The sequence below is a fragment of the Alexandromys fortis genome, unplaced genomic scaffold (assembly GCF_014885135.2).
Source record: "Alexandromys fortis isolate MF-2015 unplaced genomic scaffold, M_Fortis_MF-2015_v1.1 scaffold_2_1_26212458, whole genome shotgun sequence".
Classification (NCBI taxonomy): Eukaryota; Metazoa; Chordata; class Mammalia; order Rodentia; family Cricetidae; genus Alexandromys; species Alexandromys fortis.
Genome location: NW_026067930.1, coordinates 1,851,219 through 1,913,302, shown reverse-complemented (window position 1 = coordinate 1,913,302; position 62,084 = coordinate 1,851,219). Strand labels below are relative to the sequence as shown.

Here is a 62,084-nt window from a genome sequence, read left to right as displayed (position 1 = left end):
TCTCTCTCTCTCTCTCTCTCTCTCTCTCTCTCTCTCTCTCTCTCTCTCTCCTCTTCTCCCTTCTCCCTTTCCCCTCCATAACCTACTAAATAAATATTCAATTTCACTCTGCATGTTGTGCCTATCCATGTCTCTGTCTCTCACCTGCCACGTGGCTCCCTGCCCAGGACCAGCCACCTTCAGAGACCTGCTGCATGGTCTCGTGGTGTGCCCATCTGTCTGTCTCTCCTCGTGGGACTCACTGTCCCTCATGGCCCACTGCAGTCACTCAGGGAACTGCGCCATCCCTGCCTGGGACTGGCTGCTCAGGACCTGCAGCCCGCTGCCTGCCATCACTTTGGGGACCTGTGATGTGGTCTCATGGCCTGCTGCCCACTGCTGCCACCTGGGGACCTGCAGCATTTTACTTAAACCATAACAGTTTCTCTGTAGTTTTGGGGCATGTCCTGGAACTAGCTCTTGCGGACCAGTCTGACCTTGAACTCACAGAGATTTGCCTGCCTCTGCCTCCCAAGTGCTGGGATTAAAGGCATGCATCACCACTGCCCAGTGGGAATGTCATTTGTAAATCAATGAATTTATTTCTAAATTATGCATATATGTATGAGCCTATGTGCACCACATGCTTGCAGGAACCCTTATAGACCACTAGAGGTCCTTAGGTCTCCTGAAACTACAGTTACAGGCAGTCGTGAGGTATGCTGGTGCTGGGAAACAAACCCAAGTCCTCTGCAAGAGCATTAAGCACTCTTAACCACTGAACCATCTTTCCGGCCCTGGGTACCTTTACATAAAGAAACTTCTAGTACCTCTAACTGGCATGGCCTATTTTAGTTCCAGTATTTGGTTAATTATAATAAACTCACCATGAAAAGTTTTGCTAGTGGAGACTAATTGGTTTTGTGCAATTTGGATAAAAAGTCAAACCAGAATCCTTGGGTCTCCTCTGCAAGAGTGGACAGAAGAGAAGTGACCCTGAGCAAGGTCATTGCAAGAGCAATTCAGAACCCAGCCAGTTGGACCCAGTTAGTGAGTGTTGTTCCTCATTCCTTGTGGTTGTTTTGCTTGTGGGGATTGGATCTGGGGTTTCTTTTCAGTGTTTAAAACACAACTTTACCAAACCTGGAGTTTTCCTTTTTTTTTTTTTTTTTTTTTGTAATTGTATTAAATAATGAGTCACTTCCTGGAGGCCGTGTCAAATCTGAATCTTTCCAAGAGTAAAGACTCGGTGGGTGCTGGGCACACAGCTCAGTGACAGGGTGTTGGCATAGAATGGCTATGATCTGGGCTTCTATTCCCAGGACTACAGACAACCACAACTAAAAGATTATCTCACATACGGTAGAAAAGCCAAGGAGGCAAGAAGTCACTGCGGAAACCTGAATTAGCCTCGGAACATGACATCAATGTTGTTTGTAGTTTACTAAAACCACACAGGTAAGCCTGGCAGAGGATTTGTCTAATATGTCCAGAGCTCTGGGTTCAAGTATCAGTATCAAAAAAGAAGAAGAAGAAGAAGAAGAAGAAGAAGAAGAAGAAGAAGAAGAAGAAGAAGAAGAAGAAGAAGAAGAAGAAGAAGAAGAAGAAGAAGAAGAAGAAGAAGAAGAAGAAGAAGAAGAAGAAGAAAGAAAGGAGGGACAGAGGGAGCATTTTAATCAAGGCAATATTTCAGACAATTCCTGGAAAGTCAATCATGAAGGCCTTTAACACTGGAAAGCCAGGCAAACACCTGTAATCACAGACGTTGGGAGGCAGAAGCAGAAGGATCACCACAAATTCAAGGCCAGTCTGGACTACATAGCCAGTCCATAATTTAAAAAAATAAAAAAGACTCTAAGAAAAACATTAAGAGTGGAGTCAATTGAAGTAAGTGCTTCAGGGGTCATGGGGTTGCCCGCTGTGGTTGGCTAGAGATGAGTGTCACTTGAGTACCTTGTGGCATTTCTCCTGGCTGTCCCTCAGGAAAAGCAGCTCTGAATTCAACATAAGTGAGAACCCTGGGGGCTTGCCCAGACGTGTGGCAAAGGAGGTGGTTAATAGTACTTGAGGGAGCTTTTAGACATGGGTCCCTCCCACAGGAAGTCACGTGGTCCTTTTGAGGCAGATGCTACAAGAGTCCTTTGGTCTTCTTTTTATCGTTTGTTAGTTTTGTTTTTCAAGACAGGGTTTCCCAGTGTAGCCCTGGCTGTCCTGGAACTCACTCTGCAGACCAGGCTGGCTTTGAACTCACAGAGATCCACCTGCATCTGCCTCTGCCTCCTGCAGGTTGGGATTAAGGGCATGGACTACCACCACCTGGCTGGTTCTTACCTTCTTGAAAGAATTAATTCAGTCAAGAGATAATAGACAATTTAAGCAAGTTTACTTAGCAAAGAAGTGGTTTATTTAGGAAAGCTAAACTGAGCACTCCAAAGAGACTGGAGTGGACTGTTCAAGGTGGGGAGCAAACCTAGTGGGCCTCTGTTGTGGATTTCAAAGAAGTTTTATGAATAGTTATGAGGTAAGTGTCAGTGCATTCAGGCCCTTGGGCCCCAGCAGAGAATACTGCAAGCAAAAATGCACCTTCGCCACAGCTGCCACCCACAGGAGTAAGCACAGACAGTCATTGGTGCTGTCCCTTCTTAGCTGGTCAGACTGGCAATCTCATGCCTGGCTTTTATTTACCTTCCTTAGTGTTTCCTACCTCGCTGTTTAACCCTGATGTCTGTTTTTACCATCTTACTTTGTTCCCGGGATTTCCCCCTGTGGAAAGAATCTGAAGTTGAAGGTTAAGTTCAGTTCCACAAGCTTTACAGACAATGGGTATCATCTCAGGGCAGAGGGCCAGTGCGCTGGTGTGTATGTGGGTGGGAGACTGACTAAACAAAACCAACGAGAGCAAAACTCACCCAAACCTAATGGCTTTGAACCATAAAACATAATTATCCTAAAGTGATTCTAATTTTGAACCAAATAATCACAAATCAGTTTATAAAAGAAGTTTCACGTTGCCAGAACTGACTTAAAGGAAGACTCAAAACTACAGACAGCAAGAGACTCAGGACAGTCAGAGATAAAGATCCTGTGACCGTTCCATCTGTGATACTGTGAAGGGCAAAACAGGTCCTGTGCACATGGATAAGCACTGGAGAAGCCAGGAAAGTTGAACACACAGCTCACCTCTCCAAGGAATGGGGTACTTAGTGTTCCTCCTGGAATGCTGGGAAATGGATGTAGTTTAAAGCCTGATGATCCTATACGGATGAGCCAGGATCGTCTCTATCTTCCAGAATCTATGCTTTGCTGATCCTAGACCCTTTCCCCTTAACACCCTGAGTGTGACTTCCGGATGTCATTCATACATTACAACAGCCTAAGTGATTTCTACATTATCTTAGGGCCAGGCATTATGTTTGCCTCAGTCATTCTCCCTAGAACCTTGGCTTGAGCATCGTTTCTAAGTCAACAAGAAACCATCGTAGGGACAAAGCCATATGTACTTTGATAAGAGTTTCCATGTAAACATGTCTTAAGCTTTGATTTTCTTGTGGGTGATAAGTTAGTTGTTATCTGAATACTTTTCCAAAATTGTGCTGCTCTTAAATATGGCTAAAATAAAATTATCTGGGTCAAACTCTAGAAGTTCTGGCCCAGCAGCAGTTATGATAAAATTGGGCTGAGCCAGGTTTCAGTTCTAACCTCGCCCTGATCCTTTCCCCCTGCCTTCTGTAAAGCCTGCAGGGGAATCACCACAAAGCACAAATACTTTAACTTTAGAATTATAACCAAGACACATTCAATTTCTAGGACTTTCTCACCACTTTGTAACACGTAATAATAATGGCTTTTCCCAGGCCTGTCAGCACTTGGGAGGTAGAGGCAGACAGATCTCTGTGAGCCTGTGACCAGCCTGGTCTACATAACAAGTTTCAGGCTAGCCAAGGCTATATACTTTGCCCCAAAGTAATAATAACAATAATAACAGTGTGTTGTGTGATAATAATAAACCAAGATCCATACCAATGCAAATTATTTATATCTATATCACATCCCTCTTTAAATGTAAACAAACATTTGTAGACAATATTTGGGAATATGGGCATAGTTTTCTCCATACTGCTTCCTGCTGAATGTTGGGCGTAGTAATTTTTAGGGGTGTTCACGGCAACCTTCGGGGGATCTTGTTCCATCAAACCACACCAGTCTGGAAGCAATCCAGGTTCTCATCCTCTGTGGAAACAAGAGAAGAATGTCTTTTCCAAAGCAACATATCCTTAGACCCAAACTTGAAAGTCTAAAACTTAAGCTGCACCATTACTCTGGTATATATGGTACCTCCTCCTTACCCCACCCAGTTTAGCATGGTGGAGCCTCTGAGCTGCATACATCACCACACTTCCAGGCACACAGCCAGCCCATGTTGCCACCAAGCAAGCTGCATCATGCTGCTCACAAACCCCATCCACATGTAGTTTCTCTAAAGAGTCAGCGTTTGTGCTAGTAGCAGGGCCCACAGCTGGGAAGCTGACATTTTGAAACCCCCCATCCCCACAGCTGCTACTGCTGAATCAGTCAGCCCTCTCTTAAAGGAGCCACAGCTTGCCTCCTCAAGCAAAGTTCATTTGGGAAAAAATGCAGCTAAACTTTTTGTTTTTTAGTGTCTAGAATTTCTTTTCAAGCTTTCTCAGGTTTTATGTGGATATCGTTGGCCATGTTGGAGTGCCAATCTGTAGTAGGGAGGTCACTTGTTCGTCCCAGCTGCCCAGAACTGAAATAACCACACAGAAACTGTATTAATTAAATCACTGCTTAGCCCATTAGCTTTAGCTTCTTATAGGCTAACTCTTACACTAATTTAACTCATTTCTATTAATCTGTATTAATCGCCAAGTGGCAGTGGCTTACCGGCAAAGTCTCTGCATGTCTGACTCTGGTGGTGGCCCCATGGCTTCTCTCTAACTCCATCTTCTTCCTCCCATGCTATAGGCCAAATCAGTTTTCTTTATTCATTAACTGATACATAGACAGAAGGACCTCCCACACCATTTCCGTCTCTTACGTAAACTGCAAAGCATGCTTTTCAGCCTACACTAAACTTGCAACCCTCTTCACAGGATGCATACCCTTACCCTTGTTCCTTCCCTTTCAATGAGATTTCTAACAATGATAACAGCCAACTCTCTCACCCTTGTGAACTCTTTCTCCCTCCTATAAAAAAGACCTCAAGAAGCCAGCAAGGGCTGCTCTCTCAAATCCCAGCTCAGACTCAGGGGCACCCCAAAATACAGCTTGCTTTAATTGGACAATGGTGTATTTGGTCTTTTCTTGTCATGATTCTCAGGTTTAACAGTAGGCAAGTCTGCAGGGCATTTTCTTCGTTAACGATTGATGTGGGAAGGCCCAGCCCATGGTGGGTGGTGCTACCACTGGGTAAGTGGGACAGGGTTGTGTAAGAAAACAAACTGAGTAAGTCATGGGGCACCAGGAAGTAAGCAGAACCCCTCAGTGGGCTTTGTTTCTGTTCCTGCCCTGGATTCCTACCCCGCTTTCCTTCATGATGGGCTATGATGTGGAAGTGTAAGCCGAGTAAGCCCTTTTCTCCCCTCCAGTTGGTTTTCGGCAGTGTTTTTTGTTTGTTTGTTTTTGCAGCAGTACAAAGCAAACTAGAACAGAAATTGGTACTGTGAGTATGGTCTTGCTGAGGCAGACCTAGCAATGGTGCTTTGGGGTGGATTGTGGAAGTATCAGGAACTTTGGACTGGAAAAGTCGGTACGTATCCAGAGCTTAATAGGAGTTTAGGAGATAAGAAATCTGACAACAGTGCAGACAAAGGAGGCCTGGATCATGAAGTTTAAGAGCAGACTCTAGTGAGACAATTTGTGTGATATGTTTAAGTTAAAAATCTATAGTTTCTGGTCAGCTGGGACTGAAAAATCAGCTGTATTAATAAGAAACGAGCATCACCAAGGTTAAATCCTCTGGGAGAAGTTCCTCAGGGTCAGCAAACAGAAGTCGTGGTCCAGTGTGGGGGTTCGGGGCCAAGGGGGCACAGCTAGTTGTCATTTGTAAGAGACTCACACATGGACTTGAGTCATGAGGGGGTCATGGGGTGATGGAGAACATCTGAGGCTTGGCACTGTAAAGGACAGGACAGGCCGCTGGTGAGGGTACAGCCTCTGTAGCAGTGTAAGCCTAGAACTCAAGGGGTCATGGAGAAAGTCTGAGTCTTGACAACATGGAGCAGGTTAGAGCTCCTATAAAGAGGCCAGATGAAGATACAGTCTAAATTGCGGTGAAGACCCTAGCTTATCGGAGGTCACCGCCAAGAACAGGAAGTAGTGGCAAACCACAGAAGTGGGACTGTTCAGGTCCCTTGGAGCTCAGAAGATCATGCGTGGGTGCCAAACACGCAACACTGAAGGGCTTTATACTGTTGGAAGTCTGGTTTTGCTTTTCTGCTTGATGGCAACAATCCCCTGGTTCTTCCCTCTTGGAGTGAGAAACTATTTAAATTGTTGTGTTTGTACAAAAACCGACAGCAGTCTTGAAAAGAGACCTAGGTCTTTATAAGTGTTGAAATTCTTAAGGACTGTAGGGCCTTTAAAGCTGCACTATGACTTTTATTGTGACGTTAATATTAACATGAGAACATGTTAGTTAATATTAACGTGAGAAACAAAAAAGAAAAGGTTACGGTCTGAATGGTGACGTGTTTGTGTGTCAAGTTGCCAAGGGCCAGTTGTGCTGGTTAGTTCTGTGTCACCTTGACCTGCGCCGGGAAAGATAGTGTGTATTCAGCATAAACAGGGAGAGGCTGATAACTGAAAGACGGGTCAGGTGCAGCTTGATGGGCGGTTGAGTTTCTTGGGACCAAGCCCAGCCAGTTTCTTATCTATTACACACTTAAAGCATTTCTAGGATTCCATGCACCTTCAGCAGGAGGAACCGGTGATTAGAACTTCAAGGGAAAGCCCTAGGAGGGTCCCGTGACCCTCCCTCCCTTTACCAAGAAGGAATATTAATAACCTAATTACTGTGACCCACCTATCAGCTGAACAGTTCTAATTGCTGCCATAACAGCAGTTACAGCCTCCTGCAGGTCACCATAGCCACTCAACCTCATGATGATCACGGTTGAACCAAGCCCAGAGAAAACGCTCATCCGCCGTCTCTACATCCTAGTTAATTCTTGACCCAAAATTACTTATTTTAGAATTTACCAAGCATAGCAAAAAGCTTAAATTGTTCACAGCACCAGCTGTGGTGTGATGGTGGCTTAAGTCTGTAATGCCAGTGCTTAGGAGGTTGAGGTGGAGAATTGTGAACAGTTTGAGGTCAGGCTGGACTGTAGAAAGTAAGACCCCATGTAGGGGGTTGAAAGAGAAATGTCCATTATAGGCTCATGCATTTGGGTTGACAGCACTGTTTCGGGAGGTCATGGAACCTTTAGAAGGAAGAACTGGAAGGATGTCACTAGGGAGTGAGCTCTGAGAGTTCTTAGCTGCTCTCCACTTTCAGCTCCTTCTCTTGGCTTCACACTTGCCTTCGAAGATGTGATCTCTCAGCTGCCAGTTCCTGCTGCCCTGCCTTCCTCACCATGATGGACACTTATCCCTCTAGGAATCTTGAACCCAAATAAATTCTTCCATAAAGTTGCTGTGGGTCCTGGTGTTTTATCTCTGCCACAGAGAAGTAGTGACTACATCCTATTGTTGTGAGAGGCTACTTGTTGGTTCCCAGAGGCTCAGCCCCAAAATAATCACACAGAAACTATATTATTTAAATCACTGCTTTGCCCATTAACTCTAGCTCCTTATTGGCCAACTCTTATATATAAATTTAACCCATCTCCATTAATCTGTGTATCACCATGTGGCAGTGGCTTACTGGGTAAAGTTCCAGCGTCTGTCTCCAGTGGGGCTACATGACTTCTCCTTGACTCTGCCTTCTCTCTCCCAGCATTCAAGTTTAGTTTTTCCACACCGAGCTCTGTTCTACCCTATCAGGCCAAGCCATTTTTCTTTATCAATCAATGATATTCCCAGCATACAGAGGGGGATCCCACATCATTCTGTCTTATACAAAAAGAAGAAAATAAAGCAAAACAACAACAAAAACCATTCAAGCAGGGCATTATGAAAGCAAAACCGAGGCAATGAAGCTGTGAAGTAAACAGAAAGCCTTGACATCTTCTTCTTAAGAGCAGACCAGCACTGCTGTTTCCAAAGGGACAGACTCCAGTGTCCCTACATTGTCTTCTCCCAGCTGCTCAGCCTCTTAATAGCCCAATCCCTGTTTTTTAGTAGACAGAGCCTCTTCTATACCAGTTTGGCCTTGACACTGAGGATGACCCAGAACTCCCAACCTCCTGCTTCTGCCTCCCAGAATGTTTGGATTACAGGCCTGCACCACTGCTCCTGGTGTCTGTAGAGCTGGGGATGAATGAGTCCATGGCTTCTTGCTTGCTAGACAAGTACTCCACCAACTGAGCTGTAACTCCACCCCCTCAACAGACTTCTTAAGCCTTTCTGGTCATGATCTCTTTCACTCAAGAGAGGTTCTTTTTTGTAAGAGAAGATAGTTTATTCTGGAGCCAAATATAAATGAACATGATCCAGGAATGCTGATTTGGGTTACCCCAAATTCCATGTTCCAATGTGGCAACTGTTTGATAAACCTATTTTATAGGAACCGAGAAAGTCATAAAACACTTTCCAGACATACTAGCGAAAACATCAGGTAGGTGGGACATAGCAAATGAGGAGGGTATGACTCTGCTATAAGCCTCAGATGCTGTCTGTTAATACTCTTAGCCTTTTGGTTGGAAGAGTCTGGGTTCTGTACAATGATCTGACGACTCAGTGAAGCCTGCTTATGTGGCTATTCATTAATAATCTTTTAGGAAACTCGGGTGATGAGACTGGCCTATGAGATCACTCGTCCTCCCACAGTTGGGAAAACTGTTCAGGTTCTTCATCCTTCAAGCTGCTGGCCATGAAGGAGAGACCAGCGCCAGTGTCCTTTATGCCTGCTGATGTCTAGTCATCTGCCCACTAAGCATCTCAGTGACTGGGAATGTCGAGCTGTATGTGTGATGCCAATTCCAAGCCTCAGTATTCTCTGCAGGTAGATTTGGGGCACCAACTCTCTTGAGGTTACCACATCTATGCATTTCATTCTGCTGAATTTATTTCCCCAAACCCCAGGCTCCCCCCAGTTATGGGGTTCCCATTCCTGAGCATCTACCAAAGACAAAAATCTTCCCCACCTGTGACCAGAGGTCCCCTACAGTATATTCAGCCTGCGTACTTGATACCTCAGTTGGGACCGGATGGACAGGACACCTGTGCAGAAAGATATACTTTCTCCCTGTGCTGGCATCAAAATGTGGGGTGTCTCCATTCAATCATTTGTTTGTTTATTCATTCATTGACTTCGAGAACAGCTGGGCACCCTAGGACTAGGGGGAACTAAGTCAGATAAAAATGGCCAGAACAGCTCCAGGAAGGACTTAACTGCTGCCAAGGGGTGCCAAAGAGGAAGGGATCCAGGGTGGGGAGACACAATAGATGAGAGACTGAGAGCCAGAGGAACTACTCCAGGGCTGCCTGCTACCCACTCAACTGCCCATGAGAGAAGATTCAAGGAGAGCTGCAGGAGGGAGGACCACCGACTGCTGGGGTAATGCTCTGCTTTGCATGGGAATGGTACTGGCTCTCTCTTTCACCTGAGCCTTCCTTGGGACAGGGGCCTGCCTGGAAGAGGTCTGTGCAGTGATATGGCTCAGCCAGCAAGAGGAATACTGTCCTGCCCATAAAAACTCCAGAAGCAAGATTAGCAGACTGCAGACAGGGGTTCCTCCAGTCAAGGTGCAAGGATTCAATCCAGCACCCTCTGATTGTGGAAGAAACCTAGAGACTTTCTGATCCCACTAACCTTGTCAGGCAGGGTGGACCAAACTGACAAGCAGGCTCAGAGCTGACTAAGGCTGAGTCAATCAAGTCCTCAGGGCTAGGACCAGAGCCTACTATGATCTGCAAATGAATGGAAGGCCAACTTTCAGCCATCCTTGTGAGATTACATTCTATTCCGGAAAGTCAAGGGACTGGAGAGGAAGAAGTGGTACAGGTTACATCCTGTCTTTGTCAATGTTTTATTGCTATGAAGAGACACCGTGATCATGGCAACTCTTTTTTTTTTTTTTTTTTTTTTTTTTTTTTTTTTTTTTTTNGATTTTTTTTTTTTTTTTTTGGTTTTTCGAGACAGGGTTTCTCTGTGGTTTTGGAGCTTGTCCTGGAACTAGCTCTTGTAGACCAGGCTAGTCTCGAACTCACAGAGATCCTCCTGCCTCTGCCTCCCTAGTGCTGGGATTAAAGGCGTGCGCCACCACCGCCCGGTATGGCAACTCTTATAAAGAGTTTTTTATTGGGGTTAGTTTACAGTTTCAGAGGTTTAGTCCATTATCAGCGTATGGGGAGCACAGTGGCATGCAAACAGACATGGTACTAGAGAAGTAGCTAAGAGTTCTGCATCTGGATCCATAGGCAGCAAGAAGAGTGATACTGGGCCTGGTTTGGGCTTTCAACACCTCAAAGCCCCTCCCCACCTCCAGTGACACACTTCCTTCAATAAGGTTCCATCCCCTAATCCCTCTCAAGTAGTGCTACTCCCTGATATCTAAGCATTCGAATACATACGCCTATGGGGGCTTCTTATTCAAACCAGCACACAGCCCAGTGAGAGCTGCCTAGACAGAAGGACTACTGCCCTGCACAGTGGAGGGTGAGAGCCCATGTTCCAAAGAAGAAATTCCTTGTCCTTAGACAGATTATCCTGTCCACTTGAGCTGAAGACAGTGCCCCAAAAGTCCCCAAGGACTCCTGAAGTAGGTGAGTGTTTCTATACCTGTAGAGAGGACAGAAAGGGAATCCCAGCAGAGTGGGACAGGCTCAGTGGCCAGACAACTCCAGCCCACGACAATGCCACTGGCATAAGCCTAAATCACGCTATGGATGGCCATTGTCAGTCCATGCTGAGGAACCAGAAAGATTAACAGAACTGAGACTGGAGATGTGGCTCAGTTAGTAGAGCCACTGTTTAGCATGCACGAGGCCCTAGGTTTGGTCCCCAGCACTCATAAACCTGGTACAGCAATACACATCTCTAGCACGAATTCTAGTTGGTCTTAATAAAACCTCAGAGTTAGTTATCAGGGTGTGAAAGCTGAAGAACCAGAGAAGCAGAGCAGTCAGCCACTAAAGAGTTCTTATCTCTACCAATGCTCAGACCAAAAGGGTGATCCTGTCCTCAGACTGCGTCCTCAAACTGACGACTGCTTCAGACTGGCTGCACTGAGCTCCTGTCTCCTCCCACCTTATATTCCTCTCTTCACCCAGCCATATCACTCCTATGTGCCTCCCTAGTGCTGGGATTAAAGGCGTGTGACCCCAAGTGCTGGGATCACCTTTGTGTGAGCCCTGTTTCTCTTTCAGACTGGATCAATTTCATGTAGCCCAGGGTGGCCTTGAACTAACAGAGATCCTTCAGCCTCTGTCTCCCAAGTGCTAGGATTAAAGGTGTCTGCCACTGCCTGGCCTCTATGGCTAGCTGGTATGGCTACCTTAGCACTCTGATCCTCAGGCAAGATTTTTTGTTAGATATAAGCAAAATATCACCACACACACACCACACACACATACACACACACACACACACACACACACACACACACACACACACACACCAGCAATTCTTACCCAGAAGCAGAGGCAGAAGGATTAGAAGTTCATCCTCAGGTACTCGGTGAGTTCAAGGCCGCTCTGGGCTACATCAGACCCTGTTTAAAAAGATTAGCTTCTTGTGACCACTGCTCTAGAAGGGCAAACGTTTCAGGCCCAGGGAGACAGACACCACCATGATTGATGGACTCAGGACTGCTTCCCAACTGCACCTGAAGGGTGGTGACAGGAGCCTTCTATCCAGGAAAGCAGTGGGGGATGGGATCTCTGCAGGGGACAGCTGTTCAAGCTGACTAGGACTCTGAATGTCCTAGTCACAAGGTCTGTGAGGTCTGAATGGAGGACGCAGGAGATAACGTCAAACAGAAGACCTTGGTTAGGAAAGGAAAATCCATAGTCTGGGTGTTACGGAAGCCAGCGTGACAGCCGAGAGGCTCTCCCATGTGACTCTGGACTGCCTTCAGGTGAAAGAGTGGACAGGAAGAGCTGAGCCACCAGTGCAATGGGATCACATTTGTGAAGGGACGGACATCACCTGGCCCATTCACTTGGCGTCTGTCACCAGTGGACCGACTGGATAAAGGGACAAACCAAAAGAAGTTCAGCACGTGAGGTCAGCCTGATGTAGTAACTCCTGGCATCATCCCCGAGATCACTGTCCTCCTTGGGGACATGGACCCCAGTGCCTGTCATAGCTCCTATAAGCTTATTGCACACACGCAGTCCCTTCCCACCTGCACAGCATTTAGGGAGCCAGCCAGACTCCTGCGACCCCATGGGTCACTGCACAGTGAGGACCCTCTAGACAGTGCTCCCGAGGCATCTAGGCCTAATGGCTGAGCCATTAGGACACTTGTGAGCTGGACACCCATAACCATGAAGACCCCTCAAAATGCCACTTGTCTTCCAGACCCAGAGGAGGGGCCTGCGCTGATGAACCGTGACTCCTTAAATACTGAGACCCTGCCATGAGCTGCACGTGGTGTCAGCCAGGGGATGACGTTCTCTGCCCTCAGTCCCTTAATGGTGACATCCTGGTAGGCATTCAGATCACTGAGGGAATATGAGAAAGATGTTCAAAAATGAGGAAGACACCTCCATCCTTGGCTGCTTAGACCTGCCCTGCCCCCAGTTGAGACCCGGGAGGGGACAGAAAGCCAAGGACTCAGACATTGAGCAACAGCCTGGCCACGGGACGGTTTCCATCCTGAGGACGGCAAGCATATCACCCCAAACTGTGGACTCCCCAAACCACCAAATGTCACCATGCTGTAGCCTGGACATCTGAGGACACACTCCGAGCCTCACCTTCAACTCCTCAGAAATGAGCACTTGGAGCATGTGGGCCCCCACCTCCACTTGATGCATTGCACGACCTGTGAGGGGACATCATATGCTCCTAAGCCCCCCAACCCCCCGCCCCAACAGCTGGCTTCCTGGGCATTTTGGCCTCAGCCCCACCCTGGCCAATCTATCATACAGTTTCACAATTTTTTTCCGTCTCCTACCACCCCTCCTCTGCTCCCCCCCCCCCCCCCCCCCCCCCCCCCCCCCCCCCCCCCCCCCCCCCCCCCCCCCCCCCCCCCCCCCCCCCACCCGCTTCCTCGGCCTTTTGGCCCCCCCCCCCCCCCCCCCCCCTTTCCCCCCCCTTTCCCCCTTTTTTTCCCCCCCCCCCCCCCCCCCCCCCCCCCCCCCCCCCCCCCCCCAGACTGTGAAGGCTCCTTCCTAGGGCCAGCCATTGCCACCACCGTCAGCTCCTTAGACTGTGCGGGAAGATCAGGTGCAAAACCCCTATTCCCACGTGTGCGATCAAAAATGGAAGTGCGACTCCCAGGAAAGCAGGTGGCAGAGACTCAGCAGCCCACAAGCTCCTGGGGAGAGTTCTGCAGGAGGAAGGGGAGGAGGGTAGGGGAGGAGACAAGCAGTCCTGCAAGGCAAACTAAACCCACTCCTTGTGCCCTGCCACGCCCCCAGACGTATCATCTAGAAGCAGGACAAGGGTCCCAGAGTCCTGCTACAGGGCTCACGCTCAGCAAGTGGTCTTTACTATTTGTTGGGTACGAAATACTTCCTGAGTACTAGGAATAAAATATTGAAAGATGCTTAGGTAAAAACAGAAGGGCTGGGGATTTCTTTCTAAAAACTGGACTTCCGCACTTTAGATGACAGCCAAGACAGGCTGACTGGGCTCTGGAGCCTCTGTTTCATACCCACCTAGTGGAGTGTAAGAGATGGCCCTGCTCGCAGAGGAAGGGGAATTGAGAACCAGATCTGTCCAAACCAGTGCCGCAATGACCTCTTTCCCCGAAATCATATTCTGTCCCCTCACCCTAAGAGAGGGATGGGCTCAGCCCGGAGGAACCTGATAACCAGCAGAGCGGGAGGTGCCACATCCTCGGTCCAGCACTTCCTCAGCCCCCGCGGCAGCGGAGATTCCCATGAGCGCCTAGGGCTTCGGGATGCAGTCTGTCCTCTCCTTCCGGAAACAAGCAGAGCCTGCGCACAGGTCCTAGCATCAATAATTGCCGCAAAGACCTAGCCCTTCCACCCTCCCCGGGTCTGTCCTGCAAGAGAAGGCAGATAGGCTGCACCGCAGGCCAGGTGGAAAGCGGCGGGCCACGCCAGCGCTCAGTCACCACATTTTGTGAGCATTTAGGGAAGACTTCTGGGTGCCACCGGGTCTGGGGACCGCAGCCGTGGGCGCATGGGTCGGGACTCGGATCCGAACCTCAGAGGAGGGGCGGTGCTGTTAGACCAGGGGCGCAGCCGCAGGACCCTGAGTCGAGTGGCCGGGGTTGTCCTCCCCAACCAGTAGAGACCCGCCCACAGCCCGTGGAGCGCCCCGCCCGCCGCCCGCCCCCGCCATCCGAGCCCGGCTCCGCCGCCAGGGAATCTCCAGACTGTGGCAATCTCCAGAACCTGAGGTTTCCGAAGCTCTTCGGGGTCGCTTCGCCCGGAGGTGAGTCTACGGGGCCCGGTCTCAGATGTTCACGCGTCACGCGAGGACCGGGCCATGATGCGGATGCGCTGGGAGAGAGCTGGCGGCCTTGGTCGCAGCGTCTGGGGTCTGGGCACTCGGTACCCGGGTGCGGAGTGGTTGGAGCCTGCGAGGCCCCCCGGCAGCGTGCTCCATTCCTCCCTTCCCCCAGTCCTCCCGGAATGTTTCTGGAGATCTGGGGCAGAAAGGGGCAAAGGCCCCTGCTGAGCCCTCACTGGGTGTCCCTTTCTCAACTCCACCGAAGCTGATTTGTCTGCTGGGATCTCCAGGAATACACCCTTGTAAACTAGAGCAGGAGTTGTGGGACCCTCTGACTAGGTGGATTGGTTGCCCAGCGGCAGGACCCTCCCCAGAGTGTGGAGCGGGAGCTCTTTGTCTTTGTCCGGGATTTTGCATACCGGTGCTGAGGTTCCCGCGGTTGTGCCTTGTCCCTGGCTAGCTCCGTTGACCTAAACAGGCTCATTCCCCGGCCGGCCGCCTGTCTCTAGATACCTGGCTTTCACAGGTGAGCCCTGTGAGTTTGAGGAGGAGTTCCTGGGCCCCAAGCGGCCCTGCCCAGTGGCCTGCAGATGGTAGCTGTGGACAGACTGGTCACAGACTCATCGCACTGGACTGGTTTCCAGTTCCAACCACTCCCCTGGTACCTCCCCTCAGCCCTTCTGGTCACGCTGTGAGTCCTCCTCGACCTGTTTGTGACATGCGCCAGAGCTTTCTAGCAGACAGCTCAGATCAGGGCTCCTTCGTTCCAAAACCTCACTGTGTTTAGGAAGAAAAAAAAAAAAAAAAAAAAAAAAAAAAAACAGGCGGCTTCTTTTCTCCCTGTATGTACTGCCTGGAAGCGAGAACAGGCCCAGCTGGGCTTGGCACTGAACTTGACCATCTGGGGTTTTTGCTACCCACTACATAATGTTAGTTAGCAAGGCTCAAGACAGGAGAGGCCAAGGGCTGGACCTGGAAGACATTACAACTTCATTTCCTACTGCACTCCCTTTCTCTGTCTTAGAGGACCTCCCCAAGTCTGTAAGCCACCCCTTTTCCTCTCCCACTCAACAGATGGTACCAGTGTGCTCCCCCCGCAGGAGGCCAGTGGTACTCAAAAATAGGACAGTAAAACCCAGCAAGCTGGTCCTTTCTCCAGCTTTGTCTATCCTGTGCCACAGACTCCTGCCCAGGTGCCCAGAAAAGCCCCATGGCCCACCTGCCTCTCTAGTGTGCTGAGGGATACAGGTAACCTCTTGTTGCCCTTCTCAGACCCAGGTGGAGGAATGGAGTTGGCTTCTTCTGGAAATGGGTCCTGAGCCCCACCCCCAACCTAGTATGGGCAAGGGGGGGGGGGGGGAATGGTGAAGCCCAGAGGCCTCTAGCCCCCTCCAAGAGTGTTCTGCACTGCCCTGACCTCAGGTCCATTCCCTAAGCCCCCCACTTCTGTGGCATCCTGAGAGTTCTTGGTTCCCCCTACTTGGCCTTGGGTGCCCCCAAGTTTGGGAAGAGGATGTCAACTGGAAGGTACCATTAGATGAATTTGGAGAAAGATTCTGCACTTGCCAAAAGGGATGTCAGATAAAAGCTCTTTCAGTAATTGGCCGCAAAAGCAGCAGGAGGGGGCCAGTTGTACTGAGGTAGAGGATTTGATTAGCAGCCCATGGGGCAAAGGAAAAAAAATCTGGCTGCTACAGGTTTCAAAAGGAGGAGGGGCTCTAGATGACATATGGCTTATGTAAGTGTGACTGTAGCACAAGGCTGGCTTTAGGCAGTGCAAACTGCTTTCTGATTGGTGCAGGGGCTAGGAAGCCTTTCCTGGATAAGGAATTGAGCTGTAACTTAGGTGGTCTCAATGGCTAGCCTCAGGGCAGCAGGGGGTTCAAACTGCTTTCCTGCCCTACCTGGGGCCTGAATCCTGATCTACCAAGGGGACACATGTGGCTCACTGGGGAGGTGTGGGATGGTGCTGTCTAAGCCAGGATCCTGAGTGGGTAGCCTATCCTTTAACCAACCAACTAACTAACTAACTCTCTCTCTCTCTCATTTTAGCAGGCCTCTTTGGAGCCCTCGCCAGGTGTCTGCCGCTTCCAGCATGAGGGTCTTCTTGCCTGTACTGCTGGCAGCCCTTTTGGGTGTGGAGCAAGGTATGGAGCCCTGAGACCCCAGGTCACCTTGTGTTTAAGGAGACACTTTAGCCCCTCCGGAACTACAGTCTAATGTCACTTGTCGTCTCTCTCTGATCCAGGACCGAGCATGTTGTAGTTGCTAGTTGTCAGCAAAGGGTTGGGTGTCAAGCCCCGCTCCCCCACTGGAATGGAAGCCTTCCCTGGAAGGCTTCCCCAGGACGCAGGCAGCTATCACATACAGCGTGTCCCTTTTTGCAGCCCATTCCCTAATGTGCTTCTCCTGCACTGATCAGAAGAGCAACTTGAAATGCCTGTGGCCAACTGTATGCCCGAGCTCTGACAATTACTGTGTCACAGTATCTGCTGCCGCCGGCTTTGGTGAGTACCATCCTAACCATCTCCCTGGCCTGCATCCTAACCACCATCTCCCTGGCCTGGACCAGGGATCCACAGCGCTTTCTCCATCTCCTGGTGTCCATATGTCTGTCCCCTAATCTCACTTTCCATACAGGGAATGTCAACCTTGGCTACACCCTGAATAAGGGCTGTTCCGAAATCTGCCCTCGTGAGAACATCAACGTCAACTTAGGAGTAGCATCCGTGAATAGCTACTGCTGCCAAAGCTCCTTCTGTAACATCAGCACAGCTGGCCTTGGTCTCCGCGCCAGTATCCCCATGCTGGGCCTTGGACTCCTGCTCAGCTTGCTGGCTCTGCTGCAACTGGAGCCCTGACCACCCCTGTGTACTCCCCATATTCCCCCCAGCTCAGGAAGAAAAGCAGCCCCTTTTAGATCCCAGGGGACTCTAGGAGCCTTCAGCTCCTCCTGGGTGTGTCTGGTCCCCTTCTACACTCTCTCGGCATCAGGGATGAGCACCAAATGGACCCACATCTTCTCTGTTGAAATGGGACTGGCTACCCTTGTGTCCAGAGCCAATCCTGTGACTTCCTTTGGGGAACCAGGAAAGGGGTGAAAATCTTCCTTGGAGTCTCAGAGTCAGACACACTGACGAGGATGTCTAACCGAACGAATGTACACCTGTGTGCTCAGTGTGTCTGTGTGTGAATGAAGCCACCTGGAGTCTGGGATGGGCAAAGGGGACCTGGAAGATACTAGAGCGGAAGGCCTCTGTCTCTACTAAAACTCCTTCCCCTGGCATTACTGTACCCAGGTTGTACCCATTTCAGGAGGCTGCCCGTGGAGGACTGCCACTCCCAGTGAAGGCTCCCACCCCTAGACCCAGTTGAGTCCCTGCCTGCCCTCTCTGCCCACACTGGCTTCCTGCTGCTATTCTAGTGCCTCAAATAAACTGTTCCCACCCATTTCTGCTCTGTCCTGGATGTCCTTACCCCTCTCCTACCTTGCAGAGTCTCCTTTCCCCTCCAGTCTGGAGGGAGCTGGAGATCCCACAAGCCCACAGCTCTGCATAAGAGATTCTGAAAGACCAGCCTGGCGTGGTGATACATTCCTTTAATGCTAGCGAGGCAGAAGCAGCTATCTATGAGGCCAGCCTGGTGTATATAGCAAATTCTAGGAATCCAGGCTCATTTAGTGGGATGGAGAAAGGAAGAAAGAGGAAGAGAGATAAGGGAGAGAGAGCTGGGAAGTATGCTGTCTCAGGCTGCGTAAGTCCAGCTACCCTTAAAGTGGACCCACGCGTTATTCATCCAGGGACTTAGAGGCCCGCTGTGTACAAGTCCTTCACAAACCACAGTGGTCTGTGAAGCCACAGAAGTGTGACCAGGCTAATGATATGGTTTTTGTTTTGTTTTGTTTTTCTACTAATATGGTTTGGTGTACTCCCATGCACACGCCAATTTTTTCTTCTTTTTTTTTTTTTTTTTTTTTTTTTTTGGTATTTTAAGGCAGGGTCTCACTATGTTAGACTCGCTGCCCTCAGACTTGAAGTAAGCCTGCCTCTGCCTCCCAAGTGTGGGGATTAAAGGCGTGAACCATCATACCCGACACTAAAACTTTTTTGTTTCTGAAGCAGGATCTCACTTAAATTCTAGGTAGAGGTTACAGGCAGTTGCCACTACACCTGGCTTAATGGGATTCACTGTTGTGGCTGCTGAGGGACAAGGGACTAATGGAGACAGACCTTGAAGCAACTTTCCTTGTGTCTGGGCTCCTAAGGAGGTGCCTATTTCTCAGATTTCCCCAAGTCTCTGGGCTGGCAGGTGATACTACATTGGGATGTGATCCACACAGTTTGTGGCTATGGCGATATCGGTGTCCTAGGGATACTGCCCGGGGTGGGGGGATCAAGCATGGGGACTTCAAAGGAGTCAGGATGGACTTCTGAAGTCTACGAAGGCAGTGGCTTTGTCAGACCAGGATTCCCATGACCTATATACCCTGAAGGTGTCAGAGAAAGGAGCTAGTCTCATCCCAAGTGGGTCTGCCCAGGCTCATAGTGCGAAAGAAAAAACTAAGGAAAGCAACTGTGGGGCCCCTGAGACTCAGGACGGAGGGGTGCTTGTCACAGGACTATTGAAAGGCAATAGAGAAATGTGGAGGCCAAGTCTTCTGCGGGAATCTTGGGCACCGACAGTATCCACTGTGGTGTTCATGACAGATCTAGGAAAGATTCCTAGAGACATTGACCCGTGACCCTAGCAGGTCTCAGAATTAGTGAGGAGGACCCTGGGTTAGACTCCTAGGATGTGGGAGCCAGAACGGCACCAGGCTGTAATAGGAACGCCTAACAAGCTCTGGGTTCCTCATCTTTACTTTGCTTCCTCTTGTTAGGTAGGGGAGGTGCCACAAGACTCAAACATTGAGGTCACTTGTGGTCTGGGACTCCTAAGCCACCCTCTGCTCTAGTCTGCAGGGCCACATCCTCTCAAGGCTGAAGCATGGGGCAGTGGCTGGTCTGGTCCAATTCCTCCCAGGAGAAGTGTGGTCAGAGGACCTAGAGTTCTAAGGATGACATTAGGAAAAATGAAGGCTAGGGTGGCCAGTTTCCTGATGCCCACAGCTGGTAAGAGCAGGGAGAACTGAGGGAGAGAGAAGGGCCAAGGGCCAAGTTTCACTTTCTGGAGAGGGAAAAGGCGGTGCCCCAGATTTAAGTTTCAATTTCCTGAAGTTTAGAGGCAGGAAAGTTCAGGAAGGGAGGGGAGCAGAGAAGAGGGCAGAAAAGGCCAGATAGCGGGAGGGGAGGAGGAGGAGGGTGTACACACTCCTCTCAGAGGTCTACCCAGGCTTTGAAGAGAGGTACCAGGTGTCCACCAGCCTGGTTTTGTCAGATTCAGACATCTGGTCCCAAGGTAGGAATGACCCCTCCCCTGCAGCCAATCCAACACATCTCTCTGATGGCTTCTGGGCCTATCCTGCCTCCAAGCCCTGGCCAGTGAGTAGTCAATCCAACCCTGCCAGCTGCGTCCTACCCAGCAGGTGCTTAACCTCATCGCAATGTTCCAAGGGCTCCCATGGCAGAAAACTAGAGACTGGAAACTCTAGGACCCTTCTCCACCTGAGCATCACACAACAAACTGAGCACACCCTGGCAAGGTCGAAATGAACTGCTAGGAGAGCTTCCTTATTTGGGCTTCATCTGATGAACAAAGCCCACGCAGGGAAAGCCCTCAGCGTACCAAAGTACAGCCCAAAAGGCGGGGGCGATGGAAAGGTCCTGTGAGGAGTTCTACACTCATGGTGGGTGACTTGGGGCCTCCTTAGCCCACTAGCCCACGCTCATTCCTTGGGAATGTGTTCCCTGTCTAAGCTCTATTTCTAATTCTGTGTGTCCCTGGTGTGGTCTTTAATTCGGACACACAAGAGCCTAGAGTTTACTCAGACATGCCCGCTAACACAAGTATTTTTTTTATATTTTCCTTTTCTTTATCACTTTTCAAACAATATTAAAACTTTTCTTTTTTATATTTAATAAACTTTATTCTTTTAAAAAAACAAAGACTGCAAACCAGGGGCTGGAAAGATGGTTCAGCAGTTAAGAGCACCAACTGCTCTTCGAGAGGACCCAAGTTTAAGTCCCAGCACCGACATAGCCCCTCACAACTCAATGTCTGTAACTCCAGTTTGTGGGGATATACCACCCAATTCTGTCGTCCTTCAGGGACACTTGCATGCATGTGATACACAGACATACAGACAGACGAAACACACGCATAAAGTAAATCTATAAAAGAAAAAAAGTAAAGAAAAGCCCCACTTATGAAACACCAACCCAACCCAAAGTCTAACAACTTAACAAACTTGCATACGGTTAGAACTGACATTTGAAATGGAAGCTGTGAAGCCTCACGTGAAACCTTAGCAGTATCAAACATTGTGTGCACGGTCTCAGTTAGGGTTACTATTGCTGTCATGAAACACCAGGACCAAATGCAAGATGGAGAGGAAAGAATTTATTTGACTTACATTTCTACATCACTAAAGGAAGTGAGGGCAGGAACTCAAACAAAGCCAGAACCAGAAGGCAGGAGCTGATGCAGAGGCCATGGAGGAGTGCTACTGGTTTGCTCCTGGTGGCTTGCTCAGTCTGCTTTTTTTAAAAAATAGCTTTACTATTCATTCATTCATTCATTCATTCATTCATTCATTCGTGTTCTGCCTGCATGTGTGCCTGCAGGCCAGAAGAGGGCACCAGATCTCATTACAGATAGTTGTGAGCCACCTGGTGGTTGCTCAGAATTGAATTCAGGACCTTTGGAAGAGCTCCTGGTGTTTCATGACAGCAATAGTAACCCTAACTGAGCCATCTCTCCAGACCCCTCAATCTGCTTTCTTATAGAATCCATGGCCACCAGCCAAGGGATGGCACCACCAACAATGGGCTGGACCCTCCCCCATCAATCACTAATTAAGAAAATACCTTACAAGGCTGGAGAGATGGCTTGGCATTTAACGGCATTGATTGCTCTTTCAGAGGACCCAGGATCAGTTTCTAGCACCCACATGGCAGCTCACAAGTGTGATTCCAGTTCCAGGGGACCTGACACCCACAGCCAAGCACCAATGCATAGAAAAAAATAAATTAAAAAATAAAGTGCCTCACAAGCTTGCCTATAGCCCAATCTTATGGAGGCATTTTCTTAATTGAGGCTCCTCCTCTCAGACTTAGTCTTAGACAAGGTGACATACAACTATCCAGCACATACCCTTACCCACTTTTCTTTATCTCTTTCGCGCCTCCTTCCCCACCCTACCCTCTTCTGTTTGGGATACTGGCCAAAGCTCAAGCTTGTGTTCCCTGACACTGTGGACTTTTGTCCTGTTTCCCTATCCGCCATGCCTAATTTTAAAGGCATTAACAACACGTAAGTTTGCAACTAGTGCCTCAACAAGCCAAGTTCGGTCACCCATTCTCAAAAAGACAATCTAAAAGAGTCAGTGTAGCCACATTGGGAAGAGGGACAAAGAGATCCGGTGGTCAGACCTCCCTAAATCCATCTTTGGAGTCTTACCATAGGGGTAAGGTTTAAACAGAAGACAAAATATACAGAAGTGAGCAGCAGGTCCAGCCAAGATGTGGGGGCCCTCAGGAGCTGCCCAGGCAAGATGTGGGGGCCCCCAGGAGCTGCCCAGCCAAGATACCAGGGCCTCCACCATGGCCTCAGCTCCAAGTCTGTGGAGCTGTAAATCTTTCTCCTGGGGACAAGTTCTTCCTTCTGTTCCTTCTAGGGCTTTGTTCTCCCAGCAGGAAGTTTCAGAGGAAATTCCAATGTCTTGGAATCCTTTGTTTAAGTAGTCTGCTAGCGTCAGAGAGGAGCACAAATGTCCCTATGGAATAAGTTCATTTCTCCCAGGTAGTCAGGTTCCAAAGGATTAATGTGCCAATCCAGTCAAGCCTTCCTCTCATATCTAAATTAAATTAAATTGTCCTTGAGAGCCCTCTGCTTTCCTTCCAGGTCCCGTCCCCCTTATACACACCTGCCCCAGCAATGAACTTTTAAAGTTCCCAGCCTATGGTAGCAGGCCTGGTGGCCACAAGCATCCTGGACCACTTAACCTCAGCTTCCAGAGGTCCTGGGATCCTGTTCCTTTCCTTCTCCCCCCAGACCCCACTACACACACACACACACACACACACACATTTTGATGCCAACTGGAAATTGCCAACCCAGAGCACCCCCAGGCAGCTCCTAGGCCTCTGGTGGCTAAGGGGCGTGGGGATCAGGGGCACAGTCTCCTAGGCCTCTGGTGGCTAAGGGGCGACCTGATTGCAGGCGGGGCTCTGAGCACGCCCGGAACCCTGCACGTCTCCCTGTTTTGTGCTCTGAGGACCACGGCGTCAGCCCAGACCTCTGGAGAAATTTGAAAGATGGAAGACTTGTTGGACCAAGAGCCTCAGGTATCTACCTGCCCAGCAAGTGGAAAGGTTCTGTGGGTGAGGGTTGAAGGGCAAGGAGCTGGAAGATGGGGACTCAGGTGTGGTATATGGCTGTTGTCTCATGCGCATCTAGTGACTTTAAGCTGATGGTTAACATGAGACCCGGACGTGCCACCCGTGCCCTCTCCCCTTAACAGCTGAGGCTGCTCTTATCCCTTTAATTCATGAGCAGGATGGGGAAGAAAGCGGACCAACCAGTCCCAGGAGGATCGCCCTGGCAGAGTGCCTACAAACCCGGGCTCCGCCCGCACGCGCCCTCTACTGGCAGAAGCTTTCACAACAGAGCGCATCTCGGCTTTTCACGGCATCACGCCTTTCCCCAGTTCTATGGAAGAATTCTCCCCGTAGCGAGCACACACTGAGGCCTATAACACTCACTAAAGTGACTGACCTTCCCTGTGAACAAGAGGAGGATGCCCCCATATGAGTTCCCACGAGTCCTTGGGAGTAAAATAGCACCGAGCGATCCAGGGAAGACCTAGTTTGACCTGAGCTAGGCTTTGAATCTCAGCAGGATCCTGGGATGTTGTCCTGGGGCATCCACCCCCCACCTTCCTGCTCAGACTCTGGGTCCTACATAGGACTGACCATGGACAGGGTTCCACAGGCTTCAGACAGACCGCAAGAGGCGTGGGAGAGAAGAAAAAGTGAATCGAGGTGGGGGAGGGGAGCGCCCAGAAGCTAACTTTCGGTTTCTTTAACATTTGGAAGAAGGAGGGAGAAGAGGGACCCAGAATTTGAGTTTCGATTTCCTGAACTTTAAAAGCGGGAGGGGCCTGAGATGACCTTCATAGGGAGTGGAGGAATAAGGGAGGAGGAGAAGGGGGTGGGGAAGAGCTACTTAGTAACAGAACCATTTAGGACTCTCTGGGGTCAAGTATTGCCTGTGGAGCCTCCGTGATATTCCCAGCACCCCCCCCCCTCCCTGCTGGAGGCTGGAAATGGCACACTGGGCCATATGCTGAAAGGTTGGATGGTAGCTCAGGCAGAGGAGAACGCCTGGTACCCACAGTGGGGTCTGGTTCCCACCTCACAGTCAGGTGCTGAGTTCTGGGCAGTATGGTGGGGCTCCTGGCCCCCACTGGAGCCTCTGTCCTTCCTTCTTACAGATGTGGCAGACCTACCCAGGGTTTAAAGTCCCTGTCTTCTACATCACCTTTACCTACACAGCAACATTCCCCTCGTTCAGCACCCCTATCCATTAGGGCCTGGTCAGCAATCTTCAGAGACTTGGGGTGGGGGAACAATTACTCAGGTGTGTGAGAGGGGGCAGTCCTACATCGTGTCAAGGAAGATCAAGGAAATTCCTTCTTTAATACCCTGTTCCCTGGGCTGGAGGGAGGGTGGAGAGTCTGGACTTTGGAAGAATAAAGCTCTCAGAAACTTCACTTACTCTTCTTTTGCTTGTTTTTGATTTCTCTTTTTGTACTTCTTGTGGGGCTATTTTTGTATGTTTGGTTTTTGTTTATCTTGTTACTATTTTGATTGCTTTTTTTTGTTTTGTTTTTTTTTTGTTTTGTTTTGTTTTTTCGAGACAGGGTTTCTCTGTGGTTTTGGAGCCTGTCCTGGAACTAGCTCTTGTAGACCAGGCTGGTCTTGAACTCACGGAGATCCGCCTGCCTCTGCCTCCCAAGTGCTGGGATTAAAGGCGTGCGCCACTACTGCCTGGCTTTGATTGCTTTTTAAAGAGAGAAAAAAGCGAACATAAAATTGGGTGTGTAGGGAGGTGGGGAGGATCTGGAAAGAATTAGGAGAGGGAAAACACGATCAAAATAAGATGTATGAAAAATTTTTTCAGTTCAAAAAAAGCTATTGTATACTGGGCAGTGGTGGCACATGCCTTTAATCCCAACATTCGGGAGCAGAGGCAGGCCAATTTCTGTGAGTTCGAGGCCAGCCCAGTCTACAAGAGCTGGAACTTCCAGGACAGGCTCCAAAGCTACAAAGAAACCCTGTCTCGAAAAACAAAACAAAGCCATTGTAAAATGGAATTTCTCAGGGGTGGGGTACATTCAGAAAACCACTGTTTCACACAGTGTACAAGTCCCTGAGGCAGGGTACAGTCTGACTTAATGAAGTGCGCTGCACAGCAGCTAAGAGGTGGAAAACAATATATATAAACAATATATATCTGGCTCCTCTGTTGCCACAGTAAAAAGAAGTGGGCAGCCACATTCCTGCCTGTGACCTCAGGAGGATAATCTCTGGGGTTAGGCAGCTCTGTAGGCTCTGGCCAGGAGCTCAGAAGGATGCCTGTAGTGGTTTTCCAGTTGATTTAGGGATGGGCAGTTGGACTGAGGCTCTAGGAGTCTTAGACTCTCAGTTTCTCAATGTTCGGGGTCAGCCTTTCCAGCTGGGCTCACTCCCGGCAGGGAGGGGTGTAGCTTTGGGAAGACTGGGTGTAGAAGGCAAACTTAGCCTGAAGTGTTTGCCACTGGGATTCAAGCAGGGTCCACCAGCTTCTTTCCGGAAGAACAAGGGCTTGTCAAAGTCAGGGAGCCTGTACCTAGTGGACCTAGTGGCCGGGTACCTAGTGGACCTAGTGTCTGGGTAGCTTACGGTTTCTGGAGGATCACCAGGCCCTCTTTGGTCCTGGCCACTCCTGTCTCATTAGTCACTGCTCTTGCTCAGCCTGTGTCCTTCTAGTCTACCCCTGTACTGGCTCTTTAGGGACAGGCTCTGGCTTTGTTATGATTTCTGTTGCTATGAAGAGGCACCATGACCACGGTGTATTATTGTTACTGTTATTTCCTTCTTATTAAGGAAAAACATTTAATTGGGATGGTTTATGTTTTCAGAGGTTTAGTCTGTTATCGTCACGGGGCAACATAGTGGCATGCAGGTAGACATGGCGCTGGGGATAGAGCTGAGACTCCTACATCTTGACTTGCAGGTAATAGGAAGTGGCCTGTGTCACTGGACACAGCTTGAGCACACATCAGACCTCAAAGCCCACCTCCACAGTGACAAGCTTCTCCAGCAAACCCACACCTCCTAACAGTGCCACTCCATTGGGAAGTCATTTTCTTTTAAATTACCACATTTCACTCCCTGACCCCTGAAGGACTGTAGCTATATCATAATGCAAAAAAAAAAAAAAATGTATTTAGTCCAACTTCAAAAGTCCCCATTGGAGTTGGAATTTTCTTTGGGCCACCAATCAGCTCCCAAATAAAGACACAGAGACTTACTATTAATTAGCTTAGCTTTGTCCCACTAGCTCTTTGAACTTAATTTTTAAAAAAGATTTATTTGTTATGTATACAGTGTTCTGCCTGCATGTATGCCTCCAAGGCAGAAAAGGGCGCAGGTCCCATTACCGATGGCTGTGAGTCACTGCATGGTGGCTGGGGATTGAACTCAGGACCTCTGGGAAAACAGCCAATGCTCCTAACCTCTGAGCCACCCCACCAACCCTCTTCTAACTTAATTTAACCTGTTGCTATACATCTACGTTTTGTCTCAGGACTTTTGACCTTTCTTTTGTTCTGTATGTTCTGCTTTCCTGCTTCCTCCATGTCTGGCTGGCCCCTGACATCTCCCTGACATCTCCTTTTCTTTCTTCCCTGAGCCTAAATTTCTCCTCCTACTTACTCTCCCTGCCCAGAAGTCCTACCTATATCTCCTCCCTTGCTATTGGCCATTCAGCTTTTTATTAGACCATTCAGGTACCTTAGGTAGGTAAAGTAAAACAGCAACACATTTTTACATAGTTAAGCAAATGTAATACATCTTCATATAGTTAAACAAATATTCCACAATGCCCCATAGTCTATCACAGTCTCAACAATGTTTTAAAATCCAAATTTCAAAGTCTCTTTGCATCTCTTAACTGTAATCTCCTATAAAATCAAAGTCAAAAAACAGACCACATACTTCCAATATATAAAGGCACAGTATATACATTACTGTTTCAAAACAGGGAAGGGAGCATAGTGAGGAAATATTGAACCAAACAATACCAAAAAAACAGTTGGTAAACTCCAAACTCTGCATCTCTACTTCTGATGTCAAAACACTTTTCAGATCTCTAACTCCTTTCAGCTTTGTTAACTGAAACACACTTCTTCTTGGACTGGTTCCACTCCCTGTTAGCAGCTCTCCTCAGCAGGTATCCCAGGGCTCTGGCATCTCCAAAATCTTGGGTTCTCAAGGCAATCCAGATTTCACCTTCACAACTTCACACCTGTCCTTTCTAGGCCTCCATTTAGGGTGGCATGCAGGCAGACAAGGTACATGGGCTTGGGCTGAAAGTCTTGATACGCAGGCAACAGGAAGTGGTCTGTCTCACTGGGCGTAGCTTGAGCATATATGAGACCTCAAAGACCACCTCCACAGTAACACACTTCCTCCAACAAGGCCACACCAACTTCTACAAATCCTCCTAATAGTGCCACTCCCTTTGAGGACCATTTTCTTTCAAACCACCACAGGCTCCCTCCAAGTTGTTGCATAGGAGAGACGGTAGACACCTACAGCAAGAGGACATAGCCCTTGAACAGTGATATTCCAAGTACTGCTGCATACAGCCTCGGGCCCTGGGGAGGAGTTCCTGTTTTGTGGTGAACCAGAATTAGACATTCCAGGATTAGGAGCTGAGCATGCCACAGCTTTCCAAGCAGGGCCCCCCACCTGAGAACCTTGGGTAGGATGGGCCGTGTCTTAGTTAGGGGTTTTATGGCTGTGAAGAGACACCTAGAACATAGCAACTCTTACAAAGGAAAACATGCTGTTGGAGTGGTTTGCTTACAGTTTCAGAGGTTCAGTCCATTATCATCACGATGGGGCGCTGACGGCATGCAGGCAGCTGTGGTGCTGGAGTAACTGCAAGTCCTGCATCTTGCAGGCAACAGGAAGTTAACTGACACACTTGGTGGTGTCCTGATCATAGGCAATCTCAAAGCCTGCCTGTTGTAATTTAGAAAAAAAATGGCACAAGAAAGAAAGACGCCTTGTGACAAAGCTCAGGTGGAGGGGTTGTTTGTTTGTTTTTTAATCGGGGGTGGGGGGAAATGAATGGAAAAAGAGGGGAGGGGAGAAGGGAGACCAGTCTCTGAGGACAGGAGTAGTAGGAGAGAAGAGATGAGAGAGACAGAGACAGAGACAGAGAGGGACAGACAGACAGATGGAGACAGAGAGAGGTGGGAGGTGGGCAGGGCCCTTTTAAAAGGGAACATAGTGAATGCGCACAGGACAGGTGCTCTTAGTGGCTACAGCTGAGGACATATACCCCAAGGTCAGGCCAGTACAGATGCCTGAATACACTGCCCCCACAGTAACACACTTCTTTCAACAAGACCATACTCCCTCCAACAAAGCCACACTTTCTAATAGTGCCGTCCCCTATGAGATTATGGGGACCAGGTACATTTAGACTACCACAGGAGGGAACAGAGATCTATGTTTGTCCCTGATATGACAGGAAAAGTATTGACAGGCTGGTAACATGTGGTTCATGAACGAATTCACCAAGGCAAAAAGGAAGGAGTAAAGGGTGTATTAGAAACCCTGGCACAGGCGCCGTAGGCTGAATGGTGAAGAGACAACGCTGTGCAGAGGCATTCCAGGGGCTGCTTTTGCAGGGTATAGAATTCTGCTCAAGCAGTCAGGTGGTATCTGAATGTCACCATGCCCTGGTTGTGTTGGCCTTTTAGGGATAGACAGGTGTGGAGCTCACATCTGATCTTGCTAAGGAGTGAGGACCGTCTCCTCTCAGGACTGCAGATGTAGCTTATTAGGGTGCCGCCCTTCTGAGAGTCTAAGTTACTCACTGAAGAGTGGATTTCCTCACAATGGTGTTGGGAAGCCCTGAGACAGACCACAGCAAGGCTTGCTCAGGGAAACTGTAACAGGGCCCCAGACCTAAGCACCCTTACATTGATTCCATGATGACCATACCATTCAGGCTGTAAAGAGATATAGACAGCCCCGCCTGCCAAAAGTAAAACAAAGCCCTAACTTGTGAAAGTCCTTAAGCTGGGTTTTTGGCTTCTGTAGGTCCACTTCTGGCTAACTGATCTTATTAACTGAAGTGTGTCAACCCAGAACATCTTAAAAGCTTATCCTGAGGAAGGCTCAGTACTACACTGGGATCCTGAACACTCAGCATAGTTGCTGGCTGGTTAATAAAGACTTTTGATTGGCTTAAACTATGTCGTAGCAGTCTTCTCTGGTGAATACCCCACAATGTAACTTTGTCTGGCCCTGATTGGAGATACAATGTATTTGCCAAGGTTCTCTAGAGGAACAGAGCTGATGACTTGAACATACATACGCCTGCAGCCTGTGGCTTGGCTAGTTCAACAGTGGCTGTCTCCCAAGGGAAAGGCCAAGAACCTGGTAGTTTCCAGTCTATCAAGAAATCCTCCCACGTATTCCCAGCTCCATGGGTTTTGGTTGATTTCAGATGTAGTCAAGTTGACAACCAAAACCAGCTATCATAGTCCTGAACCTAGACTCCTTGGATCTGAGGAACACCAGCACTGGTCCATCGCCATCATTATTTCAAGGATCTGAACCCACTCCAAATGAGGACAGTGATCTCTGCTGCCAAGGCTGCCTCTGGACCAGAAGTCATCACGTGGGACATGACAACAATAACTTCCTCCCAGTGAGGCAAGACAAAAGAATAGGGACAACTATGGGGACTTGGGGAAGGAAAGGAGCCCCAACCCAGGAGTCAGGTTGAAGCCTCTCACCAACTGGGAAGCAAGAGCTCTGCAGTTAAAAGCACTGGGTGCCCTCGCAGAGGACCTGGGTTCAGGGCCCAGCGCCCACATGGCCACTCACAGATAACTCTGTCACTCTATTTTCAGGTGATCCTGTGGCCTCTTCTGACCTCCTCAGACACCCCCATGCATGCACAGGGTGTACATACATACAAGCAGACAAACATTTGAACCCAAAAGCATGCATACCAGAGAAGTGTGGTATGTGTGTACTCGTGCTAAGGCAGGACTTCACAGACACATAGATGACTCTACTTCTTGAAGAACTCTGACACATTCCTTTGTTTTGATTGGATAGGCCGCACTAAACTACATGACAGCATTTATTTATTTGTTTGTTTGTTTATTTATTTACTTGATTGTTCAAGACTGGGTTTCTCCATGTAGCATTAGAGCCTGTCCTGGAACTTTCGCTGTAGACCAGGCTGGCTTCAAACTCACAGAGCTTCGCCTGCCTTTGCTTCCTGAGTGCTGGGGTTAAAGGCAGGCGGAGTGGTTGGATCACATCTTTAATCCCAGTATTCAAGTAACTGAGGCAGGCTGATCTCTTTGAGATTGAAGCCAACCTGGTCTACTAGTGAGTTCCTGTCACAAAACAAAACACACAAACAAACAAACAAACAAAATCACAACTGAACGACCTCCCCAGAAGCATCACAGTTTTTTTTTTTGTTTGTTTTTGTTTTAAGTGCACAGTTCACACTTCTAAAACACACAGAATGGCCAGGGAGGTATTACACATCTATAACCCTAACACTTTGGAGGCAGAGGTCAGAGGACTGCAACAGAAGCAAGGCCCAATATGGAAGATCATTCCAGAATCCTTATTCAAGTTTCAGGTCCCAACCAACACCTGGGCCACATTCCTGGATCTATACTTGTCCAGGGCAAGAGGTTGCAAGGACAAGGGCTTCCCTGGTTGGGTAATAGCTCTACTTTAGAATATCTTCACCTTGACCAAATCTCAGATCTTCAGGACCTTCCAGGGTGGGGGTAATGTTCATAGCACCCAAATATCCAGGGTGCTGCCCATATTCCATGAGGACCCCATGGCGTTGACCATATGGGCTCTGGTCATCTCTGGGGCAGTGACCACCCGAGGACAAAAGGAAAGAGCAATGGTGGATTCCTGGTTGTCCCTTCCCAGTGTTGGCATCCAGTATGGACTGGGACCCCAGGAGAGGCAGGGTGAGAAACTGGTTGCTCTGAGTCAGGCCATGAGCCCCTGCAGTAGATGGCCTCCAGCTCTGGATTTAAAGAATCTGAGCCAGGTGGTGGTGGCTCACACCTTTAATCCCAGCACTCAGGGAGACAGAGACAGGTGGATCTCTGTGAGTTCCAGGCCAGCCTGGTCTACAGTATGAGTTCCAGGACAGGCTTTAAAACTATGGAGAGGGGCTGGAGAGATGGCTCAGAGGTTCTTCCAGAGGTCCTGAGTTCAATTCCCAGCAACCACATAGTGGATCACAATTATCTGTAATGAGATCTGGCGCCTTCTTCTGGCATGTAGGTGGAGCACTGTATACATAATAAATTAAAAAAAAAAAAGAATCTGGCAGGGCAAGACCTATCCACCATTGAGGGCTCGCCTCCTTAACTGATCCCTTCCCCCAACACAATCAAGGGCTCTTGGGAAATGGAGGAACCCTCTCTCTGTCCCCAGTATCAGCTCTGATGGAAGGCCCACCCAAACCAAGGGATACACCACTCCGATCTGGGTAACATGAGATAGATATGGGGCTGGCTGAAAGGGCAGAGATGTGGGTCAGCAGTCAGGCCTCAGTGGACCCAGGGTAGCAAAAGAAAAGTGAAGTTCTTGGCTAGGAAGACAAAGGGTTTATTGAACTCAACTTTGAGCAGTATGTAGGAGAAACCCACAGGCGCCCAGAGATTCATGTGTAAACAGCGTGGGCACAATGCCTTGGAATCCTTCCCCTTCCTGGTACTGTCCACCTGCCTCCAGAACCAAGAACAGCAAGCCACAGCAGAATGGCATTCTGAAGGACGTGGTGATAGGGCCTAAAAGTTGAAGCAAAGTGGCCCACACCTTAACCCCACTTCAGGGTTTTTATAACTCATAATTCATCATGAGAGGGCTCCAGGAAGGAGTGATTACACACGGGGATAGGAAGATGAGGGCCAGAGTGGCAGGAAGGACCATCACAACCAGGCCTGCAGGAGGACCGACCCCAGGCTAAACAGAAGCACCCCTGCCAGGGTCCAGATGCTGCCCCCAGTGGCACCTGCCGCATTGCAGAGGTCTGTGTTACAGCAGGAAATCTTGGAGTTGACGGTGACGCCCAGGATTTCCAGAGTTCCAGGAGACTCCTTATCGGGGCAGGTGGGAGAGCAGAACTTGTTTATTAATGTCATTTTGTAAGAATCTGGAAGACATAAGGGAGTGACCTCATAGGGTATGCAGGAACAACTCAACACCCCAAAGTCTGGGGCACTTGCCACCAGGTCTGGATGGCCCAGCCTTGCCTCTAAGGCACATTGAAGTTGGACATGGTAGCTTACACTTGTAATCCCAGAACTTGGAAAACTAAGGCAGGAGGATTGTTATGAGTTCAGATCCATCCTGGGCTACATGGCAAGTTCTAGAGCAAGCATGAGGCTGGAATTTCAATCATCAGAACCCATGTCAAAGATAGGCAGCCATGGTAGCCTACTTGTAATCTTAGTGCTCATGAAGCAGACACGGGGAATCCTGAGGTAAGTTCACTGACTAGACTAGCTGAATCTGCAAGCTTGGGGTTCAGTGGGAGACCCTGCATCAGTAAATAAAACAGTCATCAAGGAAGATGCCCAGTGTCAACCTCTGGGCTCCACACACTTGTACCCCTAGTGCACGTGCACCCACACTTGTCTACACACATGCACTTACACACCATGTGCTGGGAAAACAGCTCAGTCAGTAAAGTGTTTGCCACACGGAAGCATGAGGACCCGCGGTCCATCCCCAGCACACATGCAAAAGCCAAGCGTGGGAGTGCACATCTAATTTCTGTGCTGGAGAGGTGGAGCGGGAGCTTTCACCAGCCCCACTGGCCTGGGGGGCAAATCCCAGGTCCCACATGGTAGTTCACAACCATCCATAACGCCAGTTCCAGGGAACCCATCAAACATTCCTTTGCATGAAATGAAACAAATAAAGCTTAAAACTAGACAGTACCTGAGGAATGATACTTAAGGTTTATCTCTGTCCTCGCCATGTGTGCACCCACACACATAGGCAAACACACACAAACACACACACAGACACAGACACAAAAGACATGGCACAGTGCGAGATCACCCACATGGTGGCTTAGCACAAAGGGCAGCCAGGAAGAGCTGTTCCCCAGGAAGTTGGATCTAGGAGACCTACTCCAGGAGACAGCCAGGCTGTGGGAAGGAGCAGGAAACTGGATAGCAGGTTGAGGCTACTCCTGCTTTGTCTATCTAGAGGGTAAGCCTAGAAACTGACTCTGTGGGGGAATCTGCTGTGTCCTAATGTCTCCCAAGTCTTTTCTTTAGACTAAATCTTCTGATTCCTTCATTACATGCAAAGAGTCACTAAATGCCCCCAGTTCTCCAGGTCCTTGATTGAGCCTGTAGGGCCCTAGACATAGGGTAAGGACAGAAGCCACACATGACTAGTATGGGTGGGGGAGGGGAAATGATGATATCCATGCATGCCATAGAGGCAGCCCTGCTCAAGAATCTACCTCCCAGCACATACCTGGACCCCAGGGCACACCCCACAGCCCCCTGCCCCTACAGGAGCCCCACTCCAACCCCAGGAGGCCCCTGCTTGGAGGGAGGGGAACTATGGCCCACAAACAACTGTAGCCCACAAGTGCTTGGAACTTTCCTCAAAAGCCCCACCCCGCTACACATCTTCATACAGGCCACGGGGAACTCACCCATAGTGGATTTTATCTCCTCAGTAACGCAGACGCCGTTAGGGTAGGAGCAGTTGACTTGTTGGCAAGTCTCAGGTGTGTACTGAGGGCACTGGTAGCAGCGCAACCCCTGAGCTGAGAAACAGGCCAATACATGAGGGTCAGGGCATGGTCTTCCTAGACTTGTCCCCTGCTCGCACCTGGCTTTACTTCCTCACAGCTGCTGGGCTATATATAGGACCGAGCAGGGACACCCCTCCTCAGTCACCTCCACCAAAAACAGGCATGAACCAAGAGCCACAGCTCTTCAGATAGGCTGCGTATTGCTGTCGCAGGCAGCCAGCCGCAGGACAGACCTGGACCCCAAGAGGTAATAGAGAAACAGTCCTCATAGCAGGAGGATTTGGGTACCTCCTGTCTGCTGAGATGGTGAGAGGGTGAGGGAGTAGGTACCGGGGCATACAAGGGCCTCCAAATGGGGAAGACTCTTCTGACCTGTTGCATAACAGGGCACTGGACTTCCCAGAAGACAGCTGCAAAGTCAGGGTTCACCATGAGACCCCCCCCCTTATACAGGTGTAACTGTAAGTATGGAGGTTTCTGAGGGCTCTTAAAGAAGTTCTAGCACTGGGGGCTTCATGCGGCTGGCTTAGAGGATACAACAGGGTCAAATGTAATAATGTAAGGAATGCCAAAAGTTGAAGGTGCCAAAAACTCCTTGACTTGGCAGTTGGGCCAGGAAAAGAAGCCTCTGCCAGCTTGCGTACATACAGGCTGGCTGGGAAGCAAGGGCAGCAGGGTACTCTGAGGACAGGGGCCCTTGGTGGCCAGGGTTTGCTTAGGCCTCGAGAAAGAAATGAGAGAGGGATGGAGGGTGCACTTGTTCTGAGGCGATGGGTCCTGAGGAGTGTGGGGCAGCAGCTCACAGACAGAGCCCCACACTCCTACTAACTGGTGTGTGAAAACTGCAAGGCAGTTTAGAGGCCCAGGAAGCCACCCCAGCACATGAGAGTTCACCCACCACCAACCAACCCACACAGGGCACCCCCATGACTCCAGTACACCTCAGGCACTAGGCACACAATGAAAATGCCAGGGTACCTTCAACTCTGGGGCCATTTTCCATCTCACCTTTCTCTGCACACAGTAGGCTCACCAGCAGGAGGAGCACACCGGTCTTCATAGTGTGGGAACGGTTCATCCTAGAAGGGGGTACACAGACAAGACCTTGAGAGTTGGAGCCAGTTAATAGCAAACCCCCCAATCATATCCCTGGGGCTCTCACATGTCCTGGACATGGCTGGGTCACCCACTCTTCCCCACTGGCAGCCCTCCACACGGCTTCCCTGAGGAACAGTCGCCTGTGTCTCCTGTCTGCTCAGCTTTTCCTTCCTAATCTCCAGCTTCCACCCACAGTCATATCCATCCTGGGGGCTTCTCCCTATGCGTGCCACCCAGCAGCCCCATCCTAATTCCTTTCCTCACATCCTCTCTGTGACCAGGCTGCAGGCAAGTTGCAAAGTTCCAACTAGATGCAGGCAGAGATAAGCAACTCGGTTTATGAAATGCCCTCCCTCAGCTCCTCCCAAGAGGTGGGTTTCCGTTAGGTACTTCCTCCAGGCTATGTTTATTGCCTAAGAATTAGCGAGGCTCCTCAGAGACTTGGGTGAGCCAGATCTGACCAGCTCTTAGGGAGGGACCATGCTGGTACTGGAAGGCTAGGAAGAGCTGAAGAACAAAAGGAAAGTGGTCAGTGTTGTCTCTCTTTCAGAAAGCAAGGGAAGGAGGCAACTTACCCAGCCTCTTCCTGTTTCTAAATGAAAGGTATATCGGGGTTACCATGACTCAGAACCCCACTGTCTTCCTTACTATAAGTAGGTAAGCAACTGGCAAGCACAGGGTGCTTGGCTCTGGTGAAGAAGCCCCCAGCGGGATCATGTACTCACAGTGTGAGAGCCCTGAGTCAAGAACTGATAACTGGGGTGGGAGAGTGTTTCATATATTTAGGTGACATCTGGGGCTTCAGGTGCCATTGGCATTTTGTGGCTAGAACCAGGCCCAAGACAGTTTTATGCAGAGGATGAATGACCTTAGCATCCCCACTACTGCCCAGAGTGGGGAGACCTGCCTTGAAGAAACCTTTGTTTTTTAAAAAAAAAAAAAAAAATCATGTTAATTTTCCCTGGCAATCCAGTTTGGCATGCTGCATGTCCCTACATCTATGAGGTCCAGATCCAAGGTGTCCCACAAAGGACCTGAGTTTCCTTGACCTTGAAGTTACCTCCATGTGGTGATGTGGTATTCCAAGATTTAAAACTTTTCTATAATGAGCCAAGTATTGATAGCAGCTGGGGCTCAGGCCTGGCATGAGCAGCAAGCCAGAGACTGAGTTCCCTAACTTCATGGAACTTAGAGCCCAGTGAGTGGCCACACTTAGTGCCTGCAGGTGACAGAGATGAGACCAGGAAGGCTGGGCCCAGAAAGAGAGCTGAGCTGGAAGATCATCCCGAGACAACACAACAGCAAAAGAACGGGTGTACTCAGAGGCCAGAGGCCAAGCAAGTCCCAAAGAGGAACCCAGAAGCAGTAAAGTGAAGCCCATTCACTGAAGAAGGCCAGTCTCCAAAGGGAAGGAAGCCAGAGGCTCAGAGAACACTGGTAGATTCTCCCGATGGAAGCTGCAGGGCAGAAATAGGAGTCTCTCTCTTTCTAGGAAGGACCATCAATTGTTTCTGGCTGGGGCCACCCATGTTCCTCTAACTCCAGGGCCCAGGTTTGTCTAATCAACACACAGCTCTCCACCTTAACACCAAGAACAGCCCCTCCCTGTCACTCTGCAAGCTATGAGGCAAGCAGACCAGTTCACCACCAGCACCACTCCACCCCTCCGCACCCCAGAACAGTGGTGGGAGGAAGAAAGAAATCAGGAAAAGCTTTCTATATCACACCTTGGCACGCTGCCCCAGGCATCGGCTCATGCAGAACCAAGTGCGGGCGTTACCAAGAGCAGCAGCCTGCAAGCACCTGTTCGCTTAACGTATTCCATGGGAAAATGTGAGCAGACATAGGGCATCAATGACAGACCCTAGGTACCATCCCACCCAATTTTATCTTGGTGAGCCAGTGTGCTTCCGGGGTTTAGTTGCGGAGCATGGGTGAGGTCAGGTCACTGACAGAAAACACAGACAACGGTTATCTATGGTTTATAAAGAGGTAGTAGGGGACCGGTCCCACAAGGGGTGGCGGTGGTCACCCGAGGCCTCAGCAGGAGACAGACATATAGATACGCCATGCAGAGAGAGTTTGGGTATAGAGTTTATTTAATGGGTTATGGAGGGGGAACAGAAGGGGAAGAAGAGAAGAGGAGAAGGGGGAGGAATGAGAGAGGCAGAAGCTACCTCTCCAGAAGAAGGGCAGAAAGAAGGGGGGGGGTGAGAGTGGGTGGAGCTTTTCTCTTAAAGGGACAGATTACCCAGGCGACAGACCAGGCCAGCCGATTACAACCCCCAGGCGGTTGCCTCTCCATGACGTCTCATACCATCATGACACCAGTGTCAGGGAGTCCCTCTTTCATGCGATCTTCCACGTCCTCTGTATTCTAATATCTTCTGAGACCCCTCGTAGCTGGAGGAGAACAGGAGGGAGTAATGGCCAGAACCCCAGGTGAGGGTTCTCCCTCCTTCTGCTCGGGGTATCTGGAGCTCATTACCACAGACCTGTCACTGTTTTTGCTCTTCCGACTCCATTGCTGTGTGGCTACTGGGGCAAGAGGCTCAGAGATGGCAATGGGACCATCACCTTCTCTTTGGAGGAAAAGGACATATAGCTACAGCGCCCCCACTCTTTCTCTAGCAGTCTTAAATTAGGGGTTCTTTTTCTTTTCTTTCTTAGCTTTGGTTTTTTGAGTTAGGGTTTCTCTGTATAAGATCTTGGCTGTTCTATAGTTTGCTTCTTAGACGAAGCCAAGCTGGCCTCGGACTCACAGAGGTCCACCTGCCTCTGCCTCCCAAGTGCTGGGATTAAAGGCGCGCGCCACCACCGCCCGGCTTATACTAGGGGTTCTAATGAGTTCCCCAGTTTCCATCCAGTATCTCTGCTGAGTAGCCCACTTTCCTTAGTGGTGGACTTTGGTCCAGATGATTGACAGGCCCGCTTAGATTAGCTCTTTGGGAGAGGACAACAGTGCGCTTCTGTAATCTTCCTTTGGGGTTCCACCCAGAGTTAGGGGTACCAGATGTGATCAGGCTTGTGTGCCAGAAGCCAGGTGTTCAGCAGAGTGGGCTACAGGAGAACACACACCCAGCCCTCCTCTTCCTGCCACCCAGCTCAGCGAGCCACCAGACTGAGTCACCCGGCACAGGTCAAACATTAACCGAGCTCATTCCTCTGTGAAGTAGCCAGTCATGTGCCTCCCTCAGTCACACAGTAGCGGTTAAGTAAGAGGTTCACTGTTAATTAATTGCACTTCCTCAGAATGCAATGCCCTCCACACCCCTCCCCTCCCCTCCCTCCCCCTCCCCCTCCAACCCCCCACCCCCCACTCCCCCACCCCCCCGCAAAAACCAGAGACCTAAGGGCGGCCCCTTGTGTGACAAGAACAAAGCCACTAACTGGTGACAAGAACAAAGCCGCTAACTGGTGTTGGGCCGCCTGCTGGCATTCAGGAATCTCTCTGAAGGAAGACTCAACTCAGTTCCTCTGTTTGTCTCAACCCCTCACCACTCCCCATCCCCCCAACTTAAAGATTAGAAGGATATTTAGCTGGAGAAGTCCCTGTAGCTGAATTCCTGCTGGTCTGGGGCCCAAGAGATAGAAACTAGCCCTAAGCCCCGCTGGACAGCATCAGGCCTAGCTCCAGAATTAGCAGGAGTTTCTTTTTACAGATCCCTTTGTCACCCTACGTAAATCTTGTCTGAGAGTTTCCCAAGGATACAAAGCCTATGCAAAACTTGGTTGGGAGGGAAACCCTGAAAATTGTGGTATCTCTTTTTATCGAGACTTTGCGCTTGGCACAACGGTAAATATGAAAAAAAAATTTTAAATGCTCTTGGATGAAGGGAGGGTGCTTCAGTCTATCGAGGCTGGAGATCCCCTGCAGCCACAAAAGGCTAAGTTCATTCTCAAAGTGTCTCTGAGCTTTCTTTAACAGACCCATGTGAACTCACAGCCATGATAGCCTGCCACAGACCCGCGTGAACCCACAGCCGCACCTGCCACAAGGCCCTGAGGATAGTCCCACTTTCGTGATCAGTCCTGGACCACACCTCCCGTTTCCTTGGCAATATCCTGATTTTCAAAAAATGGGAAACGGCACAGTTGCCCCTCCTTAAAATCTGAAATTCCAAATACAGAGAGGAGGGTAGAGGTGGGAGGGGTTTGTTTACGTTCACTAATGGAAAGTTGTCTCCTTCAGTGATTTGGAGATTTTTATAAAACCACTTTTATTTAACCTCTCTCTCCCTCTCCTTCTCTCTATTAGTTTTTTTGAGACAGGCTTTCTCTGTGTTGCCCTGGCTGTCCTGGAACTTGCTCTGTAGACCATGCTAGCGTCAAACTGCCTGTCCCTGCCTCCTGAGTGCTTTCACTAAAGACTTAACTAATTCTCTTCATTCATCGACACTGTTGCAGGATTTGGGGGTCCAAAGATCTGAACTGTACCTCTGATTCTGCGTGGAAACAAAAACTATGATCATCCAAACACAATGCCACCCTTTCCCCTAAGAGTTAATAACCTATCACAGCCGGGAAACGGGGCAACGGGAACGGAGAGAAATGAACACGCGCGTGCTTATGGACTAGCTGGTGCTCGCCTCAGTTCCTCCACGTCTATGTGTATAGTTCTGGACTCCATACCTAGGGAATGTCCCACATCTGTAGTACAGAACTTAACTCCCAGCTCTGAGAAGCGGGAACCCAGAAGTGTAGCCTAAAATAAAGCTTCCTGTGCTAAGTTTCTTTCTGTTACGGAAGAAATGAAACTAAGTGGGTAAGAGCAGTAGCTTCTGCCCTTCCTCTGCTGTGACCCTTTAATACAGTTCCTCACATTGTGGTGACTGAAAGGTTTTTACACCCCTGGGCTGACACAATAATCCAAATCAGACCAAATCAAACCAAATTAGAAAAAGCCCAGGTTTAATGGACGCCAGCATTCCTGGGTGGGCTTCCGGGTCATCAGAGAGGAGATGGGGAAGGAAAGGCCTGGAAATGACGTGTTTGTTCTCAGGGGGGCAGTTTAAACAGCCTGTGGGCTGGGATCTGAAAATGGGAAAGGGGGCAAAGGAAAAGCTATGCTTTTTGTGGTAGGACCCAGAAAGGTGGGCAGACTCAACACGCAGGGGGTTTTGAGAAACTGCATAGATGGAGGAGTCTGTGTGAGCACAAAGCTTCTATGGGGGCTAATTATGCCTCCCGTCTGCTGAACATGTCTTTAGGAGAATCAGCTTAGCTGAGATATGGTTTCCTGTCCAGGACAACCCACTTGGATTAACACTCTAAGCGAAGTAAATTTATCATCTTTTGGGCAATTTAGGACATTGAGTTGAATGGGAGTGGGGGGTCCTTGAGTGGAATAGAAACTTCTAGCTTCAGGCAAATATAACTTGGAGGGAGGTGGTGGCATCTAGGGTCCCAGAGCATCAACTACTAAAGCCACTCTAGGTTAACGGCTTCTGGAGTTTTTGTCTCGTGACCTCAAATAATGAGCTTCTCAGCGGACAGAAGGGAGGGTATCAGAGAGAAGCTTTATGGCAGGTGAGTGTGAGCAGGCAGAGCATGTAACATATACCAAAGCAGACCCCTGAGGCAGGGCTGCAACTGAGGGCCCCGAACTAGATTAATAAGATTTTGCTGGGTTGAGGCATGGGCACAGGATGGTCAGTCCAGTTGTCCCCTTCGCAAGACACTTACGCTCCTTCTATCCTGGTGTCTGGACCAGAGTTTTGCACACATCAAGGCCCATAAAGCGTCTAACTCTGTATAACTTCAGGGCAGTAGCACTCGTTACGTAGCTTCACAAAAGGAGAACAATCAAAGCAAAAATCAGACATGAACCAGTGCTCCTTAACATCTTGGGTAATACTGGCCCCTAGCCAGGACAGAACTGCTGATAGAATCAAGGACGTTTCTGACTTCAGGCCAAGATGGCACTGGTTGCCAAAGAGAAGAAGCAGAAGTGCGGTTTCTTTTGAGGTCCTGGCCTCTATCCCGGGCAGCTTGTTGTCAACGTGACACCTAGGAGTCCCGACTGAGAAATCGCTCCATCATTTTGGCCTGTGAGCATGTCTGATGATTGATGTGGGAGACTCCAGCCACTGTGGGCTGCACTGTACCTAGGCAGGTGGGCCGAGGCCACAGAAGAAAGCTAGCTGAGCGAGTCAGGGCGAGCCAGCCAGTGTGCAGCATTCCTCCATGACTTCTGCTTCAACAGCCTGCCGTGAGGTCCTGCTCTGGCCTCCCCCAGTGGTGGACTGTGATCTAGAAGTGTTGAAATCAAATAAACCCATTCCTCCCCAAGTCGCTTTTGGTCAGAGTGTTCCATCAGTGACAGAAAGTTAACCACTCCGGAACTGCCCAACCAGTTGCTTTCCCATGTTCTCATAAATGTCTCCACTGAGTCAGAGATTGAGTTCTCATAAATGTCTCCACTGAGTCAGAGATTGAGTGCAGATCTCATTCTTTGGACCAAAAGTCACATAACTGAGCAAAGGAAAGAGAATTGTTTGAAAAAAAAAAAAAGAAGTAATTCTACACAATATTTGGGCTTCCCTTAATGGATCTCAACAAAGCCTTGCTACCTCCACCTTCCTACCTTCCATATGATGCAGGGATAGCCCCCTGCCAGGTACTTCAAATTCTCATGAGTGTGTGTGTGTGTGTGTGTATGTGTGTGTGCGCGCACGCTGATGTTAGGGAAGAGTCAATCCTGACTGGACTGCATACCTGATAATATTTATCTAGCTACCAGGCATGAGGGCACTATGTCAGAAACAAATAATCTTGTGTGTGTGCCTTTCTACAATGTCAGAATGTATTGAATAGCAATGAATTTACAAGATAGGTAGGTGGTTTCAAAGGCAGAATTATGCCCAGATATGACCACTTGCTAATCTCAGGAGAGGCTAACACAGGTTCTTTTATTCTGAGCTTAATTACCAGCTACAGAGGTCAAAGGAACAGGCAGACAGAAGCATAGCACGTCCAGACAGGTAACCCAGAGGGTGACACATTAATTCTCAGGTCACACAGCAAAGAGAGACAGACAGACAGACAGATAGATTGATTGATTGATAAATAGACAGACGATAGATACATAGAACATAGATAGGTCACTAGATAAGTAGAAAGATGAAAGATAGATGATAGAAGATAGAAGACAGAGGATCGATAGATAGGTAAATACATGATAGAAGATAGAATAGATAGATTAGATAGATAGATGATAGATAGATAGATAGATAGATAGATAGATAGATAGACAGACAGATAGACAGATAGATGGTAGATAGATAGATAATAGATAGATAGATAGATAATAGATAGATAGATAGATAGATAGATAGATAGATAGATAGATAGATAGATAGATAGATTTGTAGGCTACACAATGGCTATAAAGGCCACTACAAAGTCCAAGAGGTTCCAGAAGCCCTGAGAGGCAGAAGCTATGGCTGCTAGACTGTAGGGCAGGAGTTAATCCAGCTACAGAGGTCAAAGGGCGGACCAAAGAAACAGGCACAGCACACCCATGCAGGTAACCCAGAGGATTACAGAGCTGAAGTCATGGGACAGTCAAGAATTCACTGTTTGAGGCCGGGTGGTGGTGGCGCACGCCTTTAATCCCAGCACTCTGGAGGCAGAGGCAGGCGCATCTCTGTGAGTTCGAGACCAGCCTGGTCTACAGAGCTAGTTCCAGGGGCCCAAAACCACAGAGAAACTCTGTCTCGAAAAACCAAAAAAAAAAAAAAAAAAAAAAAAGAATTCACTGTCTGTAGGTGAATGCGAACCCAGTAGTCAGATGGCAGGTCAATGAGGGCTGTTACCGGCACTGTGCCTTCTATTTCCTTATGAAGTTGGGGTGAGGGAGTTACACTCTTTTCTTGGTCTGCTCATTCTCAAAGATTTCTTGGGTCTGGTTTCCTGGCTATGGTTTAAAATGTAGCTATTGTATAGAACTTAGATAGTTTGTCGAAAATATTTTTGTTGTTGTTTGTTTATATTTTGTTTTGGTGAATTTGAGACCGGATCTAACTGTGCAGCCCTGACTGTCCTAGAACTATGTAGACCAGGCTGCTTTTGAACTTACAGAGATCCCCCTGCCTCTGCCTTCGGGAATGCTGGGATTAAGGGTATGAGCCACTGCACCTGATCAAAAATGGAATTTTTGATTCTCGATTCTGGTAACTGTTTTTCTTCCGAAAACCCAGTTTATTTTTCCTGTTATAGACAGATCTGGTCCAGTGTTATCATATTTTCTACACATGCAATAATTTACCAACATTAATTTTCCTACGACTTTGTTAATCAGCTCTGAACCACCCCCTTAAACTTCGGTAGAACTGTTTTTGAGTCTGCTCTGTAACATTGACTGCACCACGGAGGCGCATGCTTTGAAAGGTGACATTGCTGCAGCTGACGTGTGGGAAGCTGATGTCTTCATGGGCTTGCCTTCAGTCTCTTAGCTAAAAGTCTGGCTTATTCAGTATAAACTATTAGCACTTGGTGACCCCCCCCCAAGAAGGTGCAAGCTCCTTTTAAGCAGAGTTAGGGGAATTCCAGGGAGGAGGGATTATCTGGGAGCTGATTGGCGGGAGGTTCTAGTGGTTAGGGACCTTCCAGCAGCAGGGTAAGGAATTGTCTTTAGTTATCAGGAGACTCGGGGGGGGGGGGGTACTGAGCCAGCAAAGGGAATTTGGGGACCTGCTGAGCCAGCAGAAAGTTGTGGAGTGCCTGCTGATTGGTTGCTCCTAAAATGCATTTTTCCTGGGGAAAACCTGGTTTATCTCTGTCCATTTTAGTGAACCGAAATGAAGGCTACTCTCTCAGGCTACTAGGAGATCCTGTCTTGGCTCTGGTCCCCTACTCTCTCCCCATGATGTAGGAGGGTCTTCTGTTTTGTGTTGATTTCATTGGTTAAATAAAGAAACTGCTTTGGCCTTTTGATAGGCCAGCTCTTAGGTGGGTGGAATAGACAGAACAGGATTCTGGGAGAAAGAAAGCAGAGTTAGGCAGACACCATGAAGCTCTGGCCCAAGATGGACGTATGTTAGAATCTTCCCGGTAAGCCACGACCTCATGGTGATGTACAGATTATTAGAAATGGGTTAATTAAGATGTGAGAGTTAGCCAATATGAGGCTAGAGCTAATGGGCCAGACAGTGTTTGAATGAATACAGTTCCTGTGCTATTATTTCCAGCTAAGCTAGCAGTGCGGGAGCCGGGCGGGACGAAAAAGCAGGCCTGCTCGCCTCATCACTAGACCCCTGCCCTCTCATTAGCAAGTATGGTACAAAACACAAAATCTTTAACCATGTTTTCATAAACACGTGCCAGTTTTTGTTCTTGTTGTTGTGTTTGCTGGAGGTGGGGTTGTCTGCATGTATGTCTGTGCACCATGAGCCTGCAGTACCTATGAAGGCCAGGGTGCTGAGGCCCTGGAATTGGAGTTGCTATAATGTGGGTGGGTACGAGGAATGGAACTCCAGTCCTCTGAGCAACAGCCAATGCTCTTAACCACTGGGCCATCCCCCTTGTATTTTGGGTTTAGTTTTACCTTCCACAGATCTTCTTATGGCATGTTTTAACGTCTAGCTTCATCCTAGTCTCTATCTCTACTTTGAAATAGAGACAGTTAGGCCAGTCTAACCTATAATACAAACTTTTCTTACCACAGATGATTTCCTTTTTATCAGAAAACGTTTCTGAGCCTCTAACTACTCGTTATCTCTTTCTTGCAGTTGCTGGTTCCTTTCAATTCAGTTCTATAAAATTCCTGATGCAGTTTATGCCTTTCTCTTACAACCTGCTTGTGTTCTGCCCTGCCATGGGAGCATCAGTGCCGGGCACATCTACTTGTGTTCTGCCCTGCCTTCTATAGCCCTACACAGGGAGCCAGAGGAAGCCAGAGCAAAGGCCATTTTAAATTGTTAAAGTCCATAGATTCTCATTTTTTTCCCTTTTAGTCTTGAATGCTGGACTTGAGAGTGATGCCCAGGGTTGACTTCAGGCACTTTGGTCCCTGTTGGAGTGGTGATCATAGCAGGAAGTCCTCTCGGGTGACTTCTGGAGAGAGAGCAAAGAGGCTTAGCTATTATTTGATTTTAAGATTAAGACAATAATGGGCAGAGAATCAGAGAATGTGTGGGCACTATTAGCACTTTTGTCACCAAGAAGAAAAAGATTAGTGAGAAATAGATGTCCAAACAACATCTCAGATGGATTTACGTCTAATGGGAGAGCGACCTCTTGAACTGTTGAGAAAAGGTACCATAGTCCTTACTTTTTTTTCTTTTTAAGTTTTATATAATATGAAAGAGCCACTGATATCCTCATGTGCTTCAGGTTTTTTTTAATTTTTTGAAATTAAACTATAATGACATCATTTCCCCCTCCCCTAAATTTCTACAGCTCAAGGGCTTCTCTTCCCCTGCTTCTTATTCCTGTAGAACCCTGCCATTCCAGCCATGAGTACACTTGGTCCCCTCTCATTTGCCTCTTTTTGTTCTCTGTCTTTCTCTTTTGTCTTCTCTTTCTCTTCCACTCTTTCCCCTTCCCTCCTCTCATTACCGTGTTTGGTCTTCTATTTTCTTGAAAGACCCCCAGTGCTGGGGAGACTCTCACTCAAGTCTCGGGTTAACACGACCCCCCCCCCAGTAACTCACGAGAGACCATCCTTGCTGCAATCACACGAAGCTTTAATTGATGAGATGAGATAGGAACCAGTGCACTGGGGCCGAGACTCATAACCCACAGGGAAGAGTTTGACCCCGAGTGACCTGGAGAAGGGTTTTTATAGGAAAAACCACAGCCCAATAATAGGGGCAGGTAGGGTGTCACAGAAAGTCACAGGGGGACAACTCTCTGCCTCTCAAGATCACTCAAGGTCATAATCAGCTAGTTCCTAAAATCACAAGGGAGAAACTCCTTTTTCTCAAGATTATTCTTAAGATTACAATCTAACTTTATCTTCAGCTAGTTCCTGAAACACAGTCACTGAACTGGCTAATCCTAGATTTTTTTTTTTTTGGTTTTTCAAGACAGGGTTTCTCTGTGGTTTTGGAGCCTGTCCTGGAACTAGCTCTTGTAGACCAGGCTGGTCTCGAACTCACAGAGATCCGCCTGCCTCTGCCTCCCAAGTGCTGGGATTAAAGGCATGCGCTGCCCTTCCTGCTTGGATTTTTGGCTATTTTCTTCCTGCTGGGGAGGTCTGGATTTATCCAGGTCTTTCATTCTCTCTCGGCTCTGGGCTCTTCCAGATGTCTCTGGCTGTTCTCTCCCTCATAGCTACAAAAAAAAAAAAAAAAAAAAAAAAAAAAAAACCAACCCTTCTCCTCAGTCACACCGTGGAGCGGTTACATCCTCATTTCATACACTCTTCCCAGCTTCAGAGTTGTGTTTTATGAGCAGACCAGTTTGGGGTGGGACCCCAAGCGATCGCTTGCTCTCTATGTTTTGGTCAGCTGTGGTTTTTCTCTGCCGGTCTCAGCCTGTGAAAAAGGGAAGTGCTTTTAATGACAGGTTCGCAATACACTGATCTTTGGGTTATGGCCATTGCTTTCTGCTCCTGTGACAAAACACCATGACCAAAAGTCACTTATGGGAGAAAGAATTTATTTGGGGTTATGGTTCCAGAGGGTTAGAATCTATAAGGGTGGGGAGATGAGCCAGCAAGCAGCAGACACGGCAGAATCTGAGCCGTTTCAACAAGAAGCAGAGAAAGCAAGTGACTTGAAACCCACACACAGTGACTTTACTTTGTCCTTCAAGGCTCCACATCCTAAAGGTTTCATCACCTCCTTGAGGAGCCTCATCATCTGGGGGCCAAGTATTTACATACATGAGCTTATGGGGGGACAATATGCAGTCTGAAAACCTGCCACTTTATACAGCACACAGTTAACCTGGAACAGGGACACAGCCAGACTTCAACTCCTTTCTGTCACCACAAGAAAGTGAATCCTCCCTTTCTGCCTAGAACAAAGGCCCTGGTAACAAGAATCTGTAAACAAACATTGTTCCTCACATTGTTCTGAAGGAACAACCCTGATCTCCCAGACTGTCTTTGAGGAGAGGCCAGGATCACCAGCCCCTGGGTAAAGTTCATAACAGACTTCCTCCCTCTGTGTGAAGGACTCCTACGCTTCCCTCCATACTCTTCCAGAAACCTGGAGCATGGGTCCTCACTGTGATTGACAAGACGAAAGCTGTCTCACCTGGGACAACTCTCAGCCTGATACTCTCCAACCAGCTCCTTCTCCAGCTCCCTCCTTTTGCCTGCCTATTTTGAAGGCAGGGAGACATGCTGTACTGTTAAAAATAAGTTTTTGTTTCTATTTCCTGGAATTTAGCCATTCTCAACCCATGAGCCTGATTTGTTTCAGGGAACACCCAGACCCTCCCAGCCCTCCCTTGTCACCTTAACATTACCTAATCAAATAGCTACCACATGGTGATGGCTGCTGTTTATTTTTTCTCCTCATATTTTTATTAATTGTTTGGGAATTTCACATTGTGCACCCTGATCACGCTCACTTTCCAGTCCTTCCAGGTTCATAACCCATCCTTGTGGCCTGTCCACCCCCAAAAAGTCTGATTTGTGTTGCCCATATGCTCACTGGAGCATGGTCAAACTCCCAGTGGCCAGACCCTTAAACAAATCTGAGTCCTTCTTTCCCACCAGCACCCTTGCCAGCAGCCATCAGTTGTGGAGTGCTACACTCCAACATAGATATCACAATTTTTTTTTTTTTGGTTTTTTTGAGACAGGGTTTTGCTGTAGCTTTGGAGCCTGTCCTGGAATTAACTCTTGTACACCAGGTTGAACTTGAACTCACAGAGATCCACCTGCCTCTGCCTCCCGAGTGCTTGGATTAAAGGTGTGCACCACCACTGCCAGGCAGTTATCACAATTTTTAAGAGTCCTCAAATGACTCTCTGTTTAGGCTGCTACTTTGTTATATCTTTGGTTTGTTTATTATTTTATGTTTTTTGCAGGAGAGGTGTGGGTAGGGATGCCTTCTATGTTCCTTTTTCTCAGCTGTGGGTCTGTAGTCTTTGATACAATGTAAAAGTAGCTTCCTTGTCCTTTACAATCCATGGGAGCATGGATGATGGACTTGCACATGGTTTCTGATGATGGCATGGTATTGTTGTAATGGTCTGTCCTGTCTCTTTAAGAGACAAGCCACACCCACTGCCCCCCCTCCACTGAGGTAGGCTGATCTTCAGCTTCCAGCCTGAGTTTTTCCTTTTTCATCTCTCCCCTAAAGACACTTCTGCTTCTCCCCACTTCTCCCCTTCCCCCCTTTTGTTTCTCTCTGGTGTAGGAGGTTCTTCTGTCTATGCATGATTTCATTGGTCGAATAAAAAAAACTGCCTTGGCCTTTTGATAGGGCAGCACTTAGGTAGATGGAGTAGACAGAACTGAATGCCCAGAAGAAGGGCAGGTGGAGAGCTGCCATGGAGCTGCAAAGGAAAAAGGCCAAGTAACATATAAAGGTAGACCTATCAGAATTACACCTGACTTCTCAGTGGAAACAAAGAAAGCCAGAAGGTCATGGTCAAGCATTATGCAGACATTAAGAGACCACGGATGCCAGCCCAGACTACTATACCCAGCAAAACTGTTGATCATCATAGAAGGACAAAACAAGATATTCCATGAAAAATCTAGATTTCTCCAATACCTAGCCACAAACACAGCCCTACACAAAATACTAGAAGGAAAACTTTAACCCAAGGAAGATGGCTACACCAACAAAAACACAGACAATTGATGATCTCATTACAGCAAATTCCAAAGAAGAAAAAAAACCCACAAATTAACATCACCAATGATGAAAACTAAATTAACAGGAGATAGCAACCACTGGTCATTAATATCCCTTAATGTAAATGGACTCAACACACCCATAAAAAGGCACAGGCTAACAGATTGGATACGAAAACAGAATCCATCCTTCTTCTGCATACAAGAAACACACCTCAAACTCAAAGACAGACATCGTCCCAGAGTAAAAGGTTGGGAAAAAAATATACCAATCAAATGGACCTAAGAAACAAGTGGCTGTAGCTATCCTAATATCTAACAAAATAGACTTCAAGCTAAAATCAGTCAAAAGAGACAAAGAAGGACATTTCATATTAGTCACAGGAAAAATCCATCAAGAGGAAATTTCAATACTGAACATCTATGCCCCAAATATAAAGGCACCCTCATATGTGAAAGAAACACTTCTAAAGCTTAAATCATACATTAAACCCCACACAATAATAGTGGGAGACTTCAACACTCCCCTCTCACCACTGGACAGGTCAATCAGACAGAAAATGAACAGAGAAATAAGAGAACTAACTGTAGTAATGAGGTGAGCACAACGGCTTTTCATCCCGCCCGGCTCCTACATGGTTAGCTTTACATTCAAAATAACAACACACAAATTGTATTCATTTAAACACTGCCTGGCCCATTAGTTCTAGCCTCTTGTTGGCTAATTCTCACATCTTGTTTTAACCCATATTTAGTAATCTGTGTAGCACCACGAGGTGGTGGCTTACCAGGAAACATCCCAACCTGCATCCGTCTTGGGTCAGATAATCATGGAATCTGCCTGACTCTTTCTTCCTCCCAGAATTCTGTTCTGTCTACTCTGCCTATCTAAGCCATCAAAGGCCAAAACAGTCTCTTTATTTGACCAATGAAAGTAACACATAGACAGAAGAACCCACCTACATCATTTCCCCTTTTTCTGTTTAAACAAAGGCTTTCTCTTTAAAATAGTAAAATTACATATAACAAAACAGTTATCAAGCAAGAATTACAGTTACAATATTTATATTTTATCTTTTATCATAACTAAGGAAAACTACAACTATCTATCCATTCTTCAACTCCATCAAAGACTCCAGAAGGATATACTATTACCTAAGTAAACAAGAAATAAGCAACTTCCAAAACTCTAGAAATGACAGAGATATCTTGCTGGCTGGAGAGTCACCCAAAGTTCCTCTGTACTGTTGGGGCATCCATCTTTGGCCTACAGGCCCATAGTATCCAGCAGACATTTCCATGAAGCAGGAAATTTCAAAGGCAGTTCAGTCACTATCTGCTGTGTCCTGCAGAATGTCTTGCAGACTCTTTCATGAATCAGGAACCCTGAAAGATCATTTCACCTTCAGGCAAAGTCCTTATGCAACAGTCCAGGCAAGAGCAGTTTCTTGCCCAAATGGCTATCAAACTCCATAAGGAGCCACTTCAATGCCCATCTTCCTCTTGAAGTAGATTGTTGCTGCCAGGAGCAGACGTGTCTCATTGTCATGAAAAGTCCTAAGTTATTAAAACATTTAAAATGCCATATTCTATGGTTTTTGAAAGATATGAAGAATGCCTATCTGAAATATATCTATGCACATCTAGAAAATCTAACTAACATGACTATAAGCTTGACTATTATTGATGATTATCCATTAACAACCTATATTTCCTAATTATACATTACATTTTTAAATGGACTACACAATCACAGTACCTTAATCAAGGTCAGAAATATACATATACATATAACAAAATTGACCTTAAAATCCATACCAAGGCAAATGATTCATATCTATATCATACCCCCTTTAAATGTAAAAGAACATTTATAAACAATATTTGGGAATATGGACGTAGTTATTTCTCTCCAAACTTTTTCCTGCTGTATAGGGGTGCTGTTAATTAGGTCTTTCATGGTATAACCTATGTGCTAGGTTCATCTCAGTTGGCAGTTGAGTGAAGTAATTTTCTGAAGGTGTTCACAGCAACCTTTCAGGAGGGCATGCCCTATCATACCATATTGGGATAAAAGCAATCCACAGGGTCTCATCTTCTGTGAAAATAAAAGAACTTTTCCAAAGCGTCATAACCTTAGATCCAAATTTTGAAGTCAAGGTATTTTCAAAATATCTATCTTGGATTAGTTCAGCAGCACTTATAAACAAATATATTTTAGCAGCTGTTGCTCCTTCCTCAGCATTCAAACAATTCAAAGAGAGCATAATAGCATACAGTATCAAGATTCTCTGTGTATTTTCCATCTTTGTGTGGCTTTATTTTAACCTCTATTTCATTTATTTTTACTTTTATTTTTTGAGACAGGTTCTCTGTATATCTTTGTCCTGGAATAACTCTGTAGACCAGGCTGTCCTTGAACTCACAGAGGTCACTCTGTCTCTGCCTCCCAGCATTGGGATTAAAGGTGCGTGCTACCATACCTTGAATTCACAGAGGTCAATCTACCTCTGCCCCTTGAAGTCTCAGAGGTCAATTTACCTCTGCCTCCTAAGTGTTGGGATTAAAGGTGTGTACCACCACACCCAAACTACTCTCTTTCTTTTTTTATTTTTAAGGACTTTTACCTTTAGCCTGCATATATTTTTTGACACACTGTAAACCATTTAGAGGTTTTCTTCCTATTTGAATCTCTCTTTACTTGATATCTCTCTCTTTTTCTGACTAAATGAGTCTTTAAGGAGAGGATTAAAGCCGTGGCTTTGACAGCTGGATCCAGCCCATTTCTTAGCTTTCTGCAATTCCAGCCTTGTAGCTGAGGTACTGGCCAGAGCCACATTCATTGCCACAACTCTACTGTGTCTCAAGGTCCCTGCCAGCAAGCAAGCTGCAGCATTCTGCTCACAGATCACACTCAAGTACTTTGGGCTTCCTGACTGAAAGCATCAGAGTTTGCCCTGGCAGGACGACCCAGAAAACTGGCATTTTAAAATGGTTCAGCTCTTTTCCTACTATGGCTGAAAACTGAAAAGCATGCAGTCAGCTTTTCCTCAACACCATTTAAGTGTTTTGTGGCAGGACCTCTTAAAAGAGCTGCAGGGTTTTGCAGCTAAAGCTGAGTCAGGAAGCCTCTCTTAGAGGAGAGCGCTTGCTTGCCTCTAGCAAGCAGAGCAGACCCGAGAAATTGCTGCTACCAAGAACACATGCTTCACTCTATTCTTTCCCAAGCTTTCTCGGGCTTTCTGTGGATTCAGTTATCCACATCTGGGTGCCATTTGTAGTGATGAGGTGAGCAGGCTGGCTTTTCATCCCACCCAGTTCCCACATGATTAGCTTTACACTCAAAATAACAACACACAAATTGTATTCATTTAAACACTGTCTGGCCCATTAGTTCCAGCCTCTTCTTGGCTAATTCTCACATCTTGTTTTAACCCATATTTAGTAATCTGTGTTACACCACGAGGTAGTGGCTTACCAGGAAAATCCTAATCTGCGTCTGTCTCAGGTCAGAGAATCATTGCGCCTGCCTGACTCTGCTTTCTTCCTCCCAGAATTCTGTTCTGTCTACTCCACCTATCTAAGTTGCTGTCTTATCAAAGGCCAAGGCAGTCTCTTTACTTGATCAATGAAAATAACACATAGAAGACCCACCTACATCAACTAACAGAGGTTATGACTCAAATGGACTTAACAGACATCTATAGAATATTCCATCCAAACAGAAAAGAATATACCTTCTTCTCAGCACCTCATGGAACATTCTCAAAAACTGGCCACATACTCATAACAAAACAAACCTCAACAAATACAAAAAAATGGAATAGCCCAATGTACCTTATCAAATCACCATGGTATAAAAATTCTACCAAGGAACTTCTATAACTCATAAACACTTTCAGCAATGTAGCAGGATACAAGATTAACTCAAAAATATCAGTAACCCTCCTATACACAGATGATAAAAGGGCTGGGGAAGAAATTAGAGAATCAACACCTTTTACAATAGCCACAAATAGCATAAAATATCTCAGAGTAACTCTAACCAAACAAGTGGAAGACTTGTATGTCAAAAACTCTAAAGCAATCCACAGATCCAATGCAATGCCCAGCAAAATTCTTCAAAGACCTCTAAAGTCTTTGAACTTTCTTTGAAGTATTCAACTTGATTTGGAAAAGCAAAAAACAGGCTAGCCAACACAATCCTGTGCAGTAAAAGAACTTCTGGAGGCATCACAATCCCTGAATTCAAACTCTACTATAGAGTTACAGTACAGAAAACAGCCTGGTACTGCCATAAGAACAGACAGGAGGACTAGTGGAACCGAATAGAAGACCAGAATATCAATCCACACATCTTCGAACATCTGATCTTTGATAAAGAAGCAAAAAAATGTCAAATGGAAAAAAGAAAGCATATTTAACAAATGGTGCTGGCATAACTGGATATCAACATGTAGAGGAATGAAAATAGACCCATATCTATCTCCATGCACAAAACTCAAGTCCAAATGGATCAAAGACCTCAACATAAAGCCAGCCACACTGAACCTTATAGAAGAGAAAGTGGGAAGTATGCTTGAATATATTGGCACTGGGAACCACTTGCTAAATATAACCCAGCAGCACAGATACTGAGAGAAACAATTAATAAATGGGACCTCCTGAAACTGAAAAGCTTCTGTAAAGCAAAGGACACAGTCAATAAGACAAATGATAGCCTACAGAATGGGAAAAGATCTCCACTAACCCCACATCAGACAGAGGTCTGATCTCCAAAATATACAAAGAACTCAAGAAATTGGACACCAAAAGATCACATAATCCAATAAAAAATGAAATACAGACCTAAACAAAGAACTCTTAACAGAGGAATCTAAAATGACTGAAAGACACTTAAGGAAATGTTCAACATCCTTAGTCTTCAGAGAAATGCAAATCTCTGAAGATTTCCATCTTACACCTGTAAGAATGGCCAAGATCAAAAACACTGATGACAACTTATACTGGAGAGGTTGTGGGGAAAGGGGAGCACTTCTGCATTGCTGGTGGGAATACAAGCTGGCACAACACCTTTGGATGTCAGTGTGGTGATTTCTCAGAAAATTAGGAAACAACCTTCCTCAGAACCAGAAATACCACTTTTGAGTATATATCCAAAGGATGCTCAATTATGCCATAAGGACACGCTGCTCAACTATGTTCATAGCAGCTTTTTTTTTTTGTCATAGCCAGAACCTGGAAACAACCTAAATGCCCTCGATTAAAGAATGGATAAGAAAAATGTGGTACATTTACACAATGGAGTACTCCACAGCAGAAAAAAAAAATGACAGCTTGAATTTTGCAGGAAAATGGATGGAGCTAGAAAACATTATTTTGAGTGAGGTAACCCAGACACAGAAAGACAATTATCACATGTACTCACTCATTGGTTGTTTTTAAAGCAAAGAAAGCCAGCCTACAACCCACAATCCCAGAGAACTTAGACAAAAATATGGACACTAAAAGAGACTTACATAGATATAATCTACATGGGAAGTAGAAAGTAGAAAAATCAAAATCTCCTGAGTAAATTGGAAGCATGAGAACCTTGGGGGAGGATTGAAGTGGGGACAGGAGAGGCAGGGAGAGGAGCAGAGAAAAATGTAGAGCTCAATAAATATCAGATATATATATTGAGCAGGAAGGATGCTAAGCAAAGGAGATTAGATTTAGAGATCTCATTCTGAAAAGAAAACAGGGGATATAGAAACGATAGGATGGGGAAGGAAAAGCTGCTTGGTATCCTAGATCCGAAATCCACACTAGGAGCGGGGAAACAGTCTTAAATGGCATCACCCCTCAAAATACGCAGGACATTTACAAACCCCATAGACAGGACTGGGTCACATCACAGACTTACCGTGCTGGCAGAAGAGTCTAGGAAGCAACAGAGCAGGTGCTGTGGTCTGAGAACCCAAAGGCGATGCTCCGGCCATCCGCCTCATCTGCTCAAAGGTATGTCTGCGGCAGGACCCTTGGAGCCTGCACATCACCAGGCTGGGCGGTGGGACCTGAAGTCCTTCAGCATCAGAAGTCTTTAGAACCTGGTGTAGGGTGCCCAGGGTTTGTCCCAATTTCCTCCCTTCCTCTCCCACCTCTGGCCTCCCAGGCCGGGCCCCACTCACTCTGAAGAAAGCCATCTGGAGCCCAAAAGAACAAAGGACTGTGAACCTGCAGTCTGTTTACCCGGCTCCCTCCACCCCTCCCGATTTAGCCTCTGGCTCTTTTTCTTCATTGCTGCTTCAGGGCTCTGCTGTCAATTCTTTGCCCTATCCACCATTTCTGATTATCCAAATCACTTGCCTCCCCAACCGTGTGCCTCCCACCCAAACCCTCCCCCGACTTGAAGGCTCTAATCTCAACTCTGCCTCCAACTTCCTGGACCACACCAGATCTGTCAAAGTTCTATTAGGGCTCAGGAACTGCGGGCTGCCTCCTGGACCCTGAGTCTGGGACTAGATTCGGAAACCAGACCTGTCACTCACAGTGATAGAGGGGATTCTTCTCTGTCAGGTGCGTTCAGGAAGCAAAAGGAAGCCCCAGGTTCGGGAACTGGGGCAACGACTCCAAGGTAGTGGTGGGGTCACAGGAGGTAGTGGTGGGGTCACAGGAGAACCTGCCCCGCTTCACGCGGTTCGCTGTCCCTCCATCTTCTCAAGGTGCAGCCCCCCCCCCCCCCCGGCAGCCCTCGAGGAGGGAACGCAGACTTCAGCCAGCCGGTGTTCCAGCTCCTCCCCCGTGCGCCACAGTCAAGAGCAGGGCACCGACCCGGCTGTGAGGGATCCCGACAGGACGAAGGCCGCGAGGGTGTGGCGAAAGCACGGAGACATGACCTGGCTACTCCTGGCGCTCTGGGCGTCCCTGGTGTCAGTGGAGCTCGCCCAAGACTCGGAGACTAGGGAGCCAGGTAAGGAATGGACAGAGCTGGAGGGGGATGGAATGGGAGTGGGGTCCAGCCTGCGCTGCCCACCCACCAACGCACATTCTTGACCACAGCCAGAAACCTGAGCTGCTTCCAGTGCTTCAAGGTCCACAAGCCCCGCATGTGTAGGCCCAGGATGTGCCGACCAGAGGAAAAAGTCTGCCTGAGCAACGAGGTGTTAATTTACTCAAGTGAGTCCTTCCTCGGGCCTGGAAGGCTCCAGAGCCAGTGGCAAGACTGGGCCCCCACCCCACACCTGCAGCCCCAATGCCTCCTTTAGGTGCTGACCTATACTGGAAGGTGTGGTCTGGAATTTGCCCGTTCCTTTTTCTCTCCCAATTGTGTACCTGTTCGTGTGTCACTCTTTCAAGAACTCACCCTGGGACAAAGGCTCTGATGCCTTGAATTCCCAAATGAACTGGTGTGCAAAAACAGAGCCCATCAACCAGGGACAGATTTGCCAAGGCCGCCCACCCTCATGGGGACATCATGGGGTCGTGAAAACAGTGGGACCTTAGGTAAGATCAGTCTTAGAGAAGATGAAGGAACGAGAGCCAACACATTACTTTTCCATCACCATGAGAAGGCAAAAATATGAAAATGTCCAGAAACCAGAAATGATCAGACAGACCTGTGTTGAGCTCACCGTGGTGGTAGTAGCTGCACCGACCTCGATCTAGTTCCCTGGGACCATGCAGAAGCCTCAGAGCTGCCTCCTCTCTTGAGGTGAAAGTCTTGAGCCTGGCTGGCTGCAGAGTAATTCATGAAGTTTAAGCATCTCCAGGTTCCTGGCTTCCTGAGAATAATGGCTTGCGCTAAAACAAGCCCTGAAGGAGTTGTACAGCGTGTGCCTGGGTTGGGGGAAGGGTGATAAACTGTCCTTTGCAGTAGTCTCCGCAGTCACTGAAACTGCCTTGGGCTGCCTCTTCCAGCTGTGTTTCCTCCTTTGTAGTTAAATCCAGTGAAAGTCTTTGGTCCCAAGTGGGGTTTTCCCAAGGAGGGCCACAGTTTCCCCAGGGCACGGTCCCTGTTCTTATCAGCAACAGCCCTGCCCTGCAGTCTCTTTCTCTCCTTACAGCTCAGGGATTTGTGTAGTGACAATTTGGAAGCGGAGGAACTACTTCCGCACCTTTCTCCAACTTTCTCTTCCAGTCTTGAATCCTCGCCTGGGTGCCCCACCCCCCAGTTTTTTGTTCCACTGCTCTTGAGCCAAAAGGTAACCGCTGACGTTCTGTGCAGGGCGTGGGCTCAGAGGACTCCCTTTTGGGTGCTACCTGTCCTGAGAAGACCTGAGGTGCCCACTAGGGAGGTTCAGAGCCAAGGCTTCCAAGAAGGCCGCAGACTCCACACTCTCTGCTAGAGAATCCTTGGTCATCCTAAATTCTGTGCCACCAATGTACTCTTTGGCGACCAGTTCTTTTCGACTTTGCACCCTTTACTCCGCCTCCTGGGCCACCTAGGGCTGCTGAAAAGAGCCCCCACCTCTTTGCTGTACCCCAGGTTGGTGGTGACTCTGAGTAGCAGAGCTCCTATTGCTGTGTGGGCAGTGTCTGAGAAAGGACAACAGAAGGTGGCCCAGCAGGACCAGACCCAGCCATCCACTTTAGAAGCTTCTCCCCACTCTGTCTAGCCTCGGGGTTCTAGAACCACATGCAGTCTCTTTTCTTCTGCAGGAACAAGGAGCAGAACACAGATCAGCAAGGCCTGCGCTGTCACATGCCCCAACTCCAACAGTGTGTATGAGTGGGAAGTGAACAAAGAAATTTGGGCCAGGATCACCAGAGTATGCTGCTCAGGGAATCTCTGCAACAGAGTACCTGGCGCTGTGTTCAGGACCCTGCCAGGGAGGATCTTGCTGCCACTGGGTCTGGGCCTCTTCTACACCCTGTTGTGAGGAATACCCTGCAACACCCCTGCCACCCCTTGTAGTACCTCCTGTCTTCCACCTCAAGTAGCTATTGTAATGGGTTAATAAAACACGCTGCGGATCCCCTAGTGGCTGCAGGCAGCAAGCAGCGGATCCCCTGAGCAGCTAGTCCCAGGCAGGGACAGTGCGTGAGATCACGAGGAGGGAAAGATAGATAGGCATGTCATAAGCTGCAGGTTTCCAAAGACGGCTGGTCCTGGGCAGGGAGTCATACAGGCAGGAGAGAGATAGAAACTTGGATAGGCACACCATACAGAGTGAGGATGGACATTTATTTAGTGGGTTATGGAGGGGAAAGGAAGAAAGGGAGACTAGCAGAGAGAGAGAGAGAGACAGAGAGAGAGAGAAGGGAGAAACAAAAGCTGCCTCTTTGAGAGGGAGACAGAAAAGGAAAGAACTCAGGCTGCAAGCAGGAAAAAAATCTCCCTGCCTCAGCAGACAGGGGTGGGAATGGGCGTGGCTTGCCTCTTAAAGAGACAGAACAGACCATTACAGTCCCATCTCTTTTATAATAAAAAGGTGGGAGGTTAGGCACCACAGGTTAAAGAAATTAGGGTGGTAGACTCTGTCTCCCCCACTCTCTGCCTCTCTGCTCTTCTCCCCTTCTCCCTTCCCCCTCCATAACCCACTAAATAAATATCCAATCTCACTCTGCCTGGTGTGCCTATCCATCTCTCACCCACCCCTGGGGACCAGCCTTCAGAGATCTGCGGCATGCGCCTCATGGTTCCCTGCCCAGGACCATGGTTCCCTACCCAGGACCAGCTGCCTTCGGAGACCTGTGGCATGGGAACTGCACCGTCCCTGCCTGGGACTGGCTGCTCTGGGGCCCACTGCCTGCTCCCACTCTGGGACCTGTGACGTGGTCTCATGGCCTTCTGCCAGCTGCAGCCACTCAGGATCCACAGCATTTTACTTTTACCATTAGAGCTATCCCATCTCCATCCATTCCAGGACTTGTAAGGTGATGCTCAGACCCTCAGTTGGAAGGGAGGACACCAAACCCTTTCTCCATACCCAGAAGCCTGCTCCTAGCTGACATCTTGGCTCAGAGAAGTGGAAAGCCCTGATGCTCCTCATAGAGACAGACAAATGAATATTTCCAAAGCAGGGCACTGGCTTCTTTGAGAAAGCTCCTGACCCTTGGCACACTGTCCAAGCTCTGTGAGTGGCAGAACAGACCTGGTGAAGCCAGGGGTTCAGCCACATCTGCCCCTGGTCCACCTTCCCTCATAGCAGCTCACTTGACTGATGGAGTCCAGGCTGAGAAATGCTATGGGACTCTGTTCATGCACTGGGACTGCTGTGTCTCACTCCTCAGAGACAGTAACCTCTCAGTGCCCCACAGCTCACCTCTTCCTTGTCCCATCGCCCCAGACACCTGTTCCATTTCCAGCTCTCAGCACAGGCTGCTATGGATAGAGCAGGCAAGATCTGGATGGATACACCCAGTCAGGAATCAGCCACACCGAACACGGAACTGGCCTCAAAGCATGTGGCCCAGCATAGGGTGGGCACACAATCCAAGCTCAGACCTGGGGTCCTAAGAGAGCACACTGGCCACTCTATGAGGAGGGGATGGGGACAGAGTCAGGAGTGCCACAAGGACAGCAGAGAATGCCAGGGTGGTCTCAGAACATGTCTGGTTGGAGCTTCACCATAGGAAGTGAGGTCTGGTGGACATGATTTGGCAGCTGGCCTTGGAAGGGTTCCTGGGTAAGGCCACAGGCAAGGAGCACAGGGAGGGACTAGGAGACTGATGGGCAGCTTAAGGCCAGCCAGGCTGAGTGGATTCTACAGGGCCTGAAGAGGCTGTCTAAGAGAACAAGGAGACTGCTGTGACAGGTGTATTACCCTCATCTTGCTATGACCACATTGCTTTGGCTCACGGTTCCAGTCCACCGTGAGGGAGAAGGCATGGGCGGAACGCCACTCTTGGCAGTGGAATCATGTTATGAGGCTGTTGACATCATGCTTTACTAGAAAACTGAGCGTAAAGTTGGAACCAGGGTCCAGGTGTGACCTCCAGGAGTCCACCCCTACCACCTGCTTCTACCAACTAGACCCCCTTTCCTGAAGGTTCCACGGCCTCCCAGAATAGTGCCACCAGCTGGCGAACAAGGTTTGAAACTGACCCTGAAGGGGATGTTTCAGATTCAGACCCTAACAGCAAGTGAGCCTGGGGGTGGGGGTGGTACCTTGCCCCCACACCCCCACTTCTGCCCACTCTGGTCCTCACACACCTGCCTCCCTCACCCTGCTCTTCATGCTCCTCCACCCGACTCTTAGCTGAGGTGGCAGGGAGGATAACATACCCTCCACCAGGGACCCTACAGCCTCTTCCTAACCAACACCTTGACCCAGTGACTGACATGGCCCCCAGCCCCTTGGTGGGCCTGGATAACCCTGAGTCTGGTATCTCTGTTCCCAGGATCGCTGACTAAAGCAAGACCTTCTCTTGCTTTTAGGACTTTTTTTTTAAGCCGCCATGGGTTTTCACACTGAGTTTTAACCCCACTTGCTCCCCACACTGGCCAAGCAGTGAGTCATGTCTACTGCTTAGTGGTCCAGGGTGGCAATCCTGGAAGTGTTAGGGCTTCGAGAGCCTCTGGGTCTCCAGACCTGGGACATCCTGGCTTGTGCTAAGGGAACAGGTACTGAGAAAACCATCTCGCCATGGCAGGGTAGTCTCCTGTAAAAATTGTGTGTAAGTACCACCTGGGTATTGTGCTGGTGATGCCCATGTTTGAGGGTGACAAGGCCTTTCTCAACCCAGATATCCTTGACCCAAGCACCAAGGTGCCAGACAATCAACAGTCCCCGAAAGTCAAACGGAGACAGATGCTTTCTAATCCATCCCCTCACAGCTGTGACAATGGAGGATGTGGACACACCAGTGAGCAAAAAGAAAGCAGACATCTCCAAGGAAAGAGCAGGCAAAACTCACTCCCACCCTGGGAGAGGAACCAAAGAAGACACTGTGAGGTGCCTTGTTTGGGGGCTTTTCATAAGAGTTATAGTTAGGACTACGCAAAGATTAGGATTTTATGGAGAGGTTAATCATGCAGACATGGCATAGGCCAACCAATGGCAGGGCTCGTGGGCTCTGTGCATGCCTCCTGGTCCAGCCTGGAGATAATTTTCATACTGCTTGCCCAACTGGGTGTGTTCACACAGGAAATCCCCCTTCTGTCCTACCTTAGCCGCACTCACGTTGACTCTTGCGTCAGTCACACCAAGCTTGACAGACGTTGACAATCACAGAACTTGTGGGTAATGCTGGTCCCCGACATTGGCTTTTGTTTGCTGATCATTGACATGTTTACAAAACCAGATTGTGGTTTTACCATAGGCCTTTTTTTCCTTTACTGCCTATAGACAGCTAACTCCTTATCTCTGGGTGAATCTCAGGCCACTAGGGAAGCTTTCCCACCCAACCTCTGTATCAGTTACTCTATACCTTTAGAGTTGGGGCCTAAGTTCCTCTTTTGGAACTTGGGCTTCAGTCTTTAAGTCTTTCAGTATCCTTTAAGCTGGAAACCAGAAACTTACAGAATAAGTGAATTTTTCAGTTAACGATGGGTCTATGTGTAGATAGCTCAGTCTGTAAAGTACTTTCTCTATATGCAGGAGGACCTAAGTCTGATCCTCAGAGCCACGAAAAATGCTGGGTATGGCAGCATGTGTGTATAATCCCAGCACAGAGATAGGCGGATGCTGGGGCTCGATGGCCAGTCAGTCTTGCCTAGCAGTGAGCTCCAGGCAAACGAGAATCCATCTCAAAAGAAATGGATGGCCACTCAAAAGTGATCACAGAAGGTATAGTCACAGGCTTGTGAACTGTCTCCCCTACAGCTGCTCTCCCAAGTATTACTGGCCTCCCACAATCCCATCACTGTCCCAGTCTCTCTTAGACCCTAGACACTTTCCTGTTACCTGGACCAGAGCCGTGTGGCTTTCATGGGCTGCAGTCCAGCCTGGCTATGAGCACCCAACATGGCACGGCAGGACTATGCAGACATCCAGGCAGGTAGCTCATTCCCTTAGCTGGACATGCAGAGGCCTGAAGAACAGGCAGCTGGGCCGGCCACCTAGGCGGTGGGATTGAAGGTGTGTGCTACCACTGCCTGGCCTCTATGGCTAACTAGTGGCTTAGCACTGCACTCTGATCTTCAGGCAAGCTTTATTTGTTAGATCACAAGCAAATTATCACTACAAGGCTGTATCTGCCTTTTTCGTTACTGACTTCCAGTAATTAATTCCCAGTAATTTCCAGTAAGGCTGGGGGGTGGTAAAAGTGTCATCGAGGAGGAGACTAGCGAAGAGAGACGGGATCGGGCCACTTTGAATGAAAGCAGTGAACTGAAAGCTAAAGCCAAGATTTCTTTTCACACCTGCGCACAGTGAGGGCCTG

General features: G+C 48.3%; 3 protein-coding genes and 1 long non-coding RNA gene across 11 annotated transcripts; 2 read left to right on the top strand and 2 right to left on the bottom strand.

Moving 5' to 3' along the window:
- Nucleotides 1–3,992: 3,992 nt before the first annotated feature.
- On the bottom strand, nucleotides 3,993–14,382 carry LOC126503448 (uncharacterized). Of its 3 annotated transcripts, none has more exons than XR_007592297.1 (6): nucleotides 14,048–14,382; nucleotides 13,027–13,094; nucleotides 11,931–12,771; nucleotides 11,737–11,816; nucleotides 4,885–4,959; nucleotides 3,993–4,209 (listed from the first exon to the last, which is right to left on the bottom strand). It is a non-coding gene; the product is annotated as an uncharacterized lncRNA (long non-coding RNA). The 3 variants fall into 3 exon arrangements; XR_007592298.1 differs by having other exon boundaries at nucleotides 14,081–14,382; XR_007592299.1 differs by lacking the exon at nucleotides 4,885–4,959.
- Nucleotides 14,383–14,544: 162 nt separating this feature from the next.
- On the top strand, nucleotides 14,545–18,145 carry Ly6e (lymphocyte antigen 6 family member E). 2 transcript variants are annotated; one of them, XM_050145145.1, is made up of 4 exons: nucleotides 14,545–14,677; nucleotides 16,748–16,842; nucleotides 17,083–17,202; nucleotides 17,336–18,145. In XM_050145145.1, the coding sequence occupies exons 2-4, from the start codon at nucleotides 16,791–16,793 to the stop codon at nucleotides 17,554–17,556; spliced, it is 393 nt and encodes a 130-aa protein (XP_050001102.1). In that variant the 5' UTR covers nucleotides 14,545–14,677; nucleotides 16,748–16,790; the 3' UTR covers nucleotides 17,557–18,145. The 2 variants fall into 2 exon arrangements, with proteins under 2 accessions (XP_050001102.1, XP_050001103.1); XM_050145146.1 differs by having other exon boundaries at nucleotides 14,602–14,677; nucleotides 16,751–16,842.
- Nucleotides 18,146–31,727: 13,582 nt separating this feature from the next.
- Ly6s (lymphocyte antigen 6 family member S) lies at nucleotides 31,728–35,425 on the bottom strand. Of its 2 annotated transcripts, none has more exons than XM_050145181.1 (4): nucleotides 35,279–35,425; nucleotides 34,925–34,995; nucleotides 33,815–33,928; nucleotides 31,728–32,290 (listed from the first exon to the last, which is right to left on the bottom strand). In XM_050145181.1, coding segments are annotated over exons 1-4 (411 nt in total). In that variant the 5' UTR covers nucleotides 35,281–35,425; the 3' UTR covers nucleotides 31,728–32,066. The 2 variants fall into 2 exon arrangements, with proteins under 2 accessions (XP_050001138.1, XP_050001139.1); XM_050145182.1 differs by lacking the exon at nucleotides 35,279–35,425 and adding an exon at nucleotides 35,079–35,240.
- Nucleotides 35,426–54,924: 19,499 nt separating this feature from the next.
- Nucleotides 54,925–58,319, top strand: Ly6l (lymphocyte antigen 6 family member L). Of its 4 annotated transcripts, none has more exons than XM_050145179.1 (4): nucleotides 54,925–55,334; nucleotides 55,571–55,728; nucleotides 55,818–55,934; nucleotides 57,417–58,319. In XM_050145179.1, exons 2-4 carry the CDS (start codon nucleotides 55,650–55,652, stop codon nucleotides 57,635–57,637), a joined length of 417 nt encoding a protein of 138 aa, XP_050001136.1. In that variant the 5' UTR covers nucleotides 54,925–55,334; nucleotides 55,571–55,649; the 3' UTR covers nucleotides 57,638–58,319. The 4 variants fall into 4 exon arrangements, with proteins under 4 accessions (XP_050001136.1, XP_050001135.1, XP_050001133.1 ...); XM_050145178.1 differs by having other exon boundaries at nucleotides 55,550–55,728; XM_050145176.1 differs by having other exon boundaries at nucleotides 55,507–55,728.
- Nucleotides 58,320–62,084: the final 3,765 nt, after the last annotated feature.

What these genes read in the sequence shown, in the direction of transcription:
- Ly6l (XM_050145179.1), top strand. Translation starts at nt 55,650, where the DNA reads ATGACCTGGCTACTCCTGGCGCTCTGGGCGTCCCTGGTGTCAGTGGAG. An exon ending in CTCGGAGACTAGGGAGCCAG is followed by an intron (nt 55,729 to 55,817) that starts GTAAGGAATGGA and finishes TCTTGACCACAG; the next exon opens with CCAGAAACCTGAGCTGCTTC. An exon ending in CGAGGTGTTAATTTACTCAA is followed by an intron (nt 55,935 to 57,416) that starts GTGAGTCCTTCC and finishes TTTCTTCTGCAG; the next exon opens with GAACAAGGAGCAGAACACAG.
- Ly6s (XM_050145181.1), bottom strand. An exon ending in CCTACTGTGTGCAGAGAAAG is followed by an intron (nt 33,929 to 34,924) that starts GTGAGATGGAAA and finishes CCTGTTTCTCAG; the next exon opens with CTCAGGGGTTGCGCTGCTAC. An exon ending in GGAGATAAAATCCACTATGG is followed by an intron (nt 32,291 to 33,814) that starts GTGAGTTCCCCG and finishes TATGTCTTCCAG; the next exon opens with ATTCTTACAAAATGACATTA.
- Ly6e (XM_050145145.1), top strand. Translation starts at nt 16,791, where the DNA reads ATGAGGGTCTTCTTGCCTGTACTGCTGGCAGCCCTTTTGGGTGTGGAG. An exon ending in CCTTTTGGGTGTGGAGCAAG is followed by an intron (nt 16,843 to 17,082) that starts GTATGGAGCCCT and finishes CCCTTTTTGCAG; the next exon opens with CCCATTCCCTAATGTGCTTC. An exon ending in ATCTGCTGCCGCCGGCTTTG is followed by an intron (nt 17,203 to 17,335) that starts GTGAGTACCATC and finishes CTTTCCATACAG; the next exon opens with GGAATGTCAACCTTGGCTAC.